The following is a 72,089-nucleotide window of genomic DNA, read 5'->3' on the forward strand; positions in this document are numbered from 1 at the left end:
CTCTCTACACACACAAGTAAAGGAAAAATACAAAAATGAACTGAACCGGCCATGCGCGGTCACGGAAGGTTTGTATCATGTGGACGCGTTGACAGTGTTGTTGTCATTACATAGAATTCCTCATGGGGCCGGCAGAAACTACACACTATAGCTTTAAGTCTGATTCAACTTTTGGAGAAAAGCAACCCGACGTCACCCTGCGGTGGACGATCATGTGACCAGAGATCAGACTCATCTGTCCTTATTGCGGCATGAGAGTCCCATTAACATTACTGTCTCTATTGCGGCTACAAAACGTTGTAAACACTCTGAAACAGTGGCAGCTGCTGGTCATCATAAAAATGTCCATTTATTTATACTGTACGTAAGTTCTGCCCTACATTCCTTTTCAAGTTCATTGCTCTTTTAGGTGCCTTTTATCTGCCCTGTCAAAGTTAAACAGATCTCCAAACCCCACCTTTGACCAAACAACCCATCCGTGAGAAGGTTTCATCAAGAGGCATGGCCAGCAGTACATTTTCTTTGTCACAGCACTTCCAGTCAGCCAGCTAACTTTGTCATACCAGGAGAGCTGTTACTGTTAGTTTTGCCTTATCTTTTGCACTAAATCAATCTTAGGTGTTGATCTGCCCTGCTTTTTTTTTTAAAGTAAAGAAGTTTCTTTCATCGGTGCTTTTTGCTAGCTGGTTAGTTCACCCCACGACACCAGCCTAGCCTACTGTATGATCAAATGAATGAATGAAACGATCTAACAAAAACAATATTAAACTCGAAGGAGGAAATGTGGGAATTAGGTTAAACTGAAACAAGGAATGTGGTGTATAATTGTATGAAATGTATGATGAAAATTGGCTAACAATCATTTGTCTTTCGACTACACTTGCAAAATAAAAAGCAAAGCAAAGAAATAAAGACAAACAATAACACAAATAGAGATTTATGAGAAAACTTGCTAAAAAAGAAAGGTTTTAGGCCCTTGTTGAAAGTGTCAGTAGTTTGTGGAGCTCTCAGGTGGTCTGGGAGGGATCTCCACAGGCAAGGAGCAGCTGAGCAGAAAGCCTGATCCCCATGGTGCCGAGTTTGGTCCTGTGGGGGTGAAGAAGGACTTTTTCTGGAGCGGAGGTTAGGTGAGGAGGTTTGTGGTGTGAGTAGCTCTTTAAGTAGGGAGGGCATTACCATGGATACACTGATGGGGAGTAGGAGATTTGAACTCAGTCCTGTATGAGACAGGAAGCCAGTGGATTGAGTGAAGGACGGTGTGATATGGTCGTATTTTTCTCATCTTCATTAGGATCCTAGCTAGAGCTGTTTTGGATGTGTTGCATTGCAGCCGTAAAAAAGGAAACACAAGCACTTAACTGCCCATGAGTTTGTGTAACAATAGGCGACTGTGTCCTGCAACAACAAAGCAAAGTCCCTTCAATTCTTGCTTCATCTCTTTTCTTTTTCTCTGCTGCATTCCGTGCTGCCTTCACATGCAGTCGGAAATTTAGTTCATTTCAACAGCTTCTATCAATGAATTTGATTTGCAGTATGTGTTGTATGTTCTAACCAGGCTTCTCTCCACAGATACTTGTGCTGAGTGTCTTCAGAGGACATACCCTCACATGTCATCCAACAGAGTATCTGAACGGGGATCAATGCTGTCCTACGTGTCCTGCTGGTAAGATCTGATTGAATGTGCACTAGCGCCACGGAGGGAAGCCAAACACCTGCCCCCACACTGCCATGACACAGAGCTGCATTTACATTGGCAAAGTATCCCTTTCATTAGAAACATTATATTGCATGAAATAGTTGTTTTTCTTTTCAACAGGAAGTCAAGTTAGAAACCATTGCACAGAGTTTAGAAGTACTTCCTGTCTGGATTGCGATGAGGGAACATTCATGGATCGTCCTACAGGTCTTACAGAATGTTTTTCCTGTGTACGCTGTGATTCAGGTAGACTTCTGTATATATATATATTTCTAATTATTAGTTAAAATGTATGATTAAGCCTCGATTTAGTAGGATTATCACTGCTGGTCCCACTGTTAATGCTGTGTAAGAACTGGGAAAACTAAAGACTGGTTTAACAGTGTCATTGTGAAGATGCAGAAAGTCATTTAGAAGAGTTTACTGTACTGCAGAATTACAGACTGCACCCAGAAACAAAGACCTCATGTGTTATGAAATACTGTGAGACCAATGAAGACTATTTTGTGTCATAAAAGCTTCTTTTCAACACCCGCGGTGCTACCATTGGGCCCAGGTGGGCCCGGGCCCACCCATTTTAGGTCCGGGCCGGGCCATTTTGACCCAGGCCTATAGTGAGTAGTGAGTGATTTTCATTCTAGCAGTTGATTCAATAAGCAGCCCGAGGAAAGCTTTGAGTGAAAGCTTCTCAGCCAATCAGCAGCTTCTACCCCACGCGTGGACTCTTAAGCCTGCCCACAGGCTGCATCGTCACCAGCAAGTGCTCCAATGAAATGAATGACGTTAGCGCACAAGCTTTTCAAGCAAGCTCAATGAGACAGACACAGAGTGTAGCTATTTGCTAATATGAAACTCAAAGCCAAGCAAAGCAGCTTGTTTTCTTTTAAATTCAGCACGAAACAGGAGGAGGAAACTCCTGCCATTTTAAGTAACACGATTACAAGTGACGAGTTACCATCCTGCTCGGCCGCCCTCTCCCCATCAAGTCCTCCCGTAGCCACCTAGCCACTCCCTCACACCAGCAAGGCAAATAGGCTAATAATAAGAATAATGCTTAGTGTCTGTATGCATGGGAACCCAGTTTTTGGCTTATTTTAACTGGCCCATCCAGTTTTCTGGAGGCCCACCTCCAATCAAAATCCTGGCGCCGCTAGTGCTTTTCACATAAGTAGATAGCAGTCGACATGATCAAGAGTCTTTTTGCAGTTAAGATATTGGTTGTTGGTATCACCTTAGACTTTTATTTTCTGTTTTTATAAATGGGACTATTTTAGCATGTAGCTCTATAGTAGAAGAGACAAAGTACATATATGTAACATCTTTATGTGTTGACAGGTTCTGGTTTAAAGATGAAGACAGCATGTACGACTACCTCAGATACAGTTTGTGAACCACTGGAGGGATTCTACTGTCTGTTCTCTTCAGGAAACAGCTGTGTGGAAGCACAGAAACACAGCAGCTGTCAACCAGGACAATATATCAGCCAAAAAGGTTAGTTTATTGTGTTGACTTTGAGATTATAGGTATAACTTTAATTTGATTATAGGTGTAATTTTAAATGAGAACACCAAAGTTCAGAGGAAATAACCTTAATGAACTTAATAAGAGTCTGAGAAGAGAAGAGACTGGAATGAGTAATTTTTCCTGAAATATGAAAAGCTTGTGAAAGATTATATTTTGGGACTTGAAACAAAGAAATTTTGTATTGTATATAATAATAATGCATTTTAACTGTCTGCTTCAACAATCAAATAGTTTTTTAAATCCACTGAAAGGAGATCAGACAGATCTGATGAAATGTAAAGCTGTCATAGAACACGTTGTTCTCTTCACAATATGTAAACTGAACTGGATCATTTGTACAGGAACAGCATTAAGGGACACTGAGTGCTCTGACTGCAGAGATGGAACATTTTCTGATGGGACATTATTGACATCGTGTCAGCCACACACACAGTAAGTGAAGCTTCAGATCAGACATGGACACACCTGAACTCTTCCAACAGCAGCATGGTTCCCCACACATGGTCCTGTCAAAATGTCCCTCTATCATTCCAGATGTCAATCATTGGATCTTCAGCTGAGAAAACAAGGAACTGCTTCAACAGATGCTGAATGTGGAGAAAAGGTTCAGGAGATCGGCATCATTGGGTGCTTATGACCTGTTTAGTGGTCGGACTCGCAATAGCTCTGGTTTTGGTGTGGCGCCTCAAAAAAAGAAGAAAGACACAGGTATGATTGGCATTTAGACAATTAAACGATTTATGTTTTTAATACATAATATAATTGGCAGAACATTATGTTGTTGATTGAGGTGTTTTTCATTGGTAATGTTTTGATGCAGGAGGAGAAGGAAATGCAGACAATCCCCAACAGGTATGTTCTTTACTGTTATTACTCAGAACGTAGGAATTATTTCAGTATAGAAGTAATTCAATGATATCACTCTTTTATCAGAACTCCATAAACAGTAATCATCCACATGAAGAAGAAGAAGAAGAAGAAGAAGAAGAAGAAGAAGAAGAAGAAGAAGAAGAAGAAGAAGAGCTGGTGAGACAGTAGTGAATTCTTCATTTAAATGTTCATGTCTTTACAAATGTATAATATGTTTCTGTTTAAACTCAATTTATTTCTCTCCTCAGGGTGGGAGTGTGAAAATTGAACACAGAGACAGTTCATCGGACACTGCAGAGGAAAGTTCCAGGTTCAATGGATGCTGACACATTGTAAGTTGTACAGAAATGAATCAGTCCAAGGTGAATTTTGGGGACTGTGCTCCAAAGTGAACATCTGCTGATCTGCAGCCTGCATCACTATCTTCCAGAGATGTTACTGGACAGAGACTAGTCAGTCTGAATAACAGCTTGGAGCAAGTCCCGGACTAAGTCTGTAACGGCTCCAGGCTCTTCACCAGAACTTCTGCTCCATCTCTCTCACCTGGACATTTTGCTGCTTGTACAGTGAGCTCTCCTTGTGTGGAACTCCTTAAAGGCCAACATGTTCCCATCCCTGTCATTCCAAGCCATAGATCACCCAGACATCATGTGTCTGAAGGCAGGTATCATCAGAGAGCTAACACCAGGCCCCCTGCCCCCGGCCTCTTGCCTCTACTGAAGCCCCTCCTGACCAAGCTTCTGTCAGGACGGCTCTGCTCAACGCCGCCTCCCTTACCAACAAGACATTTCTTCTCAAAGATGGATTTTTTAGGGAAAATTTGGATTTTCGGATCCTTGCTGAAACCTGGCAGAGGAATACCGAGTATTCATCCATTAATGAACTTTGTCCTGCAGACTGTAGCTTCATCAGGACACCGAGGCTGTCAGGCCGTGATGGTGATCTGGTAGTGATTTTTAGAAATAGCTTTAACTATCGGTTGGTTAGCACCGAGACTGTCCTCTCATTTGAACTCAATATGACTCGGAAAAAAGGAAAATCCTGCATTCTGCTCTTGCTGCTAACATTTCGGTCCCTCTGGACCTTCGTCAAGAGTTTTCTTTAATAAATGGCGATGCTGTAGCAAGAGCAGAGCGCGGGATTTTCCTTTTTTCCAAGTTTGTGATATTTTCCAGTGCACTTGCACGGACGAATTGTTGGATGTGCAAATTATTTTTTAAAATAAACTCAATGTGACTAAAATTGGTAAGTCAAAGCCTTTTTATTTTAATTTACTGACCTCACGGCCCATCTGACCCTATCCCGTCTGATTTTACTGAGTTTTTATCTTGAGTTATAAAGTTGGACATAGTTTTAATTATTAGTGATTTTCATGTTGATGATGCTTCTAATGCTGCATCTAAATTTCTTGATATTACTGAGCTTTTTAACTTTATACAACATGTTTCTGGACCCACACATTTAATTCAGTTTATATAAGAATGGAACAATGCAAACTAATAAAACATGTGATTATACAGTACATGGGTTAAAAATGTCAGAATTGGCCAACAGGCTATTTGTTTTCTGTAATCCCCTGGCCTCAATGTTAAAAAGGCTTTTTAAATAAGAAAAAGGACAACACATGCAGAACTTGGCACAACTATTTTAGTCCTGACATGTACATGTATTGACCATCCATTGTTTTATCTGATTTGTAAAAGATCAATACGTGTTTAGTTATCTAATATGGTGTGGGACTATTTTCCTCTCTCTTGACCCTCTAATGGACCAAGTCACACAGTTCTCTCCTCAGGGTTTAACCACCGATAAATAAACACAGCGACATTTCTAGAACACCAGGTGGATCCTGGTACGTTGTCTTTGCAGTCTACAGAAATGAATCTTCCAGTGCAGGACATTTAGCCTGGACTGCCCCAAAGTAAACACTGCTGGTCTCAGAGAGATGATACTGGACGGAGACAAAAGTCCTCCTGGAATAACAGCTTGGAGCACGGCAGGGGCGATTCTAGGATCTGACCTTTGGGGGTGCTCAGCCCCTAATGAAAAGTTGATAGCAGTTGCTTAGGGGGGTTTGGGGGCATGCTCCCGTAAGATTTTTTTTTTTTTTTAAACCCTTAAATCATGACTTCTTGTGAGTTTTGGGGAAAGAAATAGACAGATTGAGATATGCAATTATGACAAACTATCAAGGCATCTGCTGTGAAAAAAGATGGAAACTACAAAGCATGATGAATGAATGAAGCACCTTGAATGGTAAAATAAGCCTTAACATATTTTTAGACAAGATTATTCATGTTTTTTTCTGCTGTTGATTTTCAACTTTTTCATCTAATCTAATAATGCCTCTGAACCAGATGGGGAAAACACAACATCTCTTTTTCTTAAGAGCCTAGTCCTCCATGAAATGCATATGTAAATATAATGTGAATGGAATGTTTTAAGTGTTTTTGCCCGTATAATATATGTCCACTTTCTCACCTGGTTCTTCCAGGTCGCTCCCTTTGTCCACTCTCTCTCCATCCTTCTCTCTCTCTCCCCATCCTCCTCTCTCCCTCTATCTCCTTCCCTCCGTCCTATCACTGACAATCACATACAAAACATTTTGTAATCAACTAGAAAATAATCTTCAAATTATAGAGAAAATAAAACACAGTAGTCCTACTATATACATGTCTTATAGGCTAACTAGCCATTTTCTCACCTTGTTCATTTTGCTCTCTCTGCCCTTCTCCCTCTCTATTCTCCTCGCTCCTTTGTGCTTTCAACCAGAAGGCAAATGTAATCAACTAATCAACAGAGAATGCATTGTGTAGGCTACCAAAGTAGAGCTGATGAAGGTCCTGCTACTCCCGGAAACATGTCTTTTCGCTTTTTTCTTTTATTTGAGCCGCTTGGGTAACTTTTTTTCATTTTGGCGTTTAGACCATTGACATAACAGAAAGGTTTAGACCGTTTAGACTCGTCTTTCTCCGTCTCCGTGTACTTCCCATTTCTCCTTTCACCGTTTGTTTATCTTTGGCGGCGCACTGTGGGACGGACTAGTCCATTTCATTGTGAAAGTAGGGGGTGCTGACCTCTCTCAGCAAGCAGGGCGCCTGCAGCTGCTGGGGGCGCTGATCTGCCAATTCCCCACACAGTGAAATGATGGAAAACAGAAAAACGCTTCGCAGCACAGAGGATTATTTATATATTTTTTTAAGTTAAGTGGCTGCCCGGTTCGCCCGTGCCAAAAACCGCTACTACTTTGAGCACTAAACGATCTCACATTATCACAATAAGGACTTTATTTTCAGGGGTGCTGAGATGATATTAAAATAAAAATAGCCTAGCGCCGCCTATGGAGCACGGACTTAGTATGTGACGGCTCAAGGCTCTTCATTTATTGGATAGCTGTGAAGGAATGTCTCTGTCCAAGTTGTTATGTGGTGCCTTGCAGCATCTTCATGTAATTATACATGCAGGTTTTATTGATCTTCTCTGGTGGTCACAGACAGTTGGACCTGAACACTGTTAAGATACTGGACTCCAAGTATGAACTTGTTCATGTGTGTCTCTTTTCTCACCTTGGCTGCTGACATCAGAGACCACAGAGGCTCCTCACTTCTCTTCTGATCAGCTGCTCAACTCTCAACTCACAAAGTAGCCAGACACAGAAACTGTAGCTGCTTGTATGAAAATGTTGCACTACTGAACTAAAATATTGAAAGTTAAACTGAAAGCATTACTGAACTATAAAATACAATGAAGTCTATTGAAATGTATGTAACTTGTGAATAAATGGGAATTGATTTATTTAAAAGATGTATGGCGTCATTTCAGCGAGGCACAATGACTGGGGGGAAGTGATAAACTGTTCAGTTCTTACATACACAGTTCAGTTTAAAAGCATATTTAAAATGGCTACATACCCTGTGTAGTCCACTTTGCAGGAAACTACTAGGAGATCAGAACCATCTCTTAGAGAACAAAAAAGCTGCCAACTTGGATTTGAGCCATCTTGTTTCAGTAACATCGTCAGCTCCCATCTAGTCTCACATACACCACAGATGCATTCTGGGATAGGAGAAAAAAAACACTCTGGTTTGTTTGCATTTCTTTAAACCAATCACAATCGGCTTGGGCGGAGCTAAGCTCCGGACGCAGCGAGGTTGGCTCTGCTAAATAATCTCGGGAAGGAACGCCACATACAATATTAAATGAAGTTAACTGTTCACACAATACAGTAACATGAGCTATTTAAATTAGCTTGTTACATGTTAAACCTCATTAGCTCTTACCAGTGTGTCTCTGTGTGTACTTCGTCCACAGTACAATCATTCCCAGAAAGAACCAAGCAGGCCTGCCTTGTTGCATGATCCAAATCTTCAAGTGTGTAGCTTGCTAGCTTGAAGTTTGTTGTAGTTTCCTGTAGAGAAGTGATTTTAATAACAGCAACACACCCAGAGCTGAAGGGGCCTGAAATATCAGGCTTTATCCTGGACATGAACACAAAAAATTTAATAACCTTTTGAAATAATTTGTATACAGTCATTGACACCACCACACAATTCTAGTGGGTCATAAGTGATGATTGAGAGGGATTAGTTTTGTATTAGTCCATATATATTGTTTTTAGTAAAATACTTTATATTATCTTCTCCCTGTTCTTATTTTGATGGTTCCCAACAAGTGGTGATTTAATTCAAATGAAATCTAATCATTCAAAATACATATTAATTTGATAATAGCCATTTTAATGCTTTGACCACAACATTAATGGTTCTTTCTGGGTTCCCAACACAACTCAACGGACTAAAACTGGACTTTATTTTTCATAAGCGTAAACAGCTGGACCAGAGGATGAATACAATGTAAGTGATCAAACCACTGGATAGTGTGCATTGTGTATGTACAAACCAGCTGGGTCCAGGTGCAGGACTACAGCAGTACATGGTAGAGAGAGGTAGAGCACATGCTGGATGTTGCCAGTTGCTAAGATATTAATGAGGCAATATCTTAACTAGGAAAAATAAATGCTTTGATGGTTGAAACATGCCCTCATTTAACCCCTGGGTGCTTGTATTATTAGGCATTATGGGAGCTGACGATATCTCAGGAACACCTGGAGGGATTGGCCAAACATTTTTTTTTACAAATGTCCACTGGGACTGAATAAACTGGGTGGTAGTAGCTCAGTCCCGAGGTAGTTTGGGGGTTGCCAGTTCAAGTCCCTGTACGGACCAAAATACGGAGCGTGGATTGGAAGCTGGAGAGGTACCGGTTCACCTCCTTGGCACTACCAAGGTGCCCTTGAGCAAGGCACTGAACCCCCAACTGCCTTGACTCTGACATCTCTCCATTAGTGTGTGTGTAGCATGTATAGGTCCTCAGCATGTGTGTAATCCAGGCCAGTGTTTCATGTGTGTACAACTGTACAAATAGAGTGAAAATTGTGTATTTCCCCATGCGGGATAAATAAAGGCATAAGAAAAAATTATGGAATAATGACACCGGTTCAGGTCAATGATGTTGGATGAAATCAAACCATTTTAAAACTGTGCACTCCTGACCTCTAGTGACTAAAGTCAGTGTAACATGCTATCATGCAACACACCTAATACATGTTTTAACTCACTCAGTTAATATCCACTAGGTGGAACATGGGAAAATAATCACAGTAAGATAAAAATTACCAGTGAGAGAGGGACCTGCTGCCAGTAGTACCTATATACAGTACACACACACACACACACACACACACACACACACACACACACACACATAGGAGTAGCACAAAAGTTCTATCAGCTGAAGGACTGCTGTTGGAGCTGACCCCGACTTTGAAAGTAGAAAGATTTTGGTAAATGGAGCGTCAAAGGAATTGACATACTAGGTTTTAAATTACTATACATAACACACCTAACCAATCAAATGTTTGAGCAAATTCTCCTATTCAGTGCATGGTTCATATTGTTATTAATCTGCCTGTTGTTCCAAAAACAAAGCCACAGGCTTCAGTAACATGTGAATTAGGGCAGCAACTAACGGTTTTCATTGTTGTTAAATCTGTTGATTATTTCTTTTAATTCATTGATTAGTTTGGTCTATAAAATGTCAGAAAATGGTGAAAAGTGTTTCCCAAAGCCCAAAATGATGTCCTGAAATGTCTTGTTTTGTCCACAACTCAAAGATATTCAGTTTACTGTCACAGAGGAGAGAAGAAACTAGAAACCATTCATTTAAGAAGCTGGAATCAGAGAATTTAAAATACTCAAACTGGTTAATCGTTTATAGTTGGAGATTAATTTAGTAGTTGACAACTAATCGTGAATTGAAGATAATTTCAGCCAATTACCTTGCATATGGTGGTAATAGAATGTACATACTAAACTGAATGCACAAACACAAAATACAAAGAAAATCGATTTATTCACAAGATTACGCATTTCAAAAAATGTCCAAACAAAACATTCCTGTCAAAAGACAAAGACACACATAGTTAATTCTTTATTGTAGAAATGTATTTAAAAACACATACAAAAAACTGACTTGCAAGATTAAAAACGAACAGACGAGATCTAAAAACCATCACTATCGCACAGCTGAGGTTGAAAAACTGTGTGGCTTCCCAGACTAGATTCTCCCTCTGGCTCACCTGTGATTCCCTTACTACCCTGGCTAATTAGCACATACACACAGGTGCGCAGGTGACGTAACGATCAAACCATTCACACAAACCTACCACCCACACACACACTATCCATGCACACACACCCATCCAAATTGGCTGCAACAACAGGTATTAGGGCATTTAGCATTTACATTACTGTTAATCACTCATCACGTGATTACACATTGTATTACCTTGTTATGATATAAGAAGTGACCCATACAATGTGCCAAACATAATGTGTCACATGAAGAGAATGTGCAGCATATGACAGTAGCAACAGCTGAGAAGATTTGGGTCTGTGGTGACCAGGTCCACCTCACACAAACTTCCTTCTCCCATTCTCTCTCTTTACTACTACTACTACTACTACTACTACAACACACACACACACACACACACACACACACACGCACAAATACACGCGGCACTGAGTGGGGCTCTCCGATGCTCGGAGGCGAGGAGCGCTTTATTTTGAAAATATTGGGATCGAAAGTAGAACAGAATGCAGTCAGGCTGATTTCTGTTCTTCCCATTCAAGATAATGCAGCAGCTTCTCGTTAGCTTGAGTGGGACAGAAACATCAGGTAACGTAAAGCCAGTATTGTTCATTCGATATTTTCTTTAAAGGTGGTAACGTTACCGCATTTCACATATACCAGTTCTGATGCCAGTTGTTGCTGCTGTAGCTACCTCTGAAACGTTTCAGTGGCCCAGAAATGTTCTAGATCAACGTTAGCTAACATTGAAGTTAAAGTGAAAGGATATTAACGTTATCTCTCCCAAAGCTCAAGCAGCTTCTCTTAAAAGTGTTATTTACATGATAAAAGTTAATCAAAACTGTGATATAGTCTTACTTAAAAAAAACAGCAGAATGAATCCGCTTCAACTGCAGACATTACGTCGAAGTTTAGTACGACGCTGAAGTAGGTTTTCGGTTTTGGCTGCGGAATATAATTTACATTGCTGAGCGATGGTTCTCCATTTTATGCACCGCCTACTGTTGTGAAAGCACAACTTTAAGGTAATAACGTCTGAAACGGACTTTTTAGATTTGTGAAAGCTTTATTGTATTTATGAGAACGTAATAAAGGGAGATTTGACAGTTTTTTTTTCACATGTTGGCAACATTGAACCAGAGCCCTTCAATCTCGCTACGGTTTCCTGGTTGAACGACATGTTTCATCGGTCGGAAACCTTGGATGTATTAAGAGAACGTTTGGTGGTTGTGTCTCTCATTTATTGGCTGTGTGACAAGTGTCACCCATCGGCAGACACATGTCTGTAAACTCGTGATAAAAAAGGCAGAGGTCAGAACACGGGGCAACGCAACCCCCCCGTTTCCGTTAAAAAAAACGTGTTGCTATAGGGCTGAACGTGGCCCAGTTCCAGATCAAACCCCACTATAACTGGACTTGTCATATCTGGACTAATTTATCCCAGAGAGGTCAAAGATTTTAACATAGTTTCAGAATTGAGAAAGTGTATTTCTATCTGTAGAAATGAAGAGAGAGATTTCATGGATTTTTACCATGTAGTCCACATTTAACCAGGTCCAGATCAAATATCACTAAACCTAGACTTGTTAAATATGGACTAAATTATCCCAGAGAGGCTAAAGATACTCTAAAACTTTATAACTCACTGTCAAAAGTTAAATAATGGAAACCCATTATAGTGGGATTGAATGTTAAAACACGTCTCACCCCTTATTTCCAGCTGTAGTAGATTTGTATTTATTTTTTATGTTTTTGTACATTTAACTTCACAAAATGCAGTTAGGTTTCGGTCAGAGTTCATTTCAACAGCTTCTCTCCATGTATTTGATTTGCAGAATGTTCTGTATGTTCCAACCAGGCTTCACTGAGACAAACTTTCTTACCTCACAGATACTTGTGCTGAGTGTCTTCAGAGGACATAACCTCACATGTCATCCAACAGAGTATCGGAACGAGGATCAGTGCTGCCCTACATGTTCTATTGGTAAGATCTGATTGAATGTGCACTAGCGCCACAAAGGGAAGCCAAACACCTGCCCCCATACTGACACAGAGCTGCATTTAAATTTTGCAAAGTATCTCTTTTATTATAAATATTATATTGCATTCAATTAAATTGTTGGTTTTTTTTTTTTAACAGGAAGTCGAGTTAAAAAACATTGCACAGAGTTCAGAAGTACTTCTTGTCTGGATTATGATTTAGGAACATATATGAATCTTCCTACAGGTCTTACAGAATGTTTTCTCTGTGCACGCTGTGATTCAGGTAGACTTCTGTTTATGTTTCCTAATTATTAGTAGAAACATAACACTAAAGATTGGTTTTTGAGCATGTAGCTCTCTAGTAGATTAGACAAAATAAAGTTAAGTATCTTCATATGAAAGTAAAGTATCTTCACATGTAACATCTTTATGTGTTGACAGGTTCTGGTTTAAAGATAAAGACAGCATGTACGACTAAATCAGATACAGTTTGTGAACCACTGGAGGGATTCTACTGTCTGTTCTCTTCAGAAAAAGGCTGTGGGGAAACACAGAAACACAGCAGCTGTCAACCAGGACATTATATCAGCCAAAAAGGTTGGTTCCTCGTGCTGAATTTAAGAGTATAGGTATAGTTTGTTTTATATGAGAACACCAAACTTCAGTGAATATGAACTTGAACCTGCGAGGGGCTGCAAATGAAAATTAGCCTTTATTGCTAAATCTGGCACATTTACATGTTGGACTCTGTGCTCATGGTGAGTAATGTGGGTTGTCCCTTTTTAAATAAAGCAGTTTAAGGTGCTATATAAATACTGTGAAAGTATCACATTTTCCAATCCACAGAGAACTGCACACAGCCCGTATTCAGAAACTGATCCTTTAAAACAGCAGTCGGGACTACTGTGCGGTTGTGATGTCACAACTATTACTACTAGAGGCAAAGTCCCTCCCTTTCTGGTTTGTCAATTTAAAAGATAATTTTGCTTCCTACCAGAACGGGAGGGACTTTGCCTCCCTATCGAAAGGAGGTTACAGTCATTCCCCGGCTGCAATAAATGCAAGTATATTCAGACAGACGGTATGATATTGATCTTCCTCCAGTTGTTTGCTGATCACCTATCACATGACTGATACTCTGTACTTAGATTCCTTTGTCAACATCTGAACCGCCTCATGACAACTTAGCAAACTCCGTCAGCTGATGAAGACCATGATGTGTGGTGGACCTTTTCTTCATGTTCAGTAATGGAGCAGGCCCAACCATAGAATAGTATTTGTGCAGCTGTGAAGCAGACCTTCACGGGAATGAGTTGTTTTTACTGCAACATAAAAGCTTGTGAAAGATTATATTTTGGGACTTGAAACAAAGGAATTTCTGTGAATGTATTTTAAACTGTATGCTTCAAAAATCTCAACAATCAAATACTGTTTTTTTTATCCACTGAAGAGAAATCTGACAGGTCTGATTAGATTAGATAAAATATATCATATTTGAATGAAGATAAAACGGAGTGTATTATTTTCAGTACTTCAGGCATGCAAAATGGTCCAGCTTTGAATTTGGGAGCTCTGGCATCCTACACTAGGTCAGCTGTCAAAAACTTGGGTTTACTTTTGATTGCAGAATGAAATTTGACAAGCAGATCAGTAATGTTGTTAGAATGAGCTTTTTCCAGCTTCGTCTCCTGGCTAAAGTTAAGCCTTTCCTGAACAGGCACGATCTAGAAAAGGCGATTCATGCTTTCATTAGTTCAAGATTGGATTACTGTAATGCTCTTTATGTTGGTCTGAATCAGACCTCCATCTCACGTCTTCAACTTGTACAAAATGCTGCTGCTCGCTTAACCTAACCCTTAACAAATATATCTAGACGTGCACATATTACTCCCATTCTCTACACCCTACACTGGCTCCCGGTGCGTTTTAGAATAGATTTTAAGATTTTATTGTTTGCTTTCAAGGCCTTAAATGGTCTGGCCCTGGAGTATTTGTCTGAAATTTTAACTTTGCGGGAGCACAACCGGTCATTGCGGTCTTCAAATCAGCTGGTTTTAGAAGTGCCAAGGTATAAACGGGGGTGATCAGGCTTTTGCAGTTGCTGCCCCGAGACTCTGGAACAAGTTACCCCCTGAAATTCACACTATTACAGATGTAGCTCTTTTTAGGTCCAAACTCAACACTTATCTGTTTCGTCTGGCCTTTAATATGTAGCAGTAGTGTGACAATTTCATTCTTTTTTCTTTGTAACCTTTTCTGATTTTACTGTTTTCTTTGTTCATTCCTTCTATTGTATCATATGTGTTTCTGATGGTAAGCACTTTGGATACTTGCTGGTTGTTGATATTTTGACATATTATAGTTTGAACCCAGCTAAAAATCTGGTCTCTCCAACTCAACTCGAACTGTGTTAAAGGTCCCATGGCATGAAAATTTCACTTTATGAGGTTTTTTAACATTAATATGCGTTCCCCCAGCCTGTCTATGGTCCCCCAGTGGCTAGAAATGGTGATAGGTGTAAACCGAGCCCTGGGTATCCTGCTCTGCCTTTGAGAAAATGAAAGCTCAGATGGGCCGATCTGGAATCTTCTCCTTATGAGGTCATAAGGAGCAAGGTTACCTCCCCTTTCTCTACTTTGCCCGCCCAGAGAATTTGGCCCACCCATGAGAGAGAGAGAGACATCATGGCTTTCAAACGAGCAAAGTGGCAGTTGGTCAAGGCCACACCCCCACCCTCCACCTTGCCCCCCCCTCTCTCCTCCTCAATAGCTACAGACACAGAAATGGCACATCCTAAGAGACTTCAGATACAGTATTAGGGGACCACTAAGGTCTATATAAAAGAGCCTTCAGATACAGTATTAGGGGACCACTAAGGTCTATATAAAAGAGACTTCAGATACAGTATTAGGGGACCACTAAGGTCTATATAAAAGAGACTTCAGATACAGTATTAGGGGACCACTAAGGTCTATATAAAAGAGACTTCAGATACAGTATTAGGGGACCACTAAGGTCTATATAAAAGAGACTTCAGATACAGTATTAGGGGACCACTAAGGTCTATATAAAAGAGACTTCAGATACAGTATTAGGGGACCACTAAAGCCTATATAAAAGCATCCAAAGAGCACCATGTCATGGGACCTTTAACAGGTTTCTCATCTACATGACGTTTCAAGAAAATGAATTGTTGCTGAATGGGTAGTGTAATATCTACATGGATGTTTTCTTTTTGTTCCCAGATGGTTTCTCTGTTTTGGATTTTGTTTCCTCCCAAATCTGAGAGAGATGTCTTCAGTCCACAGAAACTGTGATCCTGCCGTATACAGTGATGTTAAGAAAACATTTGACAGTTGCACCATTGCTGGTAAAATATTGTTATCACAGCATACTTTTATTATAATTCATACATCATATTGCTCCTCTCCAACATTTCTTTCTGTAATTCTTTTTACTTTAATTTGATCTTCCTCAATGTATGGGGTAAAGAAAAGATGGAGCTGTATTCAATATTAAGAGAAGTGAAAAATAGGGGGAAGTTCCTTTCCATTTCTATTTTTTTCTTCTTCATCTGACCATGGCTACACAAAGTGCAGTGAGATTTCTATCAGATTTCATTTCAACATCTTTTATCCATGCATTTGATTTGCAGTAGGTTTGAATTTCAACCAGGCTTCACTGAGACATACATATTTCTCTCCACAGATACTTATGATGAGTTTCTTCAGAGGACATACCCTCACATGTCATCAAACAGAGTATCAGAACGGGGATCAGTGCTGTCTTATGTGTCCTGCTGGTAAGATCTTGTTGAATGTTAAAGGAATATTTCTTCCTATACTATTCTTCTTATACTTCCTATACCACTGGTCTGCACCACTAGGAGCAGACCAGTGGAGTCAGTCTTATCCCCATGTCACAAGTGAAATGTATCGTGACAGTAAAATAACAAGCAGGAATTTATAGATATCTTTTAATAATTTCTTTAAAAATATAGATAAGAATGACACTAGTAGACATTGTGCATGCCACCTTGCCTAGCTACATTAACCTCAAGATAATACATTTTTATTTAATAGAAAGATTGCATAGAATTAAATTGTTTTTCTTTTCAACAGGAAGTCGAGTTAGAAAACATTGCACAGAGTTCAGAAGTACTTCCTGTCTGGATTGCGATGAGGGAACATTTATGGATCGTCCCACAGGGTTTACAGAATGTTTTACCTGTGCACGCTGTGATTCAGGTAGACTTCTGTTTATATTTTCTAATTATTAGTTCAAATGTATGACTAAGCCTAGATTTAGTAGGATTATCACTGCTGGTCCCACTGTTAATGCTGTGTAAGAACTGAGAAAACTAAAGACTGGTTTAACAGTGTCATTGTGAAGATGCAGAAAGTCATTTAGAAGAGTTTACTGCACTGCAGAATTACAGACTGCACCCAGAAACAAAGACCTCATGTGTTATGAAATACTGTGAGACCAGTGAAGACTATTTTGTGTCATAAAAGCTTCTTTTCACTAGGGCTGGGCGATAGGGAGAAAATCAGATATCATGATATTCTTGATGAAATACCTCAATATTGATATTGCGACGATATTCTAGGGTTGAGAATTGGTGCTTTAACAAAATATCTTCACACTTAGATTTTAGATAAATAATCATCAGTAATGTGGACATAATGTCTAAGTGGGGAAAGGCAAATAATAGAACAGCTTGAACAGTCTGGTAAGTTCAGAAATGTACATCACTTTACTGTAATGCAGCCTTTAAAACCAGGAAAAGACAACACTTATGTCATATCACGATATTACGATATCCAAAATCTAAGACGATATCTAGTCTCATATCACGATATCAATATAACATCGATAGATTGCCCAGCCTTACTTTTCACATAAGTAAATAGCAGTCAACATGATCAAAAGTCTTTTTGCAGTTAAGATATTAGCTGTTGGTATCAGCTTAGACGTTTGGTTATAAATGAGACTATTTTAGCATGTAGTTCTATAGTAGAAGAGACAAAATACATGTATGTGACATATTTATGTGTTGACAGATTCTGGTTTAAAGCTGAAGACATGTACGACTACCTCAGATACAGTTTGTGAACCACTGGAGGGATTCTACTGTCTGTACACTACAGAGGACGGCTGTGTGGAAGCACAGAAACACAGCAGCTGTCAACCAGGACAATATATCAGCCAAAAAGGTTAGTTTATTGTGTTGACTTTGAGATTATAGGTATAAGTTTTCTTTTGAAATGAGAACACCAAAGTTCAGGGGAAATAACCTTAATGAACTTAAGAAGAGTCTGAGAAGAGAAGAGACTGGAATGAGTCATTTTTCCTGAAATATTAAAAGCTTGTGAAAGATTATATTTTGGGACTTGAAACACAGAAATGTTGTATTGTATATAATAATAATATTATTATATACAATACAGTCTGCTTAAAAAATGTTATCAAATAGTTTTTTGATGAAATGTAAAGATGTCATAGAGCACGTTGTTCTCTTCACAATATGTAAACTGAACTGGATCATTTGTACAGGAACAGCATTAAGGGACACTGAGTGCTCTGACTGCAGAGATGGAACATTTTCTGATGGGACATTATTGACATCGTGTCAGCCACACACACAGTAAGTGAAGCTTCAGATCAGACATGGACACACCTGAACTCTTCCAACAGCAGCATGGTTCCCTACACATGGTCCTGTCAAAATGTCCCTCTATCATTCCAGATGTCAATCATTGGATCTTCAGCTGAGAAAACAAGGAACTGCTTCAACAGATGCTGAATGTGGAGAAAAAGGTTCAGGAGATCGGCATCATTGGGTGCTTATGACCTGTTTAGTGGTCGGACTCGCAATAGCTCTGGTTTTGGTGTGGCGTCTCAAAAAGAAGAAAGACACAGGTATGATTGGCATTTAGACAATTAAACGATTTATGTTTTTAATACATAATATAATTGGCAGAACATTATGTTGTTGATTGAGGTGTTTTTCATTGGTAATGTTTTGATGCAGGAGGAGAAGGAAATGCAGACAATCCCCAACAGGTATGTTCTTTACTGTTATTACTCAGAACGTAGGAATTATTTCAGTATAGAAGTAATTCAATGATATCACTCTTTTATCAGAACTCCATAAACAGTAATCATCCACATGAAGAAGAAGAAGAAGAAGAAGAAGAAGAAGAAGAAGAAGAAGAAGAAGAGCTGGTGAGACAGTAGTGAATTCTTCATTTAAATGTTCATGTCTTTACAAATGTATAATATGTTTCTGTTTAAACTCAATTTATTTCTCTCCTCAGGGTGGGAGTGTGAAAATTGAACACAGAGACAGTTCATCGGACACTGCAGAGGAAAGTTCCAGGTTCAATGGATGCTGACACATTGTAAGTTGTACATAAATGAATCAGTCCAAGGTGAATTTTGGGGACTGTGCTCCAAAGTGAACACCTGCTGGTCTGCAGCCTGCATCACTATCTTCCAGAGATGTTACTGGACAGAGACTAGTCAGTCTGGAATAACAGCTTGGAGCAAGTCCCGGACTAAGTCTGTAACGGCTCCAGGCTCTTCACTCAGAACTTCTGCTCCATCTCTCTCACCTGGACATTTTGCTGCTTGTACAGTGAGCTCTCCTTGTGTGGAACTCCTTAAAGGCCAACATGTTCCCATCCCTGTCATTCCAAGCCACAGATCACCCAGACATCATGTGTCTGAAGGCAGGTATCATCAGAGAGCTAACACCTGGCCCCCCTGCCCCCCCGGCCTCTTGCCTCTACTGAAGCCCCTCCTGACCAAGCTTCTGTCAGGACGGCTCTGCTCAACGCTCGCTCCCTTACCAACAAGACATTTCTTCTCAAAGATGGATTTTTTTAGGGAAAATTTGGATTTTCAGATCCTTACTGAAACCTGGCAGAGGAATACTGAGTATTCATCCATCATTGAACTTTGTCCTGCAGACTGTAGCTTCATCAGGACACCGAGGCTGTCAGGCCGTGATGGTGATCTGGTAGTGATTTTTAGAAATAGCTTTAACTATCGGTTGGTTAGCACCGAGACTGTCCTCTCATTTGAACTCAATATGACTCGGAAAAAAGTCCCACATTCTGCTCTTGATATTCAGTTATTAATTTGATGTTAATAATTGTCACTAATAGTGATATGATCCAAAGCTTATGGAAATAATTGCATTACAAAACTGTAAATATTTTTATTTCAAAACTGTCCCCAATAATCTTAAAGGACAATTATTATAATAATAATAAAATATTATATACACAAATGTCAGTTTGCAAAGACTCCCCCAGAGTGGAATGCACTACAAAACAAACTTTCTGTGCTCGACAAATGAATAAAAAAATCAATACCGCCCGAGTCAGGAAACTATGTACACTTATGTCTGAATTTAACTTTCTCTCTCTCTATTTCTCTCTCTCCCTCTCTCTCTCTCTCCCTATATCTATATATATATAGATATATAGATCTTCTTTTTTTTTTTTGCTCTGATATTCTTTCATGTATTATTTCGATACTTCAGCTATGGTTATTATTTACTGACATGTTATTTCCTGTAGTACATATTATGAATATTGTTCAAATGAAAATTTTCTAGAGAAAGGAGCCTTTTGGAAATACTTACAAATCAGACACCGTGTGATGAAAAAGTTTTCAGTCAGGTGAAGTGGGTAACCACCACTGACAACCTGTTTAACCATAAGGCGTCAACATTTTACAAAAACTCAATTTATTTAACTAGTAGCATATGTGACAATTTGAGAATAATTTGGCAGAGAGACCTTGATTGTGCAATTGACAATGCAGGAGTGGAAACTCCCCATGAGTGAGACAGCATCATATGAGGTTATGCTGCAAAGAGCCTGGGACACTGGGGATTTAGGATTACTTTATGGTCCACCTGACCTCTAAATAATAGCCTGATTATGAGCAGGATGCTAGCGATGCTAGCGCGGTTAGCGCGGCTAGCGCGGCCAGAGCCGGTGGCAAAATTACGAATCCCACTATAGCCACGCCAAGACCCGCCCTACGAAGCAGCTCCATTGGTTGGGGTTAGGCATTTCACCTCGAGTGGTTAAGGTTAGGGTTAGGGGATTGGTCAGGGGATAGGACCTGTACATGTAAGCATGGACGCCTGGCCTATAGTAGAGTGTGAACGCTATTGAAGGGCGGGTCTTGGCGTGGCCATAGTGGGATTCGTAATATCGCGAGCCGGTGCTAATGCCTTTGCCTCTGCCTCGCGAGTGGATGAAATAGCCCCTATGGATATAGTCCTGTGGATCGGTCTTCCGTGGATGAGCCCGCAACTCAGCCAGTGCTAAAGTATCCGGTCACTTCTTCTTTAGGGAGTTTAATTGTGTAGGACCGCCAGAGGATAACAGTAAGGTATGTGAAGGCTACTCTGCCTGTATCGTATTATGTCGTTATATGAGATATATGGATTAAAATAATCAATTCATAACCCGCTACAGAGCTGCAGGTGCAATTCTATTTCTATAACAGCTTGTTACTGTTGTCAAGTTGTTGTTCCCTCATGGTTTTCTCTTGTTATGGTCAATGATGCTTTAGGGCTTGTTAATGCGATTTATTTATATTTTTTAAACATGTTTATAACAAGAATCATCACACTAAAGTAAGGAAATAACTTGAGTCTTGTTTTACATGACAGTTGACGTTGTCAATGAACACGTTCTGTGGCCGAGTATTGATTAAAACTGTCGGGCAGTATTGTTGATCTGTATATTGTTGAAAACTTAAAACAGTTGAAAAGAATTGTGAAATATTCGGCCTCATGTTATACGAGCAGAACTAAAATATGTTTTGGGGAAATATTAGATTCCTGACCACTTTTACAGTCTATAGGACTGAGGTTAGGAGAGATGCGCTATAGCGCAGCCAGGTATGGTGCGTAATGGAGAGTCCAAAGCGCTCTTCTTTTGGGCAGAACCAAGGAGAGCGATCGCGGATAGGTCCGTCCTTTGCACCGAAACTTTTTACAATGCAACAACATATAAATAGCATCAAGCTATTACAATCTTTATTATGTAAGCACATATAATATATATAACAGTATATTAGCCAGTCATTTTTATTAGGTTAAACAGGGATTTGATAACGTTTTTAATTTAAGGCCCACCCACAATTGGTCTGGCCCATCCAAAACTGGAATCCTGGCGCCATGCCTGATTTGAACAACTTAAAAACAATAAACGAGGACATATTGAACCACTAATGCAGCAGGTGAGTAACCATATTTTCTATAAAGATGATAACGCGCTACATCACTTCTGATGCCAGTTGTTGTTATGGTTACTGCTAGATATGTTCTGGATTATCGGCCAGTCTACCAAGAGATAAAGTGAAAGTAGAAGTCCTTTAGGAGCGGCTCTAGTCTCAACATGAAATGTAAAAGATACACCTGGAACTAAAACCAGCAGAATGAATCCGCTTCAACTGCAGAAATCTTGAATTAATAAACATTAGGTCGAAATGTAGTCCGTATGGTAGGTTTCAAAAATAAGGGTGACGTCCTCACGCGGGAGCGCTGAGCCCATTAATGTAGTTATCTGGCACGTGGAACCACGTGCCAGATAACTACATTAATTAAAGGGTTCAAGAGACATGGCATCCCCAGAATAAATTAGTTATTTTAATAGACATATTAAGCCTTTTGGAGCGTTTTGAGATCAGAATCCAATGAGAAAACATTTAGTTTTGATAACCATTGTAGCTGTGCTGTAGCCCACAGGTTCTCAAACTGTAGATAGATTGATACTGTAGATGGATTTTATTAATCCCAAATTAGGAAATTACTCTGTTACAAGCAGCGAGGTACAAGGACATACACACATACTTACTCACTCACACACATACAGAAACAACAAGAACTATACTAGAAATAATAAATCAGATCATCATCACAATAAAATAAGATGGCAAAGATTACAAAAAATGCCAGAACAACTGAAAAAAAATACTTCGAGTAATGAAAGGAATGTACATGTATATACAAATGTAGACTAAAATGTACAACCTACCTACATAGTATATATAACAAAATAAAATATGTATAATATTAAATATGAAATAAGCAGTGTGCAAGTACCACTGCAGGTCAAGTGCTCCCCCTAGTGTTACATGGGCCAATCTCTTATATAGCCTATTTAAAAAATAAATGGAAACAAAATATTAAAACATATTACAGAAATAATACATTTCCAGTAATAATAATACTATGATCAGTTAAAAGCCGGATCATTTGAAAATTTGTGTTTTAAAGCTTTGAAGTGTAGGAGTGTGTAGCCTTACCATCAGTGTTGTTGTGTACGTGTGTGTGTATTATAGGGTGACCATATTTTGATTCTCCACACTGCCCGCCTCGAGACAAACCGACAGGCTTCTCTGAGGTTAATGAACATGCTTTATTATGCCTCAATGGTGCAAAAATAACTTCTGTAATGTAATGAAATAAAATCTGTAACAACCTGTAACAAAATAATAGCTCTATTTTTAAAAATAGTCTAATTTTATGGTTCTGTGGAGGCTCCACGCAGAGCTTTCGCCGTAGCCTACGTAAGTGGCCTGATGTTGAAGTGAGAGAGTGAGGGCGAGTGTGTACGACTATAGCGTAGGGGTGGGAATCACCAGAGGTACCACGATACGATATTATCACGATACTTATAGGTCACGATACAATATTATTGCGATTTTAAACATATTGCGATATTCTGCAATATATTGCAATTTATTACCTTTTTTCCAACTTCATTATTATGTCCCCAAAGGAAAACTTTGTCAACATCTGTTTGTTCATCTCACATGAATTTTATTGCTGTAAAATGTGACTGTCAAGCTGACTAACTAACCAGCACTTTAATGAATATGTTATAAATGTTGTATACACCTGGCAAACTGAACTGTTTGCATTTTTAATTAAGGTGGACTAGACTGTAATACCAACAGGTATGCACTGCTGTGCTACTACAGGTATTTTTACAATTAAAATGAGTACAAAAACGGGCGCAACGGAGTCACGTACCTTGGTTCCGGTGTTTTTAGCAAGTGACAAAATCCCTCATTTTCCACAACGTTGTATGGACGCAGGTCTTTGCACATGAAGTAGGCGATGGCTTGAGTTATTTTCTTAGCTCGCTCTGAATTGGGAGGTAGCTTTGTCAAGCTAAGTGTGTCCAGTGTTGGTTGGTTTTTCGGGCGGAGCTGGTTTAGCATTAGCTTTACCGCCCTCGGCTAACGCTAACTCTGGATGGTGGCGCGTGAGATGAGCCCTCATGTTTGTGGTATTCCCTGAGTATTTTATTTGCATACGACACTCCTTGCAAATCCCATGTCTCATGTCCATCTCAGTTGGCCCCTCCTTGTTAAAAAATCCGAAAAAAGTCCAAACACTTGATTTAAACGCAGATGGTGCATTTCTGATTTCTTTCTCTGACGCTGCCATGTTTATTTTATCTACATCCTCCTGCACGCTGACAGTCACCCCGCTGACCTCACCAGAAAACAAACAGCGCCATCTGGTGGACTGAATAAGCAATTGATTTTATTATTATACTACCAAAAAGTTAAATTCTGATGTGCAATTTAAATAATAAAAGATCGATACTTGGCGCCTGTGTATCGATACAGTATTGCCACGAGAAATATCGCGATACTATGCTGTATCGATTTTTTCCCCCACCCCTACTATAGCGTCATAGTTAGAGAAACACAGTGGTCAGAAAACACAGGGGAGACACTTTGTTTCTCTCACTATGACTCAAGATTCGCTACTCGCTTGCCGTCACTCTCTCACTTCTCCCTCGCTCTATCACCCACTCCCCACACACACACACACACATGCCGGCTCGACGCACACCAGCGCACAAGTATAAACATCAGGCCACTAAAGGCTCTTGTATACTAGACGCAGCCCAGCTGACGAGTGCAAATGTGACGTCATGGGATCACCGTGACTATTTATACCCGCACTGGTGCTCAACACTAGTGGCAGTCTTCCCCTGAACAGGTGGCGCTAATGAGCAAATGCTACCGACGTTGCTCTTTCTACGGACTAGAAGCAGCAGAACTGGCAGCAGCATTGCCGTCGATGCTTCGATTTGACTCAATGACCTACTTGGTCAGATCAAGCCTTTCATTCACCATAAAAGAACTCATCTTTACCCAGTACGTTTACAGGAGAGACTTGCAGTCACTCTGAGAGTCCTGGCATCCGGTTACCCTCGAGCTCGTTCAGGTCTCCTGTTTCCTCTTTGTTGCGCGCCACTGAAAAAAAAAAGAGTGGTGCGCAACCTCTGCTCGCGCGCTATAAATCCGGGCGCACCGGCAAGATCTACGTCAGGGGTGTCAAACTCAACTTCCCAGAGGGCCACACTGGAAAATAAGAAGGGTGAGGCTATTTGCACCCGTACCCTGGTGCAATTAGAAATGAATGCTATTCGTACCCTGGTGCAATTAGAAATGAATGCTATTTGTACCCCACTGGTGCACACAGCAATGTGTTCTATTAATACCCCGTCTGGTACAAATATCAATGTATGCTATTTGCACCCCTGTGCATTTACAGTACCTTGGCATATATTTACACACAGTTATCCATACTACTCATGTATTACACCTTTCTGGAATATTATCGCCCTGACATTCTTACCCTAACCATAACCAATACCACTCCGAAAAAATTCGCGTTCGCGGCCCTGACTTGCGCAATTGCATGCAAATTATCCAATCCAAAATTACAAAATCAAGATCACCTCACAGGGGAATTGAACTCCTAACTTCCATACCAAAGGTAAGCATTCAAACCACTCAGCTAGCAGTTCTTACAGAACATTGAACAACTGTTTACCACTTGCTTTCTTCAAGCCTCGGTTGCTAGGTAACCATACTGTATACAAAAAATAGATACTACTAACAAACCAACGGTTGTATGCTTTCACTGAAGACAGAAAGCGCAACTGTAGTATCCATTTTCAGCTAGAAATTTAATTGTTATAAACTTTAGAGACAAAACTTCCCTAATATGCCAGTTTCTGCGGTCATGGAAGATGAACGTCCGCCATGATTTCGGTGCACGCGAGCAACGTGTTTTTGTTGTTACGTCACAGGGTGTGAATAGCTCAGCTGTGTGGCCGAGGCTATTCGTACCGGGGGTGCAAATAGACACTCCGAAATAAGAATCACATCAATGGCCAGTGTGTGTTGATAGGCTTTTATTTAATTGAAAAAGTAAAACATATTTGACTGTATTATTGCATGTGTCATATAGTCTTCTCACTCACAGTTTGGTCAACATAAATTCCTAAAGAAGTCAGGAAAAAGCTTGCGCGCTATATCATTTTGACGTCACGATGGCGCGCACCACCTTGGATGCGTCTAGTATATAAGAGCCTTTACGTAGGCTACGGCGAAAGCTCTACGTGGAGCCTCCACAGAACCATAAAATAAGACTAGATCAGCTAGTGCAGCTTCACAGTTGAACAGCAAAGAAAATGTCCCACGTACCGTCCCGGTCGGGACCGGACAAGTGGGAAGCAGAGTGCACCGTGTGCAAAGCTGGAACATATGTTTCAGTGTGTTTATTATTTATCTTATTACATTGAAAAGGTATTAAGAGATATTTTGTTGAAGCTGGATTTTCTAACACAGAAGAGGTCATATTTAGAAATGATTTCATATTATTTATTCATTTTAAAAGAGAGCTATTATTTTGTTACAGATTTTATTTTATTTTATTTAAGAAGTTATTTTCACACCATTGAAGCATGATAAATCATGTTCATTAACATCTGAGAAGCCTGTCTGGATTTGTCTCGAGGCCGGGGCCAAGTGTCCTCTTTTTTCGGAAATCAAAATATGGGCTATAAGCTTTTCAGTAACTACTACATTTACATGCACTTAAAGCTTTAGTGCGTAACTTTTTGATATTAATGAACGTTGGTTACATTCAAGCAGTGGTGGTTCTACATTGAGAGACCCCCCAAAAAAATAAAATAAAATATATATATATATATATATATAGGCACATACACATAGCAAAATTCATTCTCTGCATTTAACCCATCCCTCAAGGGAGCAGTGGGCAGCCAATGACAGCACCCGGGGACCAACTCCAGATCCCAGATCCCCATGGTGGGGGAAACCAGAGCACCCGGAGGAAACCCACGCAAACATGGGGAGAACATGCAAACTCCACACAGAAAGGCCCCGGAACAACATGGATTCGACCCAAGAACCCTCTTGCTGTGAGGCCACAGTGCTAACCATTGGGCCACCATGCTGCATACGTATATATTTTGCACAAACAGTTATATTTTATTATAACAACATAAGTGAAATAGAAAATTATATTTCTCAATAGCACAAATCCTTCATTAGAACATTTGAAAAGCACACTTATTACATTGAAATGTAATGAGTGTAAGTGTAAGAAATGTAAGTGACATGAACTACTACGAGTCACCGTCACCGTTCCATTATTAATGTGACTATTATCGCCACTGTTCATCACACCCCCAACCAGCACCGTCAGACACCGCCTACCAAGAGTCTGGGTCTGTCCGAGGTTTCTTCCTAATAGCGAGTTTTTCCTCGCCATTGTCACACTGCTTGCTCTTGGGGGAATTATTAGAATTGTTGGGGCTTTTTAAATTATAGAGTGTGGTCTAGACCTACTCTATCTGTAAAGTGTCTCGATATAACTCTTGTTATGATTCGATACTATGAATAAAATTGAATTGAAGAATTGAATTGAATTAAGAGAATCCAGTTATTTAACTATTGCAATTACAACAGGATCCACTTTTTAAGGTGCACAATCTCCACCTCCAACATTGCCAAAAGACAATGAACACAATTCTGTACACAATATGACAGTATAGGTTATCGGAACTTAAAATAAATATACACCATATACATAAATGTGCCGAAAATATATACAATCATAACATTTACACGAGCAGAGAGCAACAATAATATAAAATATTAAGAATATACAAATAAAATGTAGAATAAATATTCTAAATAGCACAAATCCTTCATCACACAAATGTGAAGACACACTTAAGAGAATCTAATTATTACACTATAGCACTAAGAACAGAAAACACAAACTAAAACTAAAACCCAACCTTTCTGGCTTTCCTTGATGCAAAATCATCAATAATGTCATCGTATGAAATCTGCTCCCCTATTGAGTGATTGATACTGATGACGGCAAGGCCAGTGAGCCGTTCCTGGGACATAGTTGACCTCAGGTATGACTTGATCAATAGACGCTTGTCTCACGTAGCCAGACATTACTTCTCCTCACAGCAGAGAAGCTAACGTTAGATGCTGGCTATATTGACAGTAAAAAAAGCCCATATGCTCACGCAGAGCTCTGTACCCGACTGACAAGCACCCTATCAACGATTAAAATTACTGTAACAACCGCTAAAAAATCATAACCATGCTGTCTACCCAGTTTACAGCCACCCTTTCTTGGCTTAAAATAACTCACCGTTGTCGGCTACGGCGAGGCTGTCTCCATCTTTCTAATCTCCAATATTCATATTTGTAACGTCTCTGGTCATGCAACTGTTAGAATCATGCCAAGGTTTTTTTAGGTTGGGTAGAATCTATCTCTGTTGATGCCGTTGGTTTGTTTGCTGCTTCCATGGCTGTACTACAGCTAGCACCCTGGGTTTGTATTTTTACAGATATATCTGGCAACCCGGCCCGGCTGTCAAAATAGGAAGTTGATACCAACACACATTCCGTCACTTTGATAAATTTCAAAGGAGAAAATATTGGCTTTAGCATTGTTGTCAGAAAACATAGTATTTAAACTTAGCATGTTTCCTTAATATCTGATGACATATTGTAGTAATGTTTGAATTTGATACAGTAAATATATTACATATTGCACCTTTTAAAAGAAACCATGTGAGAGGTTTAGAGGAAATGTCTCCTCAGTGGAACTGAAAACAACTCCTAGAAATCTGAGGCATTGGACTAACCAACAACAACAAGCCACTTCTTTTTGGAAGAGGTCACAAACCAAACAGTTTAAACCCCTGGTTTAATTTGCAGTGACCAAAGTCCACCAACATCTCCAGCTGCATTAGAGCAGGTCTCTGCTGTGTGTAGTGTAATCTCTACATGGTTGTCTTCTTTTTGTTTCCAGATGGTGTTCCTGTTTTGGATTTGATGTCTCTCTTCCTCCCAAATCTGAGAGATGTCTTCAGTCCATATAACTGAGATCCTGCCGTATACAGTGATGTTAAGAAAACATTTGACAGTTGCACCATTGCTGGTAAAGTAATCTTATTACAGCAAGCTTTTATTATAATTCATACATCATATTGCTCCTCTCCAACATTTCTTTCTTTCTTTCTTTCTTCCTTCCTTTCTTTCTTTCTTTTAAACCCCTTTGTTGCGGCTGTAAGCAGTCCAAGAAAATGCTTCTGCGAGGGACTAAACACTGAGAGATGCATAAGCACACTGTGACGCACTTGAGATTGTACAATGATTTATTCCTCTTCTTCCACACTAAAAAACAACTAGCACTGCAGTTACCAAAGTTAATTTGTGAGTAGAAATAATTAAATGAAATAATAATTAATTAAATTGTGTTAGTGCGGCGGTCAACAGAAAGTGTGTCGCTCCCAGTCTCACCCCCTCTCTGTCAAAGCCCCAAAAACCAACAGGTGAACAGGTGAAGCAAACAAATATGTTATCACTTCCACTCAAACTGCAATGAAAACGCCCACCACTTCCAATATAAGTGCACAATATAGTAATCAATAAATAATATAAATGAGACCATAAACAACATACAATATGTGGCTCCTACACCCTTTGTTCTTTATAATCTCTCTCTCTCTCTCTCTCTCTCTCTCTCTCTCTCTCTCTCTCTCTCTACACACACACACACACACACACACCCACACACACACACACACAAGTAAAGGGAAAAAATACAAAAATAAACTGAACCGGCGGTGTGTGATACAGAAGGCTTGTATCATGTGGACGCGTCGACAGTGTTGTCTTTACTTCGAATTTCTCATGGGGCCGGCAGAAACTACGTACTATAGCTTTAAGTCTTGCTTCATCTCTTCTCTTTTTCTACACTGCTTTCTGTGCTGCCTTCACTATTCAATTTAAACATTTGTATTCAGTTATATTCAGAGTTCATTTCAACACCTTCTTTCTATTAATGAATTTGATTTGCAGTATGTGTCGTATGTTGTAACCAAGCTTCTCTTTACAGATATTTATGATGAGTGTCTTCAGAGGACATACCCTCACATGTCATCCAACAGAGTATCTGAACGGGGATCAGTGCTGTCCTATGTGTTCTGCTGGTAAGATCTGATTGAATGTGCACTAGCGCCACGGAGGGTAGCCAAACACCTGCCCCCACACTGCCATGACACAGAGCTGCATTTACATTGGCAAAGTATCCCTTTTATTAGAAACATTATATTGCATGAAATTGTTGGTTTTCTTTTCAACAGGAAGTCGAGTTAGAAAACATTGTAAAGAGTTCGGTACTTCCTGTTTGAATTGCGACGAGGGAACATTCATGAATCATCCTACAGGGCTCACAGAATGTTTTCACTGTGCGCACTGTGATTCAGGTAGACTTCTGTTTATGTTTCCTAATTATTATTATTAGAAACATATGAAACTGAAGATTGATTTTTGAGCATGTAGCTCTGTAGTAGATTAGACAAAATAAAAGTGAAGTATCTTCATATGTACCCTCTATATGTGTTGACAGGTTCTGGTTTAAAGCTGAAGACAGCATGTACGACTACCTCAGATACAGTTTGTGAACCACTGGAGGGATTCTACTGTCTGTTCTCTTCAGGAAACAGCTGTGTGGAAGCACAGAAACACAGCAGCTGTCAACCAGGACAATATATCAGCCAAAAAGGTTGGTTCCTTATATCATGCTGAATTTAGGAGTATAGGTATAGTTTAAGTTTTAAATGAGAACACCAAAGTTCAGCGAAAATGACCTTATGAACTTAAAGCAACACTAGAAAACTTTTCCCGCTTCGGTCCCCCTACAGGTTGGAAGCGGAATTGTCCCATTATGTCTCATTCGAACTACAGATCGGCTCCCCGATCTGGCAAACTTGCATAGTGTGGTTATAGCCGGTAGAGGGCTGCAAAGCGAAGGCAGATGTGCCGTTCACCCTGTTGCAAGTTGATGAACCACTGAAACGATTTTGGAAACATTATTTAATGTTCTCTAGCGTTGCTTTAAAGGTCCCATGTTGTAAAAGAAGTGAGATACCATGTTTGTTTTTTTTTATTATTAAGGAGGTCGAAGTGGTGTATAAATATGAGTAAAGCATAAAAAAAAACACTCAATCGTTGCCGGGTTGGATCAGTGGGTAGAGCAGGCGCACATGTACTGAGAGGTTTATGCCTCGAGGCAGAGGTCCAGGGTTTGAGTCCGACCTATGGCAATTTAAATAATCTTTAAAAAAAACAAAAAAACACTCAATCCACAGAGAAATGCACACAGCCCGTATTCAGAAACTGTGCATTTAAACTATGGAATGCTGTTTTATTCAATATTAAATAAATGAATAAATACATAAATAAATACATGAATAAATACATCATGAAATAAACAAATGTGGCAATAAATAATTAAATTAATGTAAATATAATGTAATATATAAAAATGAATCGGTTAGTTAAATAAATACTGTATATTAAAAGGTTTTAATTTTAATTATTTTGTAGTACTTTTATTTCATAAGTCCACATTTATTTATTTCCGTGGACTTTTATTTAATGCCATATTTATTTATTTCCCTCTCTATTTATTTCCAGTTCTTATATGCAAATCAGGGGGCGTGGCTATTGCTCACATTTAGAACAGGCCGTGTGCACCAAGACCGCAGCAGCGGTGCTCTGTACCCAGCGCACATCACCTATTCCAGGGGTAACTGAACCACCAACTAGCGCTGACCTAACGGAGCAACACACCGGCTATTTATGTAGACGTTTCTGTCCTCAACAATTAAAAGAATGAATGAATATTGAATATGAATATTTACATTTATTTAATTATTTATGTATTTAATGCCTCATTTATTTATTTCATGATGTATTTCAAAGGCACATTTTGCTTTCCACCAGAACGGGAGGGACTTTGCCTCTCTATCGAAAGGAGGTGCTGCTACAGTGCTGTTACAGTCATTCCCCGGCTGCAGTAAATGCAGGTATATTCAGCCAGACAGTATGAGATTGATCTTCCTCCAGTTGTTTGCTGATCACCTATTACATGACTGATACTCTGTACTTAGATTCTTTTGTCAACATCTGAACCGCCTCATGACAATTTAGCAAACTCCGTCAGCTGATGGAGGTCATGAGATGTGTGGTGGACCTTTTTTTTTCTTCTTCATGTTCAGTAATGGAGCAGGCCCAACCGTAGAATAGTATTTGTACAGCTGCCAAGCAGGCCTTCACGGGAATGAGTTGTTTTTACTGAAATATGAAAGCTTGTGAAAGATTATATTTTGGGACTTGAAACAAAGAAATGTATTTTAAACTGTCTGCTTCAAAAATCTTGACAATCAAATACAGTTTTTTTATCCACTGAAGAGAAATCAGACAGGTCTGATCAGATAAAAAAGATGTCATATAACACTTTGATTCCTTCATAATATGTATACTGAACTATATAATTTGTATTTGCAGGAACAGCATTAAGGGACACTGAGTGCTCTGACTGCAGCAATGGAACATTTTCTGATGGGACATTATTGACATCGTGTCAGCCACACACACAGTAAGTGAAGCTTCAGATCAGACATGGACACACCTGAACTCTTCCAACAGCAGCATGGTTCCCTACACATGGTCCTGTCAAAATGTCCCTCTATCATTCCAGATGTCAATCATTGGATCTTCAGCTGAGAAAACCAGGAACTGCTTTAACAGATGCTGAATGTGGAGAACAAAGTTCAGGAGCTGTGATCGGTGCCGTTGTGGGGGGGCTTGTGCTAGTGGTCGGACTCGCAATAGCTCTGGTTTTTTTCGTGCAGCGTCTCAAAAGGAAGAAAGACACAGGTATGATTGGCATTTAGACAAGTAACACATTTATGTTTTTAATACATAATATATTTGTCAGATCATTATGTTGTTGATTGAGGTGCTTTTCATTGGTAATGTTTTATTATAGAAAGAAAAAGGAATGCAGACAATCCCCAACAGGTATGTTCTTTACTGTTATTACTCAGTCCATGTTACTGTATGTACAGTAGAACGTAGAAATGATTTTAGTAGTAGTAGTAATTCAATTATATCACTCTTTTATCAGTACTTCAAAAATAATAAACATCCACATGAAGAAGAGGAAGAAGAAGAAGAAGAAGAAGAAGAACAGCTGCAGGTAAGACAGTAGTGAATTCTTCATTTAAATGTTCATGTCTTTACAAATGTATAATATGTTTCTGTTTAAACTCAATTGATTTCTCCTCAGGGTGTGGCTGTGATAATTAAACACAGACACTGCAGAGGATCGTTCCAGGTTCAATGAAATCCAGATGGATCCTGGCACGTGGTCTTTGCAGTCTACAGAAATGAATCTTCCAGTGCAGGACATTTAGCCTGGACTGTCCCAAAGTAAACACCTGCTGGTCTCAGAGAGAGAAGTATGGTCTGCTCACAAAGTAGCCATACACAGAAACTTTTTCCTCTTGTGTGAAAATGTTGCACCACTGAACTAAAATATTGAAACAAAAACTGAACTATAAAATATAATGAAGTCTATTGAAATGTATGTAACTTCTGAATAAATGGGAATTGATTTATTGCGGTCTTGTACATGAAGTCTTTATTGATCTTCTCTGGTGATCACAGAGAGTTGGATCTGAACACTGTTGGGACACTGGACTCTAAAGTTAAACTTGTTCATTTGAGCCTCTTTTCTCACCTTGAATAATTGCTGAAACGTACTTTGGTGCTAAAACAGTCTCATAAGAATTTGCAACTTGTCAAACACAATGCTCAACTAAATACAGAGTGATTTGCGTCCGTAAACCTGTGTTGTATCTGAGTCTCTAATTTGTAACTCGTGAAACCCAATGCTCAAATGAATACAGGGTGATTTGTACCTGTATAATGCTCAACTGAATACACTACACAATATTTGTACCTGTAAATGAGTATCGTGCGTCTAGTTTGTAACCCATATCTCATAATTTGAAAATCAACTTAGTATTTTTCTGTCTCAAGTGAAGATCCCAGCACTCTCCAGTAGATGGTGGTAATGCAACACTTATGGATTTTTTTTTTTAAATATGGAAGGCAAATTCTCTTTAATAACCTCAGGTCAAACAAGATATTTGTTGTTCTTTTTTTTTGTATTTCCCTCCTGTCTTTCTTCCCTCTTTTTCTTCTCATTTTAGTTTTTGTTTTATTTGCCATCTTATTCTTAAATTCTCCGTTTGGAGCAAAGAGTTATTTTTCATGATGTGTTTTCACCTTGTTATTCCCTAAATGATCACAGAGACTTGAACATAAGAAACTTACTAATATTGGGTAACAGGAAAAAGAGAAGGAAGCAGCCATTTCACAGTCCTGAAAACTACAGACTACAGTCTGTGCATGCAACCGTTTTTACATTGTGTGTGTGTGTGTGTGTGTGTGTGTGTGTGTGTGTGGGGAGGGCACGCCTATATCTTTCCTCTCAGCTGACTTGTGTGTGTGTGTGTGTGTGTGTGTGTGTGTGTGTGTGTGTGTGTGTGTGTGTGTGTGTGTGTGTGTGTGTGTGTGTGTGTGTGTGTGGGTGGGTGGGTGGGTGGGTGGGTGGGTGTGTGTGTCCTCAGCTGACTTGCATATTTTTCTTATCTGTCATGTCTAATGAAAACATTAGTTCAGTTCTCTTCCTCAGAGTGATTATCTGGTTCTGCAGTTAGACGGTTGATGTTAAGGCAAACCTTTTTCATTTAGCAGATCATATCCTCACCATGTTCTTTCTGGACTTTGATTTCTCTTATTCATCAAAGCCATCTGATTTTAGACTAACAAAACAAAAGAAGAGTCTTGGCTGGGGCTAACAAAGGGACCCAGAAAGTGACTAACATTTAACCATACTATATAAACCACTGACTGGAAATAAAGATGGAGGACAAGGACACGTCTCCACATACTCCCACTATACAAAAATGAAGCCAAAATATCCCGTATATGGGTGCCGCCATCTTGCAATTTTGGAGCCAGAGTCTGTGCAGTACTAATCAGGGGGTGGAGCTGCAGTATTAAAGTCCCGCCCATTTACCTGCCTGACCAATCGCAAGTCAATCATGATGTTTCACCCCGTTTAAATAGCATCAAATAACTAATAAAAACCAAACTCATCAGGAAAATGAACATTTGAACAAACATCAGCATGATCAGAACTACAATTAAAGAAACCATATTTGTGAAAAATGTATTTGACGTGTACCTTTTGGCCCATGATCCATCCATTTACATGGAGGGGGTGGGGTTATGACCTGTACTGTAGCCAGCCACCAGGGGGAGAACAAGATATTTTGACTTAATTTCGTCTACACACCAACCTCTGATATAAAGAGGTAACAATGTCAATTTTATATATATATTTATTTTTTTAATTACTCTGTTTCTTCTGGCTGGAGGATAGGCAACATCCGCATGTTTCCCCTCACATGAAATAAAAAATATAAATACTTATCGGCATCTTAATAAGGTCACAGAGCTCTGTATGCAAAATATGCAAATAAAGTATATAATATAAGCCACACAAGTTCACTTAGTGTCATGTCAACATATCTCTGGCGATGACACTATAAAGACTTAGTTAGTGATCCAGTCAGGTTAATATCAGAGAACACTAATGGACATTGTAACATGCCCAGACAGAGTCGCTTGGTTTGGTGTTAAGCATGATTGGTTTCCACCTCCACATTCCAGTAATGCTGCTCAGTTCCCTCAGACATCAAGCTTCTTATCATAGTTGGACCATAAATAAAAGGAGGACACCTTGAGAGCTCACACTCTTTAGCCTGCCTGAGCCGGTTCAAGTGAGGAGCGAGGAAATATGAGTTAGGGTATCCTTTGCTCTTTTGATGCACAGTTAACGTTTGTCTAGAGATACTAGGACTCTTGGTCGGTGCCACATCTGTATTTCTCTTTATTTTATTTATTTTCAGAAAAGCAAGTTAAGTCTTTTCCTTTTTGTTTGTTTATGCTTGATTTTTGTTTTCTGAGGATGGGATTAATCATGCCTAGTTATGTTATATTGATTTATATTTGTTTGACAAGACCACCTTGTCCTCCCCCCTGCCCCACATACTGAGAACCTTTTGTTGTATTTAGATGTCCTGAAAATAAATGCTTTCATTTTCACTTTTCCTCTTGGCTTTTTCAAATTTTTTGGTTCTTTTGGTTATCGTCTCCATTTTCCCATAATCAAAAAGGGGATGTATGCATGCATCACGTGCAGATTCAGGAACTAGGAACAATGTGGGGCGTATGGATCTGTTAACTAAGAAGTATAATAGTGGAAGTAACGCAAGAGCTGGCTTCAAGTCCAGAGGGAGATTTCACAATAAAACCTGAGAAATGCTCTTAAAATAAAAGTTTAAAGTAATTTAGATTAATGCCCCAAAATGAAAGATTTGCCAGTAATAAAGAAATACTACAATATGCCACATTTGAAACTGTAGAGGCTACAATTAGCTAATGAACTGAAAATATAACCAGTGAGAACATTGTTCAAAGTAGACACATCACCTCTTTGATTTAAACACACAGATCATATGTGTGAATACTCCACCTGACCTTTACGCTAACATTTCATTATTTTCATATAATCTGTAGCTGTGTTTAGCTGACCTGAATAAGGACCAGCTCACAGACAACAACCCACAGTGGCTGTGGCAGGAAATACATCACATCATAAACTAGAAGGGCAGCAACTGTGTGCCAGCTGAGGCTGAAAGGATATCTAGGTTATTAACATCAGACATGTATAAAGTACTAGAGACCCAGACTTGAGTAAAAGTACAAGTGCTCTATCAAAAAAGTGACTTGAGTAGAAGTTGAAGTGCTCTTTAAGCACCACACTTAAGTGGAAGTACTAAAGTATTGCAAGTAGTTTATTTTAAAATGTACTACTCAAGTAGTAAGAAGTATTGTGTTATGTAGTTATTAAAGAAAGCAGTCAAAAGTTTGAATATCATATTGTTTCTATCATTTCAAATGTTTAGCCTAAAGGACCCTCACAGTTCCTTTGGCTGTAGCAGCAGTACAAGGACGGCATGTCATGGACCGTGGGTAGCTAGTTAGCTAGTTAGCTAGTTAGCTACCCACGGTGCCATTTGTGTATTATATTTGTAACTTAATATTGGGAGCTTAAAGCAGTGTGAATTTTTTGAAGGATGTCTTTCAGCACTCATTCAATGCCATTTTAACTATGCATGCTCAGCATGGTACAGTGGCCTAACGATGAAAATGAAAAACAAGATGCAGATTATGCAAAATAATATGATCCGTTTTATACTGTCTAAACCTTCTAGGTATCATGTGGGAAGAAATGAGTTTAAGAGGGTTGAGTTCCTGCCTGTTAAGCTTAGAGTTGAACAACTTAAACTGAATCATATGTACAGTATTATTAATGGTGTAGCCCCAAAGTATTTGGGATTTCAGATTTTAATGGTACATACTCAACATGCCCATGAGACTAGGGCCAGTGTCCGTTCATGTAAGGTGCCATGTGTGAATAGTGAAGCCAGAAAATCCTTTTTTTATACAGGAATTATTTTATGGAATAGTCTTCCACTTCATATTAAAATGGCAGTAACAAAAAGGGATTTTAGACATAAAGTTAGGGCCTACTTATGGAATAAAATAGATAATTAGGGGAAATATAATCTAGATTGGGGACAGAGAAATTTATTGTTTGGTAGGTCATGGTGATTTAGCTGGTTTTTGATGTGTAGTTTTATTTTTTATTGTTTTAATCTTAGGACTGTATGTGTTTGCATGTGTTGTATGTCCTGTTCTCTTACATCAGGGACCATGTTGGAAAAAAGTGTTTTTCACTTTTACATGTTATCCCTTGGATCCCCCTTTGTTGTCTTTCTATATCCATAAATAAACCAAACCAAACCAAATTTCACTCCGACAAATGGAAGTAGGGCCAGGGGTGGCCTCCTTCCTCACCTTCACCCTCCTTCCTCACCCTCACCGCCACGATCACTCCAAGTCAAAGGTGTTGAAGGTGGTGTTTCTGGTTCTTCCATCTCGACACAAACTAACAAAGCTGTGTTTGTGTTCTCAAAGCAGGCAGGCAGCAGAGCCAAAGACAGGATGGGAGCACATGGTCTTCTTATAAGACAGCTTGATTCACTTGATTTACTCAATGATGAGCCAGCTTCATCAAAGAGAAACTCTTGTGCATTTATTTTCGTCATGCCCTCAAACTAAATTACTTTGGAGTGAACTGTGTCGATACTTAGCTGATCTTATTTACCCTGAATTCTCCTTGTGCTGAGAAAATGTACTTTTTGGTTTCATTAACTATGACACAAATCTCACCTCTCATTTTTATTTAATCAACCTGATTTTAATTTTGACCAAATTTTACATCCATAAATCAAAATTCCAAAATAAAACACCTAACTTCATAGCGCTGTCCATTCACATTAAACACTACATTTCTACTATATCCTGTTGCAGTAACAAGACGGCTGTTAGAACACACACACTATTTGTACTTTTAGTGTGTCTTTTAGTGTAGTTGTTTTCTTTCTTTTTATTATTATTTAATTTTTGTATCTCTCCTGGTGTACTTGACCTGTTTGTATTGTATACACTTGTGGCTGTATACTTGTTATATGCTCAAAAAAAAAAAAAAAATAGAACCATGTGCCTGCTGGCAGAGGAACTGAACTGTTTCTTTATTCGCTTTGAACATAGACCCACTGGCTCCTCCAGCCTCCGGTATCAACATAATAAACCTTATTACATCAAAACAGGAGATTAGCTCAAATGACAAAGGTGGGATAAAAGCATTATATTTTGAAATTATGAATGATGTATTTAAAATGAAGTGGCTTCAGTCTTTGAGTCAGGGGTAGTAATGTGGCCCCATGCGTTTGTTTTTTGGAAATGCTCATGCATAAGGGAATTTTCTCTCTCTTTCTCTCTCTCTGTCTCTGTCTCTCTTTCCAATATTTAGGAGGAATATAAGGAGGAAATGAATTGTTAATACTGTAATTGTTGCTTGGTATTAGTCCAGTCATTTGATACACATTTTGAAATGAGGTAGGGGTAATGTAGCCCCATGCATTTATTCTTTGGAAACGCTCATGTGATAAGGGAATTGGGCTTGTTATTGTTATTCCAGTTTTTCTCTTTTAAATGAGTAAATTAAATATTGTTCAATAAAATCAGTGACATTAATGAAGTGTGTGCATTGTCTATTATTAATAAAAATATAGGGATTTTATAGATTAAAGAATAACTAAATGAATGGGTCAAATATCAACCCAACAAGGGGGTCAATTTAACCCAATATTTGGGCTGGTGGGCCTGACCCAGTAATGAGTTGCGTTAACCCAATATTGGTGTCAGAATTACCCATATTTTAGTTAGGCGAAGCAACCCATATACTGGGATAAAATTTCAACCCAGTTCAAAAAGTCAAAACAACCCAGCATGTGTTCTGTCCTATATTGAACCAGGTACTGGGTTGGGAATAACCCAATTTGGGTTATTTTCAGCCCAGTATTCTTTAGTGTGCACCTACACATCGCTGCTGATTGGTTGAAAGGGTTTTTGGCAGCTTGCCAACTAGGCTGGGGGAAGAGAACAAGAAGAGAAGGAGGAAGGAAGACATATTTGAAGAGAACAACGAAAAAACAATAAAAGAGAACATATTGAATCACTAATGAATCACAGGTGAGTCACGATATCGTCTTAATAGATGGTAGGCTAACACGTTACATCACTTCTGATTCCAGTTGTTGTTATGGTTACTGCTAGATATGTTCTGGATTATCAACCAGTCTACCAAAAGTTAAAGTGAAAGTAGAAGTCCTTTAGGAGCGGCTCTAGTTTCTTAATGGATACAAAGTCATACACCTGGAACTAAAACCAGCAGAATGAATCCGCTTAAACTGCAGAAATCTTGAATTAATAAATATTAGGTCGAAATGTAGCCTAGTCCATAGGCTATGGTAGGTTCCAAAAATAAGGGCGTCGTCCTCACACGGGAGCGCGCACATCTAAAGCGAAACCCGCCGTAATGTAATGAAGGAAAAATATTGTTTAATATAAATCTATATGGCTGGATCCTAGGTCAGTGGGAGTAATTGTTGTAAAATAGTTACAGGAATAGTCAGTGTCAGGAGAGGGAATACATTTGAAACAGCTGGAGGGGGGGGACCAGATAACTACATTAATTAAGGGGGTCCAGGGACATGGCATCCCCAGAATAAATTGGTTATTTTAATAGACATATTAAGCCTTTTGGAGCGTTTTGAGATCAGAATCCAATGAGAAAACATTGAGTTTTGATAACCATTGTAGCTGTGCTGTAGCCCACGGGTTCTCAAACTGTGGTACAAGTAGATAGATACTGTAGATGGATTTTATGAATCAAATTAGGAAATGACTCTGTTACAAGCAGCGAGGTACAAGGACATACACACATACTCACTCACACACATACAGAAAAAACAAGACTTATACTAGAAATAATAAATCAGATACAATAAAATAAGATTGCAAAGACTAAAAAACAATGCCAGAACAACTGAAAAAAAATACTTGTGAATACTAATGAAAGGAATGTACATGTATATTAGGGCTTTGACAACGAACTTCGTTATTCGAATATAAAAAAATAAATAATGATATTCGAACAAATACTAGGCAGCCCTTAATATTCGAACCTGTTATGGGCATTCTTTTTTGTAAATGTGTTTGCTTGTAAACGTTGTTTTCAATTCACATTCCGAGGCTTTTTCACGCATTTTAAAATGTAACTACACGTCGACGCACATCGCTCGGCCATGGCTTGGATTTCCCCCTACTCATTTCCTGGTTCTCCTTCTCCATAAATAACATGAGATCAAGGAGAGGGTTAACTCTTCCTGCTCCAGATGTCTCACCTGGTCAGAACACACGGGGGAGACACTTTCTCTCACTATGACTCTAGAGTCACTACTGGCTCCAAAGCTAATCACCATCACTCTCTGACTCTATTACACGCACACACACACACACACACACACACAAACACAAACATACATACATACATACATACATACATACATACATACATACATAGGCTACATACGTAGGCTACGGCGAGAGCTCTGAACTTCCTGTCATATTGTTTGTCTTTAATCCAGGGTCTGACTTTTAATTTTTTTTAAAACATCGTGGCAGTGCGTTTTTCTTCTGAAAACTGACTGATACACTCTCCTCTGGTAGACAGAACATCTACAACTTAAGTGTGATACCAATATAGGTCTTACTGAAGGCATTTAATGATCAAAATATTATTAATAAATATTAAAATATTAATATTAATCAACAAACTTCGAATATGATTTTTGGGCAAAAGTCAAAGCTCTAATGTATATACAAGTGTAGAATAGAATGTACAGCCTACATACATAGTATAACTAAATGAAATATGTATAATATTAAATATGAAATAACCAGTGTGCAAGTACCACGGCTGGTCAATCACTCCCGCTAGTTACGTGGGGGTAATCTCTTATATAGGCTAGTCTATTTAAAAAAAAATATTAAAACATATTGTGGCATCACAAGGGGACGTGTGGTAGAGGGACGCTATTTTCCTCTACAGGAGTGGCTACCAAGTGACAAAATGGCCGCCACCCACACTACCAATCCCAGAATGCACTACACAGGGAGGTGCAAATGCCTCAGCCTGTTGATTACTGCAGGTGGTGCTCATGCACTGGAAGAAGACAAAGAGAGCAGAGGCAGAGAGAAGAAAAGCAGAGTTCATAGGGAAAGAACCTAAGCTACCAGGACTTTGCTAAACCTAGTAGTTTTACTCCCAGTATACGTTTTTGAGTTTGAGTTACTGTTTTTCTATTACTATTTTTTCTGAAAAGACCTAACCTGACATAAAACCTCTGTGGTCCTGCAACCACTTTTTGGCTTGTCTCTGCCCTACACCCCACCTGTTAAAATGAAAAACCTCTCATGACATCACAATATTCTTTTAGATGTGTTGTATAACTGTATAAAGGCCCAGGCCTACTGCTAGGTAGCTTGTGAATTAATGTATTGTGTATTGATCTGAATCTGTAAAGTAACTAAAACAGTCAGATGAATGTAGTGCAGTAAAAATACAATAGCTCCCTCTGAGATGTAGTGGAGTACAAGTAGAAAGTAGCAAGAAATAGAAATACTCCTACAAAGTACAAATATGCCTACAGATCATCGGCCCAGCTTCAGAACTCTAGTGAAGTTATGTGTAGAAGACCAAGAGAATACAACTGGTATTCATTTCAAGTTTCTCTGAAAACTTCCTCTCTCATCACACCTTGGCTCCTCTGTGACATCACCCCCCAGTTATGTTCATTTGTACAGGAAGGTGTGGTGTGAGGTGTAAAATCAACATATGGCACCAACATCTCCAGCTGCATCAGGTCTCTGCTGTGTGTAGTGTAATCTCTACATGGTTGTCTTCTTTTTGTTTCCAGATGGTGTTCCTGTTTTGGATTTGACGTCTCTCTTCCTCCCAAATCTGAGAGATGTCTTCAGTCCATAGAAACTGAGATCCTGCCTTATACAATGATGTTAAGAAAACATTTGACAGTTGCACCATTGCTGCTAAAATAATCTTATTAAAGCAAGCTTTTATTATAATTCATACATCATATTGCTCCTCTCCAACATTTCTTTCTTTCTTTTTTTTTCTTCATAATTCTCTCTCGAAAAAATAAACTGTCTCTCTCTCTATATATATATATATATATATATATATATATATACACACACACACACACACACACACACACACACACACACACAGTTTTTGCTCTGATATTCTTTAATATAAATTACTTTATTTCAACCAGTATTATATTATATTATTATATTTTTTACTATGGTTACCATTCACTGACATGTTATTTCCTATAGTGGATATTATGAATATTGTAAAAATTAAACAAAATTCTGTTTACCAGGTGTGACTGTATTTGTGAATGATTTCTAGTTTGTTACTGTAATAGGCTATTGTTTATATGTGATCTAAATAAATATTAAAACTAATTAAAACGCCTACACATCGCTGCTGATTGGTTGAAAGGTTTTTTGGCAGCTTGCCAACTAGGCTGAGGGAAGAGAAGGAGGAAGGAGGACATATTTGAAGAGAACAACGAAAAAAACAACATATTGAACCACTAATGAAACACAGGTCAGTCACGATATTTTCTATAAAGATGGTAACGCGTTACATCACTACTGATGCCAGTTGTTGTTATGGTTACTGCTGGATATTTTCTGGATTATCGGCCAGGCTACAAAAAGTTAAAGTGAAAGTAGAAGTCCTTTAGGAGCGGCTCTAGTCTCTTTATATTAAATGTAAAAGATACACCAGGAACTAAAACCAACAGAATGAATCCGCTTCAACTGCAGAAATCTTGAATTAATAAATATTACGTCGAAATGTAGCCTAGTCCGTAGGCTATGGTAGGTTCCAAAAATAAGGGCGTCGTCCTCACACGGGAGCGCGCACATCTAAAGCGAAACCCACCGTACTGTAATGAAGGAAAAGTATTGTTTAATATAAATCTATATGGCTGGATCCTAGGTCAGTGGGAGTAATTGTTGTCAAATAGTTACAGGAATAGTCAGTGTCAGGGGAGGGAATACATTTGAAATAGCCGGAGGGGGGGACCACGTGCCAGATAACTACATTAATTAAGGGGTTCCAGAGACATGGCAACCCCAGAATAAATTAGTTATTTTAATAGACATATTAAGCCTTTTGGAGCGTTTTGAGATCAGAATCCAATGAGAAAACATTTAGTTTTGATAACCGTTGTAGCTGTGCTGTAGCCCACAGGGCACACAAGTATAGATTCTGTAGATGGATTTTATGAATCATAAATTAGGAAATGACTCTGTTACAAGCAGCGAGGTACAAGGACATACACACATACTCACTCACACACATACAGAAACAACAAGAACTATACTATACATAATAAATAAGATAAAATAAAATAAGATAGCAAAGATAAAAAATGCCAGAACTGAAAAAAAATACTTAAGAGTAATGAAAGGAATGTACATGTATATACAAGTATAGAATAAAAATGAACAACATACTGTAAATACATAGTATATATACCAAAATAAAATATGTATAATATTAAATATTAAATAACCAGTGTGTAAGTACCACTGCTGGTCAAGAGCTCCCCCTAGTGTTACACTGGGGCAATCTCCTATATAGCCTATTTAAAAAATAAATGGGAAAAAATCTTAAAACATATTACAGAAATAATACATTTGCAATAATAATAATAATACTATGATCAGTTAAAAGCCTGGATAATTGTAAAATGAGTGTTTAAAGCTTTGAAGTGTAAGAGTGTGTAGCCTTACCATCAGTGTTGTTGTTGTGTGTGTGTGTGTGTGTGTGTGTGTGTGTGTGTGTGTGTATGAGCAGAATGTGATGCTTCTCGGGGACTTCAACACTGACCGGCTACCTTGCTAAGAAGAACTAGAAGAATGTGCGTCTGATTACAGAGAAGAACCTCACTTGGCTCATTCCACCTATGACAGGTAAACTCACACTCCTTAAGGCTTGGCCCCCATCAGACCCATCACTCTGGGCTATAAGCTTTTCAGTAACTACATTTACATGCACTTAAAGCTTTAGTGCGTAACTTTTTGATATTAACGAATGTCCGTTACATTTAAGCCATGGCCAAATGAGTTGATCCAAAGCTAATTAAGACTATCAGCTCCACACATTTACATTTTTTTTTTCTTTAAAGACTTTTTATTTCAGAGTGAGAGACAGTAAATAGACAGGAAAGGTGGGAGAGAGATGGGGGATGACACGCAGCAAAGGGCTGCAGTTTGGATTCGGCCCTACATGGGGTGCACGCTGTGGTGGAAATTTTCCTATGAAGCATCAGCGTTAGTGATATTCATGATAAAATCAAAACGAATAACAACCGTTTGAGAATTAAACCAATGTTTGGTCTTTGAGTATTTATTTACATTTGCAAATGGAGAAAACAGTTTCAAAAGTACACGCAGCACAACTGAAAATGTCTTTCTAACCTAAAATCTAAACATCCAAACATCATATAGTGAAGACCTCTGTTAAGCCACCCCTCTAAATGTGTCTTTTAGCATGGCCATAGTTGAAGAGAGGACATCATTAACAGTTGTTATGGAATTTTCCTTTGCAGCAGGTTGAAGAGTTTTGAGAGTTTAGTAAATTGAAACAAATAAGACAGACTGAGACTAAAACCAAGTTGGGTTTTTGTATTTTATTAAAGATATATATATATATATATATATATATATATATATATATATATATATATATATATATATATATATATATATATATATTTGCAAATATAGGAAGAATACAGGTTCACAAGAAGCACTCAGCTCGGTGTGTCAAAGATTCTTCAAATGAGTGGAAGGAAAGAGTGAGCTTAAATGCACATTTGGGGAAAAGGGGAGTGACATTTGAACACAATCAATTTTGTAACCTTCTAGAAGTTTCTTTCTGACGACAATAAAGATATAGCTCCTGGTACTAGCATTTATCAGGGGAACACAGGCATACGTCATAAAATCACTTTCATCTAATCCTTTGCCCCTTTCTGACATACATCCTTGAATCTAATCCTCTGTCCTTTCCAGATGTACCTCATAAAACCACTTCATCTTATCCTATGTCCTCTTTCTGCCCCAGCTGGGGACACGCTCCCTGTACATCTAAACAGACAAGGGGGTAACGGATCTGGGAGAGGAGGATGTTAGATTTTATGGCCTTGTGGGTTATCAGTTCACACAACGGGCACACACTTTCTCTCAGACTCTCAGTCTCTGAAGTATAAACAAACTCTAATCCACATGCAGGAATGCAAATGAACTGTCTTTGCTTTGGTGTATGAAAATGCAATGTGCTGAATAAAAACATAAGGATTATAAAGAATAAATGCTTAAATGTAAATTTGCTATTACATTCCACCCTTTTGATTACAAACTAATCACAACACATAGATTACATTTAAGTGTATAAGAAAATATTGCTTAAAGTGTTTTTTTGTGAGGGGACAAAATAAACCCTCTAGTAAAAAGCAAGCATCACTTCTGTGAGGCAAAACAAAAGAAAGAGAGAAAAAGAAAACATACAAGCATCACTTTGTACTGGAGATGGTGTCCAGCTCGTAATCATCCCCAGCATATGTGGGAATGTGAAAACATGAAGATTCGGTGTGTGTGTGTGTATTGCGCATAGTTCTCATAGCAGGAGGAAAATCATTAAATCCTGAAATTACAATAGCAGTTAAATTCTCGAGACTTTTGTGTATTGTGTCAATGTTGTGTGCGTTTGCGACCACCCCGTACCATGGCAGAAGTCCTGAAACAAATTTGCCCCCACCTCCAGTCAATTTTCGCCTTACTCTAATGAACCCACCAGAGGGAGGTATGTACTGGGGATAATGGTGTGTCGTGTGTACGAGGGAGGACATAATCTTAATAGAAGGAGTCAGGTATACAATTGCGCACCGTCCTGACCATAGGGCAGGCAAAATTTGATACCAGTAATCGCCACAAAGCCCAACGTAGTCTACCAATGACCCTGCACCAGAATCGTCTGGCCAGCGCATCAGGTGAGTTTCAGAAGGATCTAGAAGGGACGCATTAAGGTAGCCTGGTTTGGTGTGTAAGCACATACTAATTCTGAAATTACCTGACCCGCACGTGCCCTTCAGAGTCTGTCGACAACCAGTGGTCGAACCTAGATAATGGGAACCTAGACGGCGAGCTCGTTCAATGCAGAGAGCATGTGTCAAATCTACCATTAGGCTATGATGAAATTGTCCAATGCTATCAGCCACCCTCCCGTTCTTAGTTTTTACCATCGTCCCATTCGGAGCGCGTACCAAACGTTTAGCAAACCCCGCACATGCAGACGGTTGGGAGGAGGCAGAGTAGAACTGGTTACCAATTATTTCTATATCTTTTAAGTGCAGTTAAAGCACAGATGGCGTCAGTTAAGTTTAACGACTGTGGCTTTACATTAGTGGCCTGCTTCTGGGATAGGGCGAACAGCGAACAAACAAAACAAGACTCGTTGTAACCTGCATCACGTGTACATTTTCTGATTGTGCCCAGCCAAAGGTTAGTGGAGAATGTGCCTTCGTCTTCATTAGAGGATGAAATCCATCTGCTGGACATTGCATCTAATGTTTCGGTTAGGTGTGGTGAATTAACATCGTCAGGTGTGGGAGGTGAAAGTACCTCGAGATAGAAAGAACCACAGGGATCTTTCCCATTAATCCATGCACACACAATAAAATAACCCTGATCAGTGGTTTGGGCGTTTCTCAGTGTCAGTAACATTGCGGGCGAGGAGAAATTGATTCTCTGCATCGTTAATCTATGGGTTAAATTTGTATGGTCGCTAGGAACCGTGTAACCCCAGTTAGGTTCACTTGTATGCCAAACGGCAAATGCCCATGACATACTGGCCCCCACCCAGGATCTGCTACCATAGGTACATATGTAAATTTCTACCAGTCCCCATTGAGATTTCCCACCCACGCAAATGAAATAGTCGCATGGTTGAAGCATAAAGGTGGACGTGGTGTTGACTACTACAGTGATGTTAGGTCTATTGTACTCGTTGTACTGTGGGTGCCATTGTTGTCTGGACATATAATCAGTTGAACGTGACACACGATGTCTTTCCCCCCCTCCCTGCTACGTGAGTGTCTTCAATGTATGTGGGTGTATCAGTAGCATCAGGAAAAGAGGTGTTGGAACAGACGGTTACTTTAGTCAGTGGTTCATCATACAGTGCTAACAACACAAATCCAAAAACCATCCCTATTGTAAGGAAAAACATTAAGGCAAAAAACAAAACCTCTTCACGGGTCGGTGATAGGAGCCTTAACAGTTTTCCCCTGCCTCCCTGCTCCATTTGTGTGTCAGAGCAGGGCGCTGCAGTGTGGAATGTGCTGTGCTGTGAGCGTCAGAGGAATGTCTGTGAGACACAGCTGAGTGTCAGCTCTGGAGGATGAGTCTCTGAATGAATTTGTACGTCACTGCTGTCTTTTGCAAAAAAAAAGTTGTTAGCAGTACGGTACCAGTTTGGTTGATCAGGTTTCTTTTCTCTTTGATGTTCTTATCAAAGAAAACTTATTTTCTGCTGCTGTAGGGTGGCACAGAAAACGCCGTTCTGTCAGGCCTGCCCTATTTCTCCCTCGTAGGTGACTAAGCAGCGGTCTGCTCGTCACTTGTTGCAGGTTCTGAAATACCTGCTCCTTGTCCTGGATCTGGAACCTTTCTGCAATGGGCCACGTGAATCCACGTAGCTCTCTCGGACACCTTTATTGCTGTGTGAGTGGTCAGGAGGCTCTGGTATGGTCCTTCCCAGCGTTTCGACTGCCAGTTCTTCCTCCTGGAGTCTTTCACCACCACAAAGTCCCCAGGCTGGAGTTTGTGCAGGGGACCGTCAGCTGGTTGAGGCAGCGCTGCAGAAACCTGAACTCTGATGGCAGAAAGGGCAGAAGAGAGTTGCGTGCAGTAACTTAACATGTCATGCTCACATAGAGCCGTTGTTGGCGGGGGAGCCTTTGGTGGTTCTGTCCCTACCTGTGGTGGGCGGCCACATAGAATCTCATAAGGGCTAAGATTCAAACGAGCCCTTTTTCGCATCCTCATGTACATAAGCACAATTGGAAGTGCCTTTGTCCACGGGAGATTTGTCTCTGCACAGCATTTAGCCAGTTTTGTTTTTATTGTACCGTTCTCTCGCTCAATAGCGCCACCACTCTGTGGTCTATAACTGCAATGGTGCCTGAGGTCAATGCCAATATACAGGCTTATCAGTGTAATGGCAGTGTTTACAAAATGAGCTCCATTGTCGCTCGACAGGCGGTTTGGTAAACCCCATCTGGGAATGATTTCTGTCATTAGAGCCTTTGCCACCACTGAAGCTGTTTGTTTTGAGGCAGGAAACACTTCAACCCATTTGGAAAACATGTCCACCATGGTCAAGGCATATTTTTTCCCTTCAGAAGGTGTAAGCTCTATGAAATCCATCATCACATGCTCAAATGGCCGCTCAGGTGGTGTGTGTCCTGCCTGTTGTGTAACTTTCACTGGCCTGCCTATGTTGTTCTGTGCACATATGATACAAGTTTTACAAAACGTTTCTGCAAATGTTGTGAAACCCCTTGTGTACCATGTTTGTGTTATCAAAGCCATCATTCCCCCTTTTGACACGTGATCCAAACCATGTGTCAACTTAGCAAAATGGGAGAAAAAAGGTTGAAGAAGACAGGGCTTGGAGTCTGGGCCTAGCCAGGCCCCAGAGTTAAAGGTGCACCCTGCAGCTTTCCACTGCTGTCTTTCCTATGGTGTAGCGTGTGTTTGCATAGCAGCTACAGAGTCTGGGAGTGAAAAATGTTCAAGGTCTTGTGTATCTGCGACCAAAGTCTCAACATGAGATAAAGGCTGGCGTGCAGCTGTTTTAGCGGCTGCATCTGCCCTAGCGTTACCCCTAGAGACAGGGTCTGTAGCCCCAGTGTGTGCAGAACATTTGCATATGGCTACTTGTGGTGGAAGTAGGATAGCAGTCAAAAGGTCATTGATCAAGTGATGATGCAAAACAGGCTTACCATCAGATTTCAGGAAATTTCTGTGCTTCCATAGTGCACCAAAATCATGCACTACCCCAAAAGCGTACCTTGAATCCGTATAGATGGTAACGGATGAGCCTTCAGCCAACTTACATGCTTCAGTGAGGGCAATGAGCTCAGCAGCCTGTGCAGAGAGATGTTTTGGGAGAGATTTAGCAATTAGAGTGGCTGTATCTGAAACCACAGCAAATTCTACCTGTCCCTGGCTCGTGTCCGGGCAGCGAGATGCTGACCCGTCCACGTACAGAATAGCATCTGGGTTCTGTAAGGGGATGTCAAACAGGTCAGGACGAGGAGTACATGTGTGCTGCAATTCAGCCAAACAGTCATGTGGCTCACCGTCCCCTGGTGTAGGCATGAGAGAAGCAGGGTTAAGAGTAGTACAACGCTTAACAGTTACATTTGGCATATGGAGAAGACAGGTGTGATATCTCAGATAACGTGCTGCAGACAAATGGGAAGATTTTTGCTCGAGTAGAATCAGAGAGACAGCATGTGGGACTAGCAGTGTGAGAGGGGCGTAGCCCACAATGTCCCTGGAGGCAGCTAAAGCTTTTTCAGCAGCTGCTACAGCTCTGAGACAAAGCGGAAGACCCGCAGCAACAGGGTCTAATTTTGCGGAGAAATAGGCTACCGGTCGGAGTCTGTCCCCATGCGGCTGGAGAAGGACAGACGTCATACATCCTAAGCGTTCATCCACTGTCTGAGTGAAAGGAAGGTTAGGGTTAGGCAAACTTAAAGTTGGAGGACTCTGAAAGGCCATTTTGAGGTTTACAAAAGCCTGATCAGCCTCCACATTCCATGTTATGCGATCATGCGCAGTCAGATTTTTACCGTGAATCACATCGGCTAGTGGCTGTACTAGCAGAGCGTAGTTTGGGATGAAAACACGACAATAAGAACACATGCCCAGAATCGACATCATTTGTTTCATGTGTCACAGGTTTAAGGAGGGAAACTATTGCCTCAATGGGAGATGGAGACAAGGTTTTCCCTGTTGCAGAGATGTCATGGCCCAAAAAATGAACATCTTCTTTCACGAATTGTAATTTTGACAGGCTGGCTTTGTGGCCTTTGGCTGCAAGATGTTTTAACAATGCAATAGTGTCATGCTCGCACTGTTCCTTTGTTGGACTCCCCAGTAGACAGTCATCTACGTATTGTAAAAGACCGGACCCAGGTGAAAGGGTCAACTTTCAAGGCTCTCTCTTAGAGCATCATTGTAGATTGTGGGAGATTCAGTGTACCCTTGGCAAAGGCGTGTGAATGTGTAGGGCTTACCATCAAAGAGAAAAGCAAACCAGAATAGACTTTCTTTGTCCACTGGAACACTGAAAAAAGCGTTAGACAGATCGACAACAGAAAAAAACTTTGCATCCCCAGGAATCCCCTGTAGAATTGTGTACGGATTGGGAACGTTTGGTACACGCGCATGGACTGCTGCATTTACTGCTTTTAGGTCCTGAACAAATCGCCACTCGACGGGACGACCTTTGTCTCTGATTTTCTTTACCGGAAAAATGGGTGAGCGCACGGGAGAATCTGGACACGGAATAATTACCCCAGCGGCCAATAAGGAGTCAAAAACAGGTCTGATTCCGTCGATTGCTTCCTGTTTTAGTGGGTACTGATGTTTTTGGGGCCTGAAGTCCGAACGCGGTGTGATGACCACAGGCTGGCAGTTTTTAATCAAACCCACATCATAACTGCCCAGAGGTGGCTAAATACCTGAGAAAGCAGAGGAGAAATGTAAGTGGGCAAAATATCTCTTGTGCTTTGTAGGTAACTGTGTGTTGCAGACACAGGATTACTCAACTGGTAAACGCTGCGTGTGCAAGACACCTGAAATGATAAAAATCTCCTGCAACACCCCGTCGAGGGAGAGAAGGAGATTTCGGTATCCGTGGTGTCAGTCCAGTCAGTGAGTTTGTCACAGACCAGTACAAAAAGTCCCGAGTCTCTCCATTGATCTGTTGGAGATTTACACAAAGAAATATGAGCATGTGAGTGAGGGACACGGAAAAACTTTCTCTGTTCTTCCTTTAAGTTCACTGATATTGCGCATTTGTTATCATGCCAATACAGATAAGTACACTCAAGCTCATCATTTAGGTCAGCAAAAAATGTATCAGTGTATTTCTCATCTAGGTCTGGTGCAGCAAAAGAAGTACAGTGTAAATCTGATGCCTGCATGACCTCAGCTGTGGGGGACACGAAGCCTCGTGCTTCTGTCAGTAAATCTTCAGCCTGACAGAGGGAAACCCACCATTGAAAGATATACAAAGATGTGTGTGTGGGTTCTGACATAAAAACGTCAGACATGTTGTCTTTACTAAGACGTATGACTTTGAGACCGGTTGATGCTGGAACTACACCTATTCCGAACTCACACATGAGGTCTCTTCCTAAAAGATTTACAGGGCACACTGGAGAAAGCAGGAATGAGCATTTTGCTTTTCTATCCGGTGTGGGGTCTGTAGGGTCAGTGTGCACACAACTCATGGGTGTAGTGAATTTTTCTGGGATCACTGTGCCGCTGGCACTTTTACAAAAAACTTGTCTGCCTGAAAGTTTTTGACCTGGGAACAAATTTTTTATCAAAACTGAATTAGTTGCCCCGCTGTCCACTAAAAATTCAACTGATTTCCCTTGTACATTCAACACTGTAGTGGGCATTTTCCTGTATGTATCGGATGAATACATAGAATAAGTCGGAGTGCTTTCCCTAATTTGTTTTTGTTCAAGATATTGTATAGCATCTAATACACCCTGTCTATTGTGTGGGGAAAGTAAGTGTGGCGTGTGAGGAAGCGTTTCTTCATTGCGAGCATGTGTGTGTGTCTGACTACGTCAGTCAGTCTTGCATCTTCAACACCAATGCAGGATCTTATTACCTCGTCCCTGATGTCTGGCAGGAGTCCCCTCATGAATGCGTCTTTTAGGTGTGATTCCCATGACCCGATAACAACTCCCAAATCTTCTGGCTGTGGGATTCCGCTGTGTTGTTGGAAGACATCCGGAAGTAGAATACGTCTGTGGGCTCATCATGCCTCTGTCGGGTGCTGTTTATACGAGTCATGTCAGTACGGTTTCCCAGGCCGAGTACCAGCATCACTATCGCATCTCTGAAGGGTTTGTTGGCTGGGTTGTTAAAGTCAGGACATATGAGGACGGGATCAGTGTCCTCGTCGGCCGGAAAATACTGTTTGATTCTAGCATATTCCATTGGGCCCAGATTGTGGAGCAAGATTCGTCTTACTTCATGCATAGTGGGTGTGAAAGTCTCAAGAAATCTAAAAAGGCATGCGCCAAAGCGTTTGCCAGAGTCTTTGCATGGAGGCAGGTGTTCGGTAGATTTTTTGAGGTCCTATTCTGACCAAGGTCGGTATATGAGACCCACTCCGGTTGCTGTCGGGACCTGGAGCATTGGACAGGAGAGCTCCACTTTTCCCTCCTCCGTCTCTTCTGGTGGTGGAGGGGCTGTCGCTTGTGTGACAGGGGTAGCACTTGCGGATGGCTGTGCAGCACTGCTGTGGCCTGCCTGTTGCATGGCTCTGGTCTGTGTTTGGAAAGCCACGGCTGTGGGCCTAGGTCGTGTTGAAGCTCCTGCTGGTAGGGCTGTAGCTTCTTTGTGTGGTTGGGGGTATGGGGGTGGTGGCAGCACATCCAGGATCAGATCAGCATCCTTTTAAGCTCGGATAGAGAGGAGGAGAAAAATCAGTAAGAGGCTTCTTCGCCTGCACTTCATCAGTGCTATTCATTTTTAACAGTGACATATGTTTCTGTATCTGTTTACTTTCCCTGGCTTCAGCTTCTTTCATCCATAAGTTAAAACACTCCTTATTTTTCTCCACTTGTTCTAATTCACTCGTCTTAATTTTGTCTTTCTTTCTCAGTTTTTTTCTTGTTCCTCTAATTCTTGTTTTAACACTTTGAGTTTGCACGTGCTAAAAGACCCATTTTCAGGAAACCCGTAAGTTTTGGACCAATACGGCAGACACCCCAGGCTTTTTGAGCCGTATTTTCGCACCATGGCATCCACCACGGTTCCCGTAGGGACGTGTGAGCCGGATCTGCCCGATCCGTTACCCATTTTACTGGGAAGAAGTACTTCTATCCTACTTACAATCGTCACTGTAAGGCCCGGTTTCTATTTAATTTCGGAAAAACTAAACACAAAAAAACCTAACAGTTTCTGTAAAACCGTTTATTAAGTTTACTTCAAAACCTAATTAGATTTGTCCCCCGAAAATCTACAAAGCAAAGTCACACCCGTGCGTGGATCAGTTTTATGGTGCAAAAATACTGCTGGAGTTCTCACAATTAGGTATCTTCACAACCTTTAAAATACCAACAAACAAACAAACTCTATACGAACAACCCAAATGTTTATCCTATCTCAGTGTCCCACGTCAGTATTTGTTTCTGTAATTCTTACTACAGCCAATTCAAATCACTCTAATTTAGTTTTAAATTAGAGTGATCTTACCCTGCTGCGTGGAATTGTTTCCGTCGTTTTTTTTTTGAAGATCAGTGTGGAGTCAGAGGAGTCCTCCGCGGTTTCTGACCCTCTCTCTCTGAATGCTTTTTGGGCGAGGTAGAGGCGAAGATCGTTTGATCTTGGATCTGCAGGTCCTCAGTCACACACGGAGCCACTCCTGTCTGCCTCTCCACTCTGATCCCATCCGTCTCGTCGCCAGGTTTGTTATGGAATTTTCCTTTGCAGCAGGTTGAAGAGTTTTGAGAGTTTAGTAAATTGAAACAAATAAGACAGACTGAGACTAAAACCAAGTTGGGTTTTTGTATTTTATTAAAGACCTATATATATATATATATATATATATATATATATATTTGCAAATATAGGAAGAATACAGGTTCACAAGAAGCACGTAGCTCGGTGTGTCAAAGATTCTTCAAATGAGTGGAAGGAAAGAGTGAGCTTAAATGCACATTTGGGAAAAAGGGGAGTGACATTTGAACACAATCAATTTTGTAACCTTCTAGAAGTTTCTTTCTGACGACAATAAAGATATAGCTCCTGGTACTAGCATTTATCAGGGGAACACAGGCATACGTCATAAAATCACTTTCATCTAATCCTTTGCCCCTTTCTGACATACATCCTTAAATCTAATCCTCTGTCCTTTCCAGATGTACCTCATAAAACCACTTCATCTTATCCTATGTCCTCTTTCTGCCCCAGCTGGGGACACGCTCCCTGTACATCTAAACAGACAAGGGGGTAACGGATCTGGGAGAGGAGGATGTTAGATTTTATGGCCTTGTGGGTTATCAGTTCACACAACGGGCATACACTTTCTCTCAGACTCTCAGTCTCTGAAGTATAAACAAACTCTAATCCACATGCAGGAATGCAAATGAACTGTCTTTGCTTTGGTGTATGAAAATGCAATGTGCTGAATAAAAACATAAGGATTATAAAGAATAAATGCTTAAATGTAAATTTGCCACTACACAGTCACACCATTGTCTCACCTTCCCCTCTGCTCTCTGTTCTTAACATTAGCCTAAACAACACTTTTATCTCAGGAGACAGAAACCTACGTAGTTCTCACTGTTGTAAACACTCATCGGCCTTCTCCACTTCTATCTAAGCAAAAAGTCAACAATGTGAGGAGCTTCAAGCTAGTAAAACTAAATAACTCTCTAGGCTATAGTTTGGGATTTCCAACTATTTCACTTGGAGTCTTTTGAATCTACACATGAAGAAGCTAAATCTTGTGGCGTTATAAAACAATCATTTAACCAATGGTTAATATCATTAAACAAATGGTTAAAATAAAATTTGCCACCACAACGCTCTACTGGTTGAGCTAGAGGTCGCCCAGCTCCACACAACTCTCTCTGGATTACTGTATTAAATACTGGAGAGAGTCGTCTCCCCCGCCCCCTCCTCCCCAGACTCGAAGTTCACGGAGGTTGCCAGGTTAGGAACGCAGCATCCAACAATGTTGCTAGACACTCGTCTCACATAGCCAGATATTACTCCACCTCTCTACCCAGTTTACAGCCACCCTTTCTTGGCTTCAAATAACTCACCGTTGTCGGCTACGGCGAGGCTGTCTCCATCTTTCTAATCTCCAATATTCACCCCGGTTTTGTAACGTCTCTGGTCATGCAACTGTTAGAATCATGCCAAGGTTTTTTTAGGTTGGGTAGAATCTATCTCTGTTGATGCCGTTGGTTTGTTTGCTGCTTCCATGGCTGTACTACAGCTAGCACCCTGGTTTTGTATTTTTACAGATATATCTGGCAACCCGGCCCGGCTGTCAAAATAGGAAGTTGACACCAACAAACAGGCTAAAACACAAACAGACAATCCGTCACGGAACAGAAATTTCAAAGGAGAAAATACTGGCTTTAGCATTGTTGTCAGAAAACATGTTTCCTTAATATCTGATAACATATTGTGGTCATTTTTGGATTTGATACAGTACATACTGTATATTACATATTGGACCATTAAAAGAAAGCATGTGAGAGGTTTAGAGGAAATGTCTCCTCAGGGGAACTGAAAACAACTCCTAGAAATCTGAGGCATTGGACTAACCAACAACAACAAGCCTCTTCTTTTTGGAAGAGGTCACAAACCAACCAGTTTAAACCCCTGGTTTAATTTGCAGTGACCAAAGTCCACCAGCATCTCCAGCTGCATTAGATCAGGTCTCTGCTGTGTGTAGTGTAATCTCTACATGGTTGTCTTCTTTTTGTTTCCAGATGGTGTTCCTGTTTTGGATTTGATGTCTCTCTTCCTCCCAAATCTGAGGGAGATGTCTTCAGTCCATAGAAACTGTGATCCTGCCGTATACAATGGTGTTAAGAAATCATTTGACAGTTGCATCATTGCTGGTAAAATAATCTTATTACAGTAAACTTTTATTATAATTAATTCATCATATTGCTCTCCAACATTTCTTTCTTTCTTTCTTTCTTTTTAACCCCTTTGTTGCGGCTGTAAGCAGTCCAACAAAGTGCTTCTGCGAGGGACTAAACACTGAGAGATGTATTATTAAACACACTGTGACGCGCTCAAGATTGTACAATGATTTATTCCTCTTCTTCCACACTAAAATACAACTAGTACTGCAGTTACCAAATAAAGTTACCTTGTGAGTAGAAATAATTGTGTTAATGCAGCAGTCAACAGAAAGTGTTCAATCCCAGACTCACCCCCTCTCTGTCAAAGCCCCAAAAACCAACAGGTGAACAGGTGAAGCAAACAAATATGTTATCACTTCCGCTCAAACCGTGATGAAAACGCCCACCACCTCCAATATAAGTGCACAATATAATAATCAATAAATAATATAAATGAGACCATAAACAACATACAATATGTGGCTCCTACACCCTTTGTTCTTTATAATTCTCTCTCTCTCTCTCTCTCTCTCTCTCTCTCTCTCTCTCTCTCTCTCTCTCTCTCTCTCTCTGTGTGTGAGCTGCAGTGATTTGTAGTGATTTTCTTACTTTTATTTTTTTGATAATTTAGTTATGATTAATTTAATGGTGTAGGTCACTTTATCTTTAATTTGTAGTACTTTTTGGTGGTTAGTTTGGATTATTTGGGTGGTTTTTGTCTCCTGCTGGCGTCTCGCCAGTCGGCGTGTGCAGCTGCCATGGTGAATGGAGAAGGGTTCTCCACGCTTACTAGAAAGCATGGAGTAAAGATCTGTCCGAGCTTTCCGTGTAGCGTGGAGGACATTGGGTTAGCTGTGGGTGAAAAGGTCGGGCACGGTAGGATTAAGTCGGCCGCTTGGATGAACGCTTTCATCTCTGATGGCTTGATGGTGAGGAGAAAGAAAAACAAACGGAAGAGACAGGTGAGATCAGGGACATAATAATAATAATAATAATAATAATAATAATAATAAATTTTATTTGTAGAGCACTTTTCATTGACAAATCAATCCCAAAGTGCCACAGGAGAAAAACAGGGTGCAAAGCAAAGAAATAAAGACAAAAAAATAGAAGGTTTGCTAAAAAAGAGGATTTTAGGGCCTTGTTGAAAGAGTCCGTGGTTTGTGGAGCTCTCAGGTGGTCTGGGAGGGAACAAAAACGAAACACAAGCACTTAACAGCTCATTAGTTTGTGTAACAATAGGCAACTGTGTCCTTCAACAACGGAAAGTCCCTTCAACTCTTCCTTCATGCTGCTTTCCGTGCTGCCTTCAGGTGCAGTCGGAAAATTTACAGATTTCTATCAGTGAATTTGATTGGCAGTATGTGTTGTATGTTCTAACCAGGCTTCTCTCCACAGATACTTGTGTTGAGTGTCTTCAGAGGACATACCCTCACATGTCATCCTACTGAGTATCTGAACGGGGATCAGTGCTGTCCTACGTGTTCTGTTGGTAAGATCAAATCAAATCAAAGGGAACTTTATTTGTGGTCAGGCACATTCAAACACAACATACAACGATACTTAGTCTGTATTAATAATACCTGAGAATAAATAAATGTTAAATACTAAAAGAAACTAAAAACCTTGAGGGTATGAGTAGAGGGGTGGGTAGGGAGAATAGGTCGAAGTCTGGATCGATCGGGGGGGGGTTAATGTTTGTTCAATAGTCTGATGGATGCCGGCACAAAGGTGGACATGGCTCGTTTGGATCGTAGGGGAAGGGAACGGAATCTCCTCCCTAGGGCTGCATGATTATGGCCAAAATGATAATCACGATTATTTTGATCAATATTGAGATCACAATTAATAATCTCTGATGCTCCAAAACAGACAAACAGAAACATCGCCGCAAGTCACGCTAGTAAACACTAATAACACGTTACATAGCAGGTAACGTTAACCTACCGCTAGCTACAGTAAACATTAATAACACGTTACACAGCAGGTAACGTTAGCCTACCGCTAGCTACAGTAAACATGAATAACACGTTACACAGCAGGTAACGTTAGCCTACCGTTAGCTACAGTAATACTTATAACATGTTACATAGCAGATAACGTTAGCCTACTGTTAGCTACAGTAATACTAATAACACGTTACATAGCAGGTAACGTTAGCCTACCGTTAGCTACAGTAACACTAATAACATGTTACATAGCAGGTAACGTTAGCCTACTGTTAGCTACAGTAAACACTAATAACACGTTACACAGCAGGTAATGTTAGCCTACCGTTAGCTACAGTAAACACTAATAACACGTTACACAGTAGGTAATGTTAGCCTACCGTTAGCTACAGTAGTAACTGGATTACACATGGCTAAAATGCTGACAGCTAAACGGTGTAAAAGTATGACTGTATCTCACTGTAGAGGATTCCAACAGCGGGACGAACAAAACTAACTAGCTCTATGGACACTACTGTTGTCTGAAAAACAACACAGATGGGACAAAATGTTGCGTTTACTGGTAAACTGAAAAAAGGACCGACTGCTATCTGTTGTGAAATTTTCCTCATGTTACTCTCTGTCCTCTGTGACACTAAATTAGGGAATGTATTTGCGCTCCCGGGGGCGGTTCAGCGAAAAAAGGAGGCGTGTTCCGGCGCAAACGTTCCCTGGTGCTATTTTCAGAAAACAATTCCGCCACAGACCAGGAAAAACCTGGTCTAAAGTCAGTGGTACTAGTCTAAAGTCAGTGGCGCGTTATTCAGATGCTATTTTAGGGGCGCATGCTTGGCCATAATGTAGCGTGGGCACAACGCGCATACACCTTGCTTCCCTCATCTACACGGATGCAGCAGTTCCCATTTTTGCAAACCATACATAATTACAAGGAAAAATATTACAAGGAAAAATATTACTGAAAATGCGCTTCAGGTGTTTGGATCGGTCAGCACTTTACAGTACAGTCCTCAAAAAGTCGCAGCATTCTTTGTGGTTTGTTGTGTTTTACACAACATTTCCATGAATCATGGATGTGTTGATGACATAAAAGAAATATTAGAGGACTTAAGGAGACGTGATGTTGAACTCGGGCGGGATCTGGTCCGGAAGTAATGCGCAATGTGCTCCTGATGGAGCGAGTGGACGGAGATGGAGTGGGGGGAAGAGGAAGGGGCACAACAGGAGCAGGTGGTGCGTTTGGAGGCCCACGCTCCATGGCTGCAACAATCCTCTCCAGACTTGAGGAGATGCGCCTGAGAGGCCGCAGCAACATCGGCACCCGCTTAAGACGGGCATATATTACTTTGCCGCATCACGGACAGCTCCCACTGGCGTGCGCCAGGCAAATCCGCCGTCATAATAGCAATCCACCATGGAACAAATGCCTTGCTCTTAAAGGGAATGTGAGATGACACTCTGATTGGTTTATTGCATGTTAGGCCCAAACCACACCTAGCTACTTCAGACCAACCCATTTTAGATTTGCATCGGGCACAGGAGTCATTTATCCCGCCGGTATAATAGCAACAGCGCCCGAGATCCGCCCACAAAGCTACTTGCGTTTCACGTTTGATACTTGCGTCTCAGATCGTTAAAATAGGGCCCATAATGTATCACTCAATTCTGTGTTACCACTTTGATCCAACTTAATTCCAACTCATCACAAATAATTTTACACTTATTTTTTCCTTTCATGGTCAACAGACCTCCTTTACATGAAATTATACCTACTTTCTGAGTAAAATGAGGATCATCAGTCATTAGTTATTTTGGATTAATGGCTGGTATGTGACAATTATTAGCCAGGATATCCCCAGGTCAAAATTAACTGATGCAATTGTATTCACAAACAACGGAGAGCTAACAAAAAGGACAAAACTAATTTACGGAAAATTGTCTTGTCCTCATTTAGGAAAAGACACATCAAAGGTGTTATAACAACAAGTTTACAAAGCTCTAGTTTTAAGGTGTGTGTGTGTGTGTGTGTGTGTGTGTGTGTGTGTGTGTGTGTGTGTGTGTGTGTGTGTGTGTGTGTGTGCGTGCGTGCGTGCGCGTGCGCGTTTCATGTATGTGTCATTTTTATATCAGGAAAGTACAATAGTGTGATATATAGCAGGTCTCAGCTGTTTGTGTGTGTGCGCACACACGCCTGTGCGTGCGTGTGCACACGCCTGCATGTACATGTGTGTGTGCGTGTTCATCTGCTGAAAAGTACAGTAGTGTGATCCATTGCCCTATGCACCAGGGGTGGTTTTTTTTTTTTACTCTTTTGGCTGCCTTAATTTGTTTGTTGAGTTTAGCTTGAATCAGTTTTGATTCTCAGTGTTGTTTCCTGACATAAACTTGATTTTCTTTTCATTGATTGTTGTTTTGAGTTCTTTTGTAATAAAGGTTTATTGTTAGAAAATAGAATAGAAAATAAATGTAAAAAACTGTCTTTGAGGGTGCAATGTTTTCTTCACAGAATTTGATGTATTCTGTCACTACATCTGTGGCCTCCTCCAGACTAGCTGCTTGAGTGAGAACCTGCCAATCACTGTACTCAAAGCAGTTCTGCAAAGCTTTGGTACAAGAGCTGTCCCATTGCTTTACTGTTTTCTTACCCAGTCTACCGATCTCCCTGATTCGGATAAGAGTTCAGTCCGGTGTGTCGGGGAATTGCGATATTGCAGGGATAGCAAGTACTCCCATGAATACCGGATAATTCCATCCCCATCCGAAGCCCATGGTGTAGTAGTCACGCCAGAGCGAGGTTCCCACAGTAGGTAGAGTAGCAGTATGAAATAAATGCTACAGCCTTGCATCTTTGTCGCGGATGAAAAGCAAGGTGTTAATCCAGTAGCCTATTAGTTCAACAATCTGATTTACAGACAGATCAGGTTGTTTGTAACTAAGTACAGACACAGTACGCAAAAACACACCACACGCATGCAGCAGCCTAAACCACCTGTCGCCACGACAACGCCAGTTGGCCTGACAGCGCCAGTTGGCCTGATTGAACGTGCACTAGCGCCACGGAGGAAAACCAAACAATGCCCCCACAATGCCATGACACAGAGCTGCATTTACATTGGCAAAGTATCCCTTTTATGAGAAACCTTATATTGCATGAAATTGTTGTTTTTCTTTTCAACAGGAAGTCGAGTCAGAAAACATTGCACAGAGTTCAAAAGTACTTCCTGTCTGGATTGCAGCGAGGGAACATTCATGAATCGTCCTACAGGGCTTACAGAATGTTTTGTCTGTGCACGTTGTGATTCAGGTAGACTTCTGTTTATATTTTTTAATTATTAGTAGAAACATGAAACTTGAAGATTGATTTTTGAGCACGTAGCTCTCCTAGTAGATTAGACAAAATTAAAGTTAAGTATCTTCATATACAAGTAAAGTATCTTCATATGTAACCTTTTATGTGTTGACAGGTTCTGGTTTAAAGATAAAGACAGCATGTACGACTACCTCAGATACATTTTGTGAACCACTGGAGGGATTCCACTGTACGGTTCCTTCAGAAAAAGGCTGTGGGGAAACACAGAAACACAGCAGCTGTCAACCAGGACAATATATCAGCCAAGAAGGTTAGTTTCTCGTGCTGAATTTAGGAGTATAGTTTAAGTTTTAAATGAGAACACCAAACTTCAGTGAAAATGACCCTTATGAACTTAAAGGTCCCATATTGTAAAAAAAGTGAGAAACCATGTCTTTTTTAATTATTAAGCAGGTCGAGGTGGTGTATGAATATGAGTAAAGCATAAAAAAAAAACACTCAATCCACAGAGAACTGCACACAGCCCGTATTCAGAAACTGTTCCTTTAAACCATCATTTGGGACTTCCATATGGTTGTGATGTCACAACTATTACTACTAGAGGCAAAGTCCCTGCCTTTTCAGTTTGTCAATTTAAAAGATAATTTTGCTTTCCACCAGAACTGGAGGGACTTTGCCTCTCTATTGAAAGAAATTGCTGCTACAGTGCTGTTACAGTCATTCCCCGGCTGCAGTAAATGCAGGTATATTCAGCCAGACAGAATGATATTGAGCTTCCTCTAGTCATTTGCTGATCACCTATCACATGACTGACACTCTGTACTTAGATTCTTTTGTCATCATCTGAACCGCCTCATGACAACTTAGTAACTCCGTCAGCTGATGGAGGTCATGAGATGTGTGGTGGACCTTTTTTTTTTTTCTTCATGTTCAGTAATGGAGCAGGCCCAACCGTAGAATAGTATTTGTACAGCTGCCAAGCAGGCCTTCACGGGAATGAGTTGTTTTTAGTGAAATATGAAAGCTTGTGAAAGATTATATTTTGGGACTTGAAACAAAGAAATGTCTGTGAATGTATTTTAAACTGTCTGCTTCAAAAATCTCAACAATCAAATACTGTTTATTTTTTTTTATCCACTGAAGAGAAATCAAACAGGTCTGATTAGATTAGATACAAAGATATCATATAACACTTTAATTCCTTCATAATATATATATATATATATACACACACACACACACTGTATCTCATTTGTAGGAACAGCATTAAGGGACACTGAGTGCTCTGACTGCAGCGATGGAACATTTTCTGATGGGACATTATTGACATCGTGTCAGCCACACACACAGTAGGTGAAGCTTCAGATCAGACATGGACACACCTGAACTCTTCCAACAGCAGCATGGTTCCCTACACATGGTCCTGTCAAAATGTCCCTCTATCATTCCAGATGTCAATCATTGGATCTTCAGCTGATAAAACCAGGAACTGCTTCAACAGATGCTGAATGTGGAAAAGAACAAAGTTCAGGAGCTGTGATCGGCATCGTTGTGGGGGGGCTTGTGCTAGTGGTCGTAATCGCAATAGCTCTGGTTTTCTGGCGTCTCAAAAATAAGAAAGACACAGGTATGATTGGCATTTAGACAATTAAAACATGTATGTTTTTAATACATAACATAATTGTCAGATCATTATTTTGTTGATTGAGGTGCTTTTCATTGGTAATGTTTTATTACAGGAGGAGAAGGGAATGCAGACAATCCCCAACAGGTATGTTCTTTACTGTTATTACTCAGTCCATGTTACTGTATGTATAGTGAGTTCTTCATTTCATGTCTTTACTCAATTTCTCTCCTCAGGAAGTGGCTATGATAAGTAAACACAGAGTCAATTCATTGGACACTGCAGAGGAAAGTTCCAGGTTCAATGGATGCTGACACATTGTAAGTTGTACAGAAATGAATCGGTCCAAGGTGAATTTTGGGCACTGTGCTCCAAAGTGAACATCTGCTGGTCTGCAGCCTGCATCACTATCTTCCAGAGATGTTACTGGACAGAGACTAGTCAGTCTGGAATAACAGCTTGGAGCAAGTCCCGGACTAAGTCTGTAACGGCTCCAGGCTCTTCACTCAGAACTTCTGCTCCATCTCTCTCACCTGGACATTTTGCTGCTTGTACAGTGAGCTCTCCTTGTGTGGAACTCCTTAAAGGCCAACATGTTCCCATCCCTGTCATTCCAAGCCACAGATCACCCAGACATCATGTGTCTGAAGGCCGGTATCATCAGAGAGCTAACACCTGGCCCCCCTGCCCCCCCGGCCTCTTGCCTCTACTGAAGCCCCTCCTGACCAAGCTTCTGTCAGGACGGCTCTGCTCAACGCTCGCTCCCTTACCAACAAGACATTTCTTCTCAAAGATTTGTAGGGAAAATTTTAATTATTGGTCCATCATTGAACTTTGTCCTGCAGACTTTAACTTCATCAGGACACCGAGGCTGCCAGGCCCTGATGGTGGTCAGGCAGTGATTTTTAGAATTAGCGTAGAAATCGGATTGCCTCTCAAAGTCCAACCCCACGTCCACGTCGTGAGAGGCGGTAACAGCTATAAGAACAGCATTGCGGGTACGGGTGAAGTATGGAGGGAGGCCACCCGGGCCATTACGGTAGCCATGAATGCCTGCCTGGACCCACCCGGAAACACGCTGGCAAACGGGGCTCCGGTGAAGCTAGGTGGGCCAATCACCCGTCTAGTGGATAAACATGATTACAGAAACCTTCATGGATAACATTCAGCAAGGTTTGGAAGTAGAAGATGTCTCCCCCCCCCCCCCCCCCAGACAAATATGACGCTGGAAAACTCAAGCCAGAAGGACGTTGCTCAGCTGACCCCTCCCCCCCCTTCTTACAACCAAAAACAATCCAAAGACAGGCTCATGGAACGTTAGAACGATGTACCAAGCTGGTAAAGTATCTCAGACAGAAGACACGGGAGACATGCAGATCGGCCTAACATGCTAAAACTCTGAAACACAATGTACTAAGACGTTCTGTACTTTGTTTGAATGTATGGAGCTAAAGTTTTGGCAAACCGGATATTAAACACAAATTAAAAAATATGCCAGCGGCAGACAACGTGGAGGAGATCAAGTGAGCTTGCAAAAGTGACGTCGCAACAGGAGTGTCTGCTGAAACTTGTGGACGAAGTGACAACATTGAAAATCATGATGAGAGAAAAGGATGCACGGATCTCTACGCTGGAGCAGCAGATTGATGAACTGGAGCAGTATACGCGGAGGGACGATTTGGTGATTACTGGGATCAAGACTCGACACCGTACCTACGCCAGGGCGACAACTAACTAGGACGCTCCGAGGGAAGAGGTACAGTCACTGGAGCAACAGGTGGTGGATTTCCTTAACAGGAACAACATAAACATTCGCAAAGAGGCAATATCTGCTTGCCACACATTGCCCAGTAAGTCCGAGAACGCTGTATCTGCTGTAGTAATTCGATTCATTAGCAGGAAGCAGAGGATCAATGTACAAATGCAAGCAAAAAAACTGAAAGGAACGAACGTGTATATAAACAAACACCTCACGAAGAAAAACTGAGGCATCGCAAGGGAGGCGAGGATGCCAAGGAAACAGAAGAAAATTACTGGGACATGGACCTGGAATGGAAACGTGTGGATCAGAGAACAAGATGGTTCAGCGAAGGTCATCAAGACTGTGAAGGAACTTGAGAAGTATAAGACTGGACATTCACAGCGGGAGTGATGGAGTCTCCAGCATGGCAGACTGACAATGGAGAAATCAGGTTGGATACACTTGGACATTGTTTAGTAAAATAAAGTTGTAACAGTGCTGATATTAATAACCATGTATGTTTTAAGTAATAAATTGTATGCTGTAACCAGGTTATGAAAATAGGAATGAAACTATTTGACTGAAAAGAATAGGTCCAGACTGATCGGATTATCACAATCACCACCTTTTGTCTCCGTAAACAATAGGTAAAGACAGATCCTTTCTCTCCCCCCAGATTTAGAGATCTGAGGATTTGTAGAGCTTCTGTGCTGGCCACACAAAATGCTACACAAATCTTCTGCTCAGGGTGTTGAATGGGGCACAAAGAATGACACGTGACTGATATAGACATTGATTTGCTCCAAAAAATAGCAATTTGCTGACCAAGTTTGTCAAAAAGTTTGAAGTAATAGTAAAAGATCAATCACGCAGCCCATCCCCCCCTCCCCCACTTGAGAAAGAAAATGGTGGTGTTTTTTATTTTTAATATGCTTTTGTAATTTGATTGATTGATGATGTATATTTTCAATGGACTCATGACTTTTTTGGGATCATTTATTGTGTTTTGGACTAAAGCTTTTTGCCCATTGTCTTAAGGACTTTGGAAAACACAGATGACAAAGGAAAGCATTTCTCCTCCATGAGAAATGAATAGACAAATCAAGGACAAACTCCCATCATATTTTCTCATTGTTTTCACACCTAGACATTACCCGAAATGAAAACACTAATGACTTTTTTGCAAGGCAGTGTGTTAGCTTGTCCCAGCCATTATTCACAGGGGAAAGTAGTTTCCCCCAGACTCCTACTGATGGAGACTGTCATACAGCCAAAGGACTTCAGCTGTTCAAATATCCAGATCCAAGAGAACGGGTTCATTCCAGCTGCTGTTGACCACCAGCGCCGAGCATGGAGCATCGCTGCTGCTGACTTCCTGCGGTGGCTTCCTGACAGAGCAGGGAGACTGGAGTCCCCTCCCTGGTCCTGAACCTGCTGAAACACCGGAAAAACTGAGGATGGCTTTTCGTACGGGCAGCACACCCAGTGCACCCACATCTTGATGTTTGAGAAACAGGAGCTGGCCTGTTTCTGAAAAGGAGGGAGACGTTTCTGTGACAGAGAAATACTTAGAACATTCTAATTTTTTCAAAGTAAAGATAGTTACCTTTATGGATCAGGTGGCCGCTCTAAAGGTCTCTGAGAGGGTGTGTAACTCCTGTCTTTTCTGCTGGTGATTCTGCTTCATTGCGTCTTCGTGGGATGTAACCCTTGAATGCCAGAACAGCAAGAAGAACACCAACGCCAACAAAAGGAGCGAGGAGAATTGGGCCAGCGGTCAATCCAATTGGAGACCCTGGTCTCCCCTCTGATCTGTGACCTTCCGTCCAACTGTTAAAGGACCAGACTTTTCAGCCAATTCTTTGGACAGAAAGGACATTTTTTACAGCAGCTGCAGCCGAGCTAGCACGCAAATGTGACGTCATGGGAACGCCACAGCCTGCTAATGTTTTTAAAACCAGCTAAACATTTTTTTGTTGAGAAGGAAAAGAATTTCTTGTATAAATCATGATCTATTTTTGATAATGTCTACATTTTTTTATATTTTTATGTTTATGTAAATTACTTTGTTTTCAATAACATTTATAGTGATATACACACCTTTTTTAAGGTGTGAAAGGGTGGATTGTTGACTATAAAAAAGTTAAAACCATGCTTATGTTTTGAAAACGATGTACTTTTGGTTTTATGTAGCCTGCAGCTAGATCTAATCAAATAACAATACTGATTAGCATTCGACTGCCTCACTCCAACCTTAGCTTCTGAAGAATTGAATAAGTCATGTCTGTTATTTAGCATAAAGGTAGAAGCTCCTTGTCCCCACACAGCCCAGGGATCCATCCTTTCTCTTATTCTTTAAGCTTAAAATACTACCTATTAATAACATAAACATTCTGCAAACATGTATCTTTATCTAAAAGGTCAAATACCAAGGCCACACTATACCAGACCATTTCCAACAATGTTTCCATAATAGCACAAATATTCATTCTATGTCAACGAGACAAACCAGCCTGCTGTACCTTCCTCCTCCTCGTACCACCAGCAGACCACTTTATAAAATACGGAGGAGTTTAATATCTACAGCAGACATGCAACTCCTCCTCCCTACCTGTAAACAAAAGAAAACTAAAAGAAACATTGTGCTCAGTGGATATCTAGTCTCCTGACGGGCAGATATTGAAATGATTTACCAGCTTTTTGGACTCTTCCTTTGCTTTTATTATCTTAATCTCCTGCCTTTGACTGTAATGATAAATCCTGCTATTTCATTCCTTTATTATCATAATTTTCACCAAATTGAGTTTAAACCTGTTACTCTCTCTAATTATGTTTGTTATTCTACTTTTGCCATATTGAGTTAATTTCATTTCCTTTTTTATTTTTATTATGTTTTTTTTTTATTATTATTCAGAGAAGGTTCACTGACAGGAACGCCGTGATTACATTGACACTGTTCCACATTCATACCTGGAAATTATTATTATATTTTGTTATAATGACCTGGTGAGGTCAGAAACCCCTAGAGGGGGGGAGAATTGTATATTTTACACAGACTGTAACAGTCTATGATATTTCAGCACATAGGTAAAGCTGCAGAAGCTGAACATTATATTCCAAAACATATATGTTTATTTTTAAAGCAGATTTTAAATGACATTGTAACAATTTAACAATTCGCCCTTATGAAATCCAATCACGGCACGGCTGTCTTGGAACGCAATAGACAGACGGTGGCAGGATACCCCGATACTTAAATTCCACTAAAATGTAACCGTGAACAATCAGTGTTGGACCTTCAGTCTGTTGAGATGCCTCTCCAAACGCAGAAACCAAGCACAATCACATAAAACGTTTTCACTTTCCCCACCCAGATTTGATCCTGTCGGTCTGGGGATTGAACCGACAACATTCCAGTCACAAACTCTCTTCTCTTACCTTTAGGCCACCACTGCCCTTGACTGTCCTGACACATTTTTGGTAAAGCCAACTGTAATGAAGAGTTTTGAAAAAATATTAAGGTAAATAAAACAGGAGAAACTGCAATACTGCTCTTAGTTTCTCCTTTTTATACTTAAAATACATACTGTAAGTATTGTATATATTCTCCATTAATTGAAAGTTTTTGTTTATATTGAGAAAATCATTGTGTTTCTGTTTTTTATCGCTTCTTCTTTTTAAGCAAACTGTTAAAGGAAATAAAAGTTTGAATTGTAGTGTTGGGCAGTGAGTGTTTCCATTACTATTACTAAAAAATACTCCTTAAGTAGGTTTTTTAAAGAAAGTGAAAGTACCAAATAATATAGTTGAAAGGCTTACATAGCTTGACTACAGACTAAAAAGAAAGTTATTTACGCAGGAGAGGATTATTTTTTATTTTATTTTAAGAAGGAAAAAGGTGACACGATTATTTTTAAACCTTTATTTTTTTTACAGAAAGGACCATTTACATCTCTACAGAGCTTGCAAGTACAGAACGTGCAAAAGAGAACAGAAAAAGAAACAATAAAAAGAACTTTAATATCAGTTTTAACACGGTTACAGCTGCTGGCTCCAGCTGGACCGATGGACAGAAAGCTACACGGGTCCAACTAGTCCAGTTCTAGTCCTTTCAGACTGATGTTGCACCATCACTGGTTCCATCTGTGTCTGCTGTGTAGCTGAATGAGTTTTGGATTTCATCCACAATGGCTTCTCTTGCTGACCTGGGTAGGTCACTGCTCTGCTTTACTATGAAAAAGAACCGCGAAAGGATGAACAATAGTTAGTATAATACTCACTGAATACTTACAGGTAGTTATTTTATGAATACTACCTTTTAAGTTATAGATTGGGTTAATTTGTGTATTCCTTGAAAATATAAATCATTGCTAAACCTAACTCTCCCATGTTGTGTCCCATTTTGACAATACTACTCACCCTACTTTATAATATATACTGGAAAAAATTGTTACAAATACTCTGCATTACTTGTGCTGTAATTATTTGACCCTGTTTAAATGAAGAAACAAAAACAGCAGTTAATGTTTTACATTAAATTGGATGGTACGTTAATGTTAACTGAGTATAGAAGAAATAAAAACCGGCATCATGGGGGATTCCTAAGGTCAGGTCTCAGTTATTTGTAATTATTCTCCTAGCAACAGCCACCGCAGCATATCCCATAATTACCTAACTGACTAATCAGTGCCCCCTGGTGGACATTTAAGAGCTGTAGGGTTTCCCACAATGTTTTATGGAGCTGGTGGGCCACCTCATCTTAATCAAAGACCACCTTTGTTACATCATCAAAATGAAAACAATAATCAACACGGAGCTTTGAGGGGGTTTCACATACGCCAAGTCTTTAATGAGTGTGCTCTGTTGAGGCCATCAAACACTAAAACTCAGTTGATCAGCAGGTGTTAGTGAGGACTACAATAGGACTGTATATAAACGTCACTGTAGCTGACTCTGGTCTCCAACTTCTCCCCAGGTATGTCTGTTAAAACATGAACGGAGACAACTTCCCTCTTTTGCAGAGGTGGATCTACAGGGGGGTAAGGGGGGGCAGCTGACCCCCCACTGTAGGGCCTTGCCCCCCCAGCTGCCCCCCTAACTTTGTTGTTAAAAAACTGTACTTGTAAAAACAAACTGCCACTATGTCCACAAGCTTCTTAAAACATTGAAACAAACAATTCATTTATATTAATTAATAATAAATAATAATTGTAGCTCCCTGCCCCTCAAATACTTAGCTACGTCCCTTGAATCAAACGTTGTAATAAATGTAATGTATGCTAAAGGCGAGTCAGCATCAACAACAGCGGGTCTATTACGTTAGCCAAAAGTCAAATCGCTCCCTTATGATTTGTAAGAGCATTCTGCCTTTTGATTAGTTTGGATTTTAGTAAAGATAAGAACAGCATAATACTAAATATTACAAACTGGCATGGTTGTTGGTGTTACGTTACAGCACACTGCACAGTGCTTGCTGAAACCCAGTGGCGATTTTAGACCCTTTTTAGGGGGGCTCAAGCCTTGTGTGCATGTAATAAATCTCTTCTGATGTTATGTTAGTGAGGCGTCCGGTATACTCGCCGCAGACGACCTGTCGTGTGCAAATGTGACGTCATGGGAGCGCCGTAACTGTTTATACTCTCGCTGTTGGTCACTAGTTGCAGTCTTCTCCTGAACAGAGGTGGCGCTAATGAAGAAAGGCTACCGACTTTGCTATTTCTACGGACTAGAAGAAGAAGAAAAAGGTCAACAACGGCAGAACTGGCAGCAGCATTGACGTCAATGTTTCGATTTAATTAGATGACCTACTAAGTGGGATCAAGCCTTTCATTCACCATAAAATAATTCATCTTAACCCGGTAAGTTTACAAGAGAGACTTGCAGTCACTCTGAGAGAGTTGCCCTCGAGCTCGTTCACACTTCCTGTTTCCACTTTGTTGCCGCTGAATAAAATAGAGTGGTGCACGACCTCTGGTCTCACACTTAAAATCCTGACGCGTCAGCGACATCTGTCATTCTGACGTCACATTGGCGCACAACAGGTCAGCTGCGCCGACTGTAAAAAGGCCTTTAGGCTACTTATTAGCTACAGGGCCCTACAGTGTAATGTAATACAAGGATAACCAGAGCTTTTCACATCTTGACTTTTGCAGGCCAGAGTAGCTGGAGAGATTAGCTGGAGCCTAAAAGTGGGGATATTGCTAGCCAAGGAAATTCTGAGTAGTGCACAAGATGAAGAGAATGAGGGAAATGAAGAAGGAGAAGACAGTAAACTGGAGAGACCAGACGGGTCAGAGCAGGAGGAGACCACAGAAGGAGATGCAGAAATAAGTGAAAGAGAAGAAGGACAGGAAGGATTGACTGTGAGGGATGTAGAGGAGGCTGTAGATTCAGAGAGAGAGACAGAGGCAGGGAGTGATCAGGAGGAGGCAGATGAAGATGATGAGGAGGAAGAGGCCTGCAGTTACCCCTGGACCATATGGTATATGTTTATATTCTCCTTCCATATAAATTGCAGTACAGTTTATGGCTATTTCCATTCTGTTGTATATTTTATAGGGTTAGATATGTAAAGATTTACATATATACATAGATTATCTAATGATGTTTTACAGTTTCCCTATCAAAGCATTTGTTTGACCTTTTGTTTGATCATAATTACTGATAAAATAAGACACGTTCTGTTCTATTTGTCTGTATCAGTAAATATGATCAAGCCATTTAATTCAATTTCAGCTAAATTCAATTTTATTTATAGTATCAAATCGTAACAAGAGTTCACTCTTCTCAAGACACTTTACAGATAGAGTAGGTCTAGACCACACTCTATTATTTACAAAGACCCAACAATTCCTCCAAGAGCAAGCATTTGGT

At 40.2% G+C, this 72,089-nt stretch overlaps 2 long non-coding RNA genes across 2 annotated transcripts; both read left to right on the forward strand.

Moving 5' to 3' along the window:
- Nucleotides 1–3,909: 3,909 nt before the first annotated feature.
- On the forward strand, nt 3,910–4,537 carry LOC114559316 (uncharacterized). The gene is made up of 4 exons (XR_003693068.1): nt 3,910–3,928; nt 4,041–4,072; nt 4,154–4,246; nt 4,339–4,537. It is a non-coding gene; the product is annotated as an uncharacterized LOC114559316 (long non-coding RNA).
- A 22,369-nt stretch (nt 4,538–26,906) lies between these two features.
- LOC114559309 (uncharacterized) lies at nt 26,907–32,851 on the forward strand. The gene is made up of 8 exons (XR_003693059.1): nt 26,907–27,012; nt 28,935–29,063; nt 30,024–30,117; nt 30,271–30,393; nt 30,537–30,692; nt 31,916–31,998; nt 32,480–32,570; nt 32,673–32,851. It is a non-coding gene; the product is annotated as an uncharacterized LOC114559309 (long non-coding RNA).
- Nucleotides 32,852–72,089: the final 39,238 nt, after the last annotated feature.

This window comes from Perca flavescens, chromosome 7 (assembly GCF_004354835.1).
Source record: "Perca flavescens isolate YP-PL-M2 chromosome 7, PFLA_1.0, whole genome shotgun sequence".
In the NCBI taxonomy this organism is placed as follows: domain Eukaryota; kingdom Metazoa; phylum Chordata; class Actinopteri; order Perciformes; family Percidae; genus Perca; species Perca flavescens.